Source organism: Oryx dammah, unplaced genomic scaffold (assembly GCF_014754425.2).
Source record: "Oryx dammah isolate SB20612 unplaced genomic scaffold, SCBI_Odam_1.1 HiC_scaffold_7, whole genome shotgun sequence".
In the NCBI taxonomy this organism is placed as follows: Eukaryota; Metazoa; Chordata; class Mammalia; order Artiodactyla; family Bovidae; genus Oryx; species Oryx dammah.
The window spans coordinates 42,314,294-42,386,382 of NW_024070191.1; the positions used below are offsets into that span (position 1 = coordinate 42,314,294).

The 72,089-nt window shown below is 41.9% G+C and overlaps 1 long non-coding RNA gene across 1 annotated transcript; it reads left to right on the top strand.

Annotated features, from left to right (window-relative positions):
• Positions 1 to 37,944: 37,944 nt before the first annotated feature.
• LOC120865691 lies at positions 37,945 to 51,461 on the top strand. The gene is made up of 3 exons (XR_005721482.1): positions 37,945 to 38,380; positions 38,524 to 38,525; positions 51,410 to 51,461. It is a non-coding gene; the product is annotated as an uncharacterized LOC120865691 (long non-coding RNA).
• Positions 51,462 to 72,089: the final 20,628 nt, after the last annotated feature.

Consider the following 72,089-nt stretch of genomic DNA (forward strand, 5'->3'; position numbering starts at 1 on the left):
GTGGGGAAGACCCCCTGGAGGAGGGCATGGCAACCCACTCCAGTATCCTTGCCTGGAGAATCCCATGGACAGAGGAGCCTGGTGGGCTACAGTCCACGGGGCTGCAAAAGAGTCAGACACGACTGAAGAGACTTAGCATGCACCCAGGCGCATCCAACTGGTGGAGCAGATCTTCCAAAGGATATAATGAAGGTTAGAGTTCAAGAGTGAGTAAGGAATGGGGAGGAGGGAGGAAACAGAGAAACAGTTAGCTCTTAGACAATGGTAACCCCCTCCAGTACCTTTGCCTGGAAAATCCCATGGACGGAGGAGCCTGGTAGGCTGTAGTCCATGGGGTCACGAAAAGTTGGACACTTACTGAGCGACTTCACTTTCACTTTTCACTTTCATGCATTGGAGAAGGAAATGGCAACCCACTCCAGTGTTCTTGCCTGAAGCATCCCAGGGATGGTAGAGCCTGGTGGGCTGCCATCTGTGGGGTCGCACAGAGTCAGACACGACTGAAGCGACTTAGCAGCAGTAGACCACTACACACAGCTATCCAGTCAAGGATGCATTCTGAGTTTCTGTTTTGTTTTGCTTTTTTGCCATTCTGTGCGGATTACAGGATTTTAGTTCCCTGACCAGGAATCAAACCTGTACCTTGTCAGTGAAAGGGCAGAATCCTGACAACTGGACCACCAAGTGCCAAAGAGGGGGCAGGATTTGAAGCACTGCTACAGTGTAGAGCTGGAACTAAGCTGCCAAAGAACGCTGCACTTCCTGTAAAGACAGTGTCACTCGATGCAAAAAATGAGTGGAATTAGCACCAAGATATCTAGAAAGTATAAGACTGTGTGAAAGACCCTCTAAACCAGCTATGTTCAAACTGTTAAAGAAGAGAAAAGGAAGATAAGCCACAATTAAAGAATATAACCTTTTAAAATCAATGGATTTTGAATTTTATTGCATTTCAGTTAATTGTTATTTTTATTTCTCAATAGTCATAGATGGCCGGTGGTTGTTACTATATTAGAGATGTCTTGGATGATTTTGTATTCCTAAATAGTTGCAGAATAATCACTTCTTTGCTTCTTTCACTTTTGTCATTTGAAGTTCTGGGAGAAAGACATCTTTTCCCATTAAAAAGTTGATTTGTTTGCATAATAATAGACATCATTTTGAAAATTGAAGTGCAGCATCTCTGATGTTGACTCTGGTATTATGAGTCATTAGAAAGAGAGAAAATGGAACCTGCACTTCTGTTTTGATATCTCTCAGAAGAAGATTTTCTAAGGCTTTTCCAAAGCTGTTGCCAACTCAGAAACTGCATTATACAAATCTGTACTGACTTCATTATCTGTTACCTGTTATTGCCCTGTTGAGCTAAAATAAACTGTTGTGTTATGTGACCTATAAAACAGTATTAAGCATTTTATTACTTGCTTGCTGTCAACTTGAACGTAAGACAGTTATTAAAGATTACGTGGAGAAGATTTAGAGGACTACAAATGTTATTTTACGGAGCTGACAGGTTGCTCTTAATGTTTCCAGTCATAAAAGACAAGAAACTGGATAAATCTGAAGCCAGTGATATAAACTCAACAGGCAATGTGATGAACAGATCACAGACAGGAGCAATCTTCTTTTCCATATTCCCTTTTATTTTTCTAATGCCTACGCCATTACTTTAACAGCTTCTAACTAATGTAAATTGGAAAGCAGGAACATTAAAAGCGTAATTTCACTGAGAAGAAAGGACGCCTCTTTATAGTTGCATTAGATGCCTAAGTGTGATCTAGACTTTCATCATCCACTGCTGAATTTATGGATGTTAGAAGGTGGAGAAACTAAACAGAGACACAGTGCTTCTGACTATCGGCGTCACTGATTCTGTGAAGCATCAGGAGAGCTGAAACTATTTAGCAACCTGGCTTAGGTTTCCAAAGATACGTTTGTTCAGTTTCCTCTTCCTCAATCTCAGGTCCTGTACAACCAACTAGAGAATGTGAGCTAAACGTAAATAGCCAAGTGCAAACCGCTTACCCTCTTAGGTGTCTCTGAATTTCTTCTTCTGATCTAGTTACTACTTGCAGCAAAGCTGTGCCACCTTTCAGCGCCAACTGGTGCACAGGTACAAGATCATCACCCAGCATTTTTTCACCTTCTCCCGCCTTGGAAGTAGTGAAGACTATATTATTTTAGTCTTTTCTTTCATCTTTGATTTCTTCAAAACTATAGCCATCTAATAAATGGTCCATTTTTTCTCCTGCCTGGAAATATCTTTTAACCCTAGCCCAGTTTCTTGAATGGGGTGAGGATCATACACCAGGAAAACAGATTTATTTCCCCCCCATCACTCCTTTCAACCTTTCTCTGTTGGCTCTCCCTTCCCTGCACTGAAGGCATCTCTGCAAAATGCATTAGCTCTCTTGTTACTTTCAATTATAAGGACAATCTTATTTTTTGGTAACCCTCACTTTCAGGGATAAACAATCCTTAGGTGATCTGATTTAGCGATGGAGCCTCAGATACTGTTCACAGTCCTCCAGTCCACTTAGCTCTGGCATTTTTGGCAAGACTGTGATCTGTCGTTTACTCTTTGTCCCTTTCCCTTCCGACTTTTCCAGAATCAGTGCACCAAGTACAGAGATTAAAAGCAGCCTCTGGCTCCCGGCGCCCTTCTGCCGCGATCGGTTTCTCTGTGCTTGTTCCCACTGCAGTGTGTTTCCTGGTCTCTGGTAACGCACCCGCTTTGCCCATCGGCACACGCCCAGGATTCCGGTCTCGTGTACGTGCCTCATTGGAGCAATCCGCGCACCAGCTTACCATTTGGTTATGCTCACACCTGCTCTTTTCCGCAACAAACTGATCTGTGTCCTTGGCCCAAGCGAGCAGCCCTCCTGGGCTGGGTCCCATCACGGTGGCTGACACGTGCATGCTGTCGTACACCCGCCTGGCACAGGGCAACCTCAGGAGTCCCCTCCACACCCACATGAGTGTGCCGCCCATGACCTCCTGTCGCCCCTACTCCTTGCCTCTGGGGGATGTTCCAGATGCTTTTCGCCTTCAGAACTCCCTGCAGGGCCAGGTGCATCTTTCAGTCCAGCAGGGACAAGCCCCCCAAGCGCCGGGTAGACGTCTGTCGCTGGGGGTCGGTTAGTTGCTCCCGCAGCCTTGCAGGCATCTGTCTAGCTGGGGTCTGGGGTCTATTTTGCCTTCTGAACTGTCCCTCTTTGCTTGTAGCACTTCTCCCAGCAGGTCTCTCCAAGTCTTATGAGGAGGGCAAGAGAAAAGCCGAACAGTTTCCTTACTTACTGACCCCAGAACGCTAAATAAGTTCCTCTTCTGTGTATATTCATCTTACCAGTTCCATTTCTATTTACATCTGACTTTATCTTCATATTATTCATGTTCGTATGATATTTAGGGACTTCCCTGCTGGCTCAGATGGTAAAGCGTCTACAATGTGGGAGACCAGGGTTCAGTCCCTGGGTCGGGAAGATTCCCTGGAGAAGGAAATGGCAATCCACTCCAGTACTATTTGTACCAACTGAATAAAGATCAGATAAGGCCTGAAAGACTAGTCTGCTCACCTCTTGGGGAACCTTGTGAGGTTTGTCTAGAGTAGGGAGGTACTTCTGTCTGTGGTTCTCATGTTTGAGTGAGATACAGGGCAAAGCCACTGATCAATTATCAGTTTATCAATTACATTTCTTCTTTGCCCTGCCTTTTAAGATGACCCATTGCAAACATCAGGAAAGCCTCTTTCTGTACTTTTGCTTTTTGTGTTTATAATAAACATAGAAACAAGCATGCAGTATTGAGGTTTTAAGACATGGAACAAACAGTTAAATGTTTTACAGGTATTATCTCATTGGGATCACAATAATTTTAAGAGGTGGGTCTTAAGTTCCCTAGTTTATGTATATGAAAATCAAAGCTGGGAAACATGAACTAATTCATGTAAGGATTTATAGGCAGCAAGTCGCTTAACTTGTATTTCAGCTCACATTTCTAAGTCTAGAGGCCATGATCTTAATTCCAACACTATCCCATCAAAACGCAATTGGTGCTTGCCTAGGAGAATTACCCTACTGATACACTGCATTAAGGATACATAGCACTATTAAAGAAATTCACATGATAATCAACAATGGCTCTACTTTTTAATAGCTCTTGAAATTGTCCTTGAGTTACCATGCAAATTGCCACAAAATCTCTGCCCCTCTGTCCTCATCTAATTAAATCTCCTATTGCACTTGGCTTAGAGAAAAAATCTTTTTCCACTGCCCTCTGACAGGCTTAACCCTGCCTTGTCTGAAGAGCCTGAAATGACCTCCTGTAAGACTCGGTGAGAGTGTCCTCACCAGCCCTCTGTCCATCCAGACCCACAACTGGACTCAGATCCCCACAGACCCCTGAGCTGAAGTGCAGAGTGGGGCACCTGGGGAGGTGCACCGCCTGTAATGTGTCACAGCTGGGGTCCCCAGAAGCCCATTCTGGGCTGGACATTTGGTTACAGGAGGCTTCTTGAGGCCTGCCCTGAGGATGGCTAATTCTTGGGCAGAGGAAACCCTGGGTGGGCCTGCAGTCACAGCAAAGGCCTCGGCCTCCTGTGGGGCACGTGGGAGCCAGGGTGCTCTTCAGAGGTGTCCTGATCTGGAGCAAGGGAGTTGGACATCTAAGCGAAACATGAACCAGCTGCTGAGGCTGGCTGCCCAAGAAAGGGGGTGTAAAGTCTGGGAGGGCCATTTTCTTCAGCTGAGCCTTATCCTGGGAGAAGGCCAAGCTCAGGGCTGTGAGTGGTGGCTGGCCCAGCAGCTGGACACAGTTCCTTCAGCCTCGAAAGGGCATCTGAACATAGACTCCCCTACAGATTCATGATCCTTCTACTGCAATTCTCAGTCTGACCACTTTGAGGGACTGTATACATTTTCATGGGCTTTAGTGGGCTTTCCAAGTATTATACTCGTTTTACCCAGAAGTAGAAAGAGCGTACATAGGGTGCATTTTTTCCCATCATTGTGTACGTATCATGTAAAATTTACATCATTGTGTACATAAGATGGACTGTTTAATCCTCATAGTAAATTAGTGTGGGAAATAATATCATTCTCATTATGCAGGAGAAGAAATGGAGGTTCAGAGAAGTTATGTATCAGTAACTGCTTTAAGAATACGATCTTTTAGTGAAAAAAAAAAAAAAGATATATGTCTGTGTTAGTTATACCTTGTTGTGTAACAAGTCACCTCCAAACTACGGATAAATAAAGTTATCTTCTCATGTCATTTTTCCGTGGGTCGTGGGAGTGGCTTAGTTGGGTGATCCTGGTTCAGGGTTCCTCACTGGTCTGGCACTGAGATGTTCAAGGAACAATGTGGAGGCTATTAATAGCATCGTGCAAACATGGGGAAGGAGTGATGATAGATGAAGCTGCAGTCACTGACAGGCTCGACCAGGGCTGGAGGCCCCGCTCTGACTGCTGGCTGGAGGCCTCGCTTACCTGCACGTGGACGTCCCTGAAGGGCACTGTGTGTTCTCACCACGTGGCAGCCGCGAGGAGCCGGAGGAGCTGCAATGTTTCCAGTGACCTGGTCTCACGAGTCGCACACAGTCCATTAGGGGCAGGGGAGATGGACTGCACTCTGGCGGGGGAGGCAGGTGAGCAATGAAAGAGCCTTTTATTTAGACATCTTTTAAAACCATCATGATGTTAAATATGTTAAAGTAAATGTATACTTTATTTCCAAAATTTTCACCACAAATTGGGCCCATTATAATTGAACCTATTTTCTTATTTTCTATTGAAGTATAGTTGATTTACAATGTTATGCTATTACATTATGGAGTACAACAAAGTGATCCAGTTATACATAGAGTCTTTTCATGTTCTTACCATCATGGTTTATTATAGGATATTGAATACAGTTCTTTGTGCTTTCTAGTAGGACCTTGTTGTTTATCTGTTTCCTATACAGTGGTTTGCATCACTGACTCGATGGACATGAGTTTCGGTGAACTCTGGGAGTTGGTGATGGACAGGAAGGCCTGACGTGCTATAGTTCATGGGGTTGCAAAGAGTCAGACACGGCTGAGAGACTGAACTGATCTGAACTGTATCACCTAATCCCACACTCCTAACTCATCCCTCCTCCACCCCCTTCCCTCTTTGGTAACTAGAAATTTATTCTTTATGTCCATTGGGTTACAAAGAGTCAGACACGACAGAAGCAACTTAGCACACACACTATATAAGCCAAGGGAGGCTTGAGAACAAGAGAATGATGTGGCCTAATGTAGCGGTCCCCAACCTTTTTGGCACCAGGGACCAGTTTCATGGGGGGCCATTTTTCCATGGACCAGGAGGTGGAGGCGGGATGGTTTCAGGATGATTCCTGTAAGGAGTGCACAACCCAGATCTCTTGCACGCAGACTTCACAGTAGGGTTTGTGCTCCTCTGAGAGTCCATTGCCGCTCCTGAGCTGACAGGTGGAGCTCAGGCAGTAGCCTGAGTGACAGGGAGCAGCTGTCAACGCGGATGGGATATCACTCGCTGGCCCACCGCCTGCTGCGTCTCCCCTTCCTAACTGGCTTGAAACCAGACTCTAGCTTCTCTTTGGAGAATGAACTCTAGTTGGGTTGGAGGTCTAGCAGGATCCCCAGCTGGAAGATGGCTACAGGCTGCAGAGATGACAGTGCCTCAGAATCAGTGGGATCACGACAGGGGATGGAGTGGTCAGAATCAGGTTTGACCGGAGAGAGACAAAGGGTGAAGGGTAGCCTGAGGCGCTGACCTCATGACATCATTCAGTTAATACTGCTTTCCTCTCTAGTTTATGTTCAAGGCTGAAATGTTTTCAGACATTGTAGTCTCCCAGAAGAAATTGCAGAAATCAGCTTAGTTTGAGAAACCATTCTTTACAATTACCAAGTTATTAAATTAACTTTTCCCATTACCCAAGCCTTAGCCACATTAATACTCCACTCATTGAATGGAAATCAGTAAAGCCATTAAATACTCATGATTTTTATTCATATACATTTATATAAAAGCTATTTAATAAATATATCACTACTTAATTCTAATTTGTTATGAAGTGAAGTTTGTTATCAGTGTTAAATTTCTTTTGATAGCTTTTTCTCTATTTTAGGAGCCAAAATAATGAAGCAATTAGAAGTGGGCCTTAAAATGTTCTTCTTTAATTAAGTCACTCTTTTTATAAAATTTCTCAAGTGGATAGCTTTTTTTTTCATTTATTTATTTTAATTGGATACCTTTTCTTACTAGATTCTCTCTTATTTTCTGATTGAGGAGTACTATCCAAACAATAATTTACTGTGTTATATTATGTCTCTACCTTTAGTTTAAAATTTCCAAACTTTATTTCTTCATGCTCTAAGGTCAATAGTTTCCTGCTGCTGCTGCTGCTGCTAAGTCGCTTCAGTCGTGTCCGACTCTTAGCGACCCCATGGACTGTGGCCCACCAGGCTCCTCCGTCCATGGGATTTTCCAGGCGAGAGCACTGGAGTGGGGTGCCATTGCCTTCTCCACGAATGGAAGCTTATCTGCCTCTAAAAAAGTAGTTTCCATGGATGTTAAAATGTTTCAAATGAAAGTGAAATTCTTTGTTCAAAGAAGTTTTCAAAATATAAATGAAGCTAAAACATAAATATTCTTAAAATTTTCTAGAGCATGCAGCATATCACCGTGCATTGCCTCTGTCCAAGAGGAACTACAACTTACAAAATTAAAACTTATTGATCAAGTAATGGTTTAATTTTCCCTTTAGTAAAAGGCTTGCCTACACTGTTCCCCTCAATAATATCACTCTATTTACCTAATTAAGGAAAATAGAGTATATGTTAATAATAGAGTGAAATTCTCTTTGAATTTAGTCAGTATCATTCACTTTTCCAATAAATATTTGTTGAACACCTATTATGGATGCTTGTGGCCAGGGAGAAAAGTTATGACCAACCTAGATAGTATATTCAAAAGCAGAGACATTACTTTGCTGACTAAGGTCCGTCTAGTCAAGGCTATGGTTTTTCCTGTGGTCATGTATGGATGTGAGAGTTGGACTGTGAAGAAGGCTGAGCGCCGAAGAATTGATGCATTTGAACTGTGGTGTTGGAGAAGACTCTTGAGAGTCCCTTGGACTGCAAGGAGATCCAACCAGTCCATTCTGAAGGAGATCAGCCCTGGGATTTCTTTGGAAGGAATGATGCTAAAGCTGAAACTCCAGTACTTTGCCACCTCATGCAAAGAGTTGACTCATTGGAAAAGACTCTGATGCTGGGAGGGATTGGGGGCAGGAGGAGAAGGGGACGACCGAGGATGAGATGGCTGGATGGCATCACGGACTCGATGGACGTGAGTCTGAGTGAACTCCGGGAGTTGGTAATGGACAGGGAGGCCTGGCGTGCTGCGATTCATGGGGTCGCAGAGAGTCGGACACCACTGAGCAACTGAACTGAATTGAACAGCATTTGCAACATCTATGATCTTGAGAATTTATATACGGTCTTCAAATGGAGTCCCCATCCCTGTGGGAAGAGAAGCTGATCCATGGTTTTTAGGGACTGCAGCCCCAGATTGTCAGCTCTGTGCAAAATCTTCTCTGAACTGATGTCCCTGAGAAAAGCACTAGCAAAGGGTTCTTGCCCAGCCCGCCCCCACAATCCTCTCACAAGGGACATTTCTCTAGGTTCGCACAAGAAAGGGACGCCATTACCCTTCTCTTATCTCACTTCAGTGCCTTGTCTCATGGAGGAAAATCTTCCCAGCACCAACCCCAGGTTAGTGTTGATGCTCAGAAAACAAGGCTTCCCTGGTGGCTCAGCTGGTAAAGAATCCGCCCGCAATGCGGGAGACCTGGGTTGGGAAGATCCCCTGGAGGAGGGAAAGGCTACCCACTCCAGTATTCTGGCCTGGAGAAGTCCATGGACTGTGTAATTCCTGGGGCCACAAAGAGTCGGACATGACTGAGCGACTCACACTTCACTTTCTTTTCAGAAAACAAACAGCCCTCATCCCCTGGTTCCTGCTCACGCCCCTTTCGCACCTACACACCCCATATGTGCCTCGTCTGCCTCTCTCTCTCCTTCCCTTCCTCCCGCCTTTCCCCTTTTCTTAGGCACACGCACACCCGAACACACACACGCACTCCTGTTCCATAAGTGAGCCGTCTTGTTGTTCGCGAACCCTCAGTGCTGGCCGGCAGAGCGGTCCTTGGAGACTCACTTCTGCGGGGGTCACTCCGGAGCCACGGCAGCGAGTGACGTCCCGGCAGCTTGGCTGCCCCCTCGGGGAGGTGTCACACGAGTGTTCTTTTCCTTCTCCTCGAATCAGAGCTAGTAGGAAGTTTGGGAGCCATTAGGCTGAAACTCCTGTGGGCTCAGCGACATTCCTGCAGATCCGTATCCTTGAAAAAGATGTTCCAAGGAAAAGGCTGGCCTTCAGGGGAGACACCGAACTTCCTGCCCTGGAGGTGGGCAGTGGTCCAGCGGTTGCCTGGCAACAGTCACCCAGCAACCCACAGGCCCGAGGCACAGGGGGAAGTAGGCATGAACGTTACGATTTCAGGCTGGCTTTCAGAAGTTCATATAACACGCCACAAATGTGAAATAGTGTAGGTCTACAGTAACATATTTTAAAATAAAGTATTTTAAAATGTAAAGAAAACACACGGAAAGGCCCCGTTTTCCCTGTGTCGTCACTGTTATTTCATTACGAGAACTCTCAGACGAGCTCCCAGTCCTGAGATACTCTCTGGCAGCGCTCACCTGCCTCCCACAGAAACCCTGTGCCTCAGGTGCCCTGGCAAGTCGGGGGTTCGGACCGCAGCCTCGCTCCCTGGCACATCCGTGGGCCCGTCCGACAGGAGGCCGCGGTCGTGTGGAAGGGAGAGAGCCAACCCGTTCTGCAAGGTCAGGAGTTCAGGAGAGTTGCTGCCTTAGTCTCAGTCCTGAGGGCTTAGGTCACAGGGGACTGTTGATAATCCAAGGCAGCTAGTTGGAAGGAGCTTGCATCCGTTCTCCACCCATTTCTTGTTCTTCAGTTAAGCATGGACTTTCTTTGAAATGAAAAATGTGCTGTCTAATACAGTTTTGACCAACGAGAAGGTGGATGATACGGCGCCATAATGCTAAATTCTCAAAACATGGATTACAGGAATTTAAGAAAGCAACTGTCGTTCAACCAAAGTACAGTTCTGTCCTGTTCTCTGTCAGCCCTTGTGGTGCTGTCTAAGGGTCCTGCGTAATCAGCAGTTGATTTTGGCTTGGTCTCTCTCCCTCCTTCCTTTCCTTCTGTCCCCTGGCTTCCCTCTCTTCCTACCTGCCTCCCCCGTTTCATTCATTTCCAGTTTTACTGTTTGATTGGAGTAGACAAGAATATGGCTAAAATGCCAGGCTCGCAGAGGGAAACCTTGAGGTTAATGTTTTTTTTGTCCCACCAGTCTTAATTTCAGCTGATCTAATGATCTGCCAATCTGGTGTTTCCAGGGTGTGGCCATTCGATGAAGTAAATTGGATTTAAAAAATGCTTTGGAGTCATTTGCATTTGCTTTTAAGTAATGAGATTGTAGTATCAGTTGATATAATAAAAACAAAATGCTGATTTTCCTATTCCAAGTCCTTTTCCAAAGCAGTTAATGATGATGTGGTGTAACATATCATTTTGAATGGTCTGCTGTGTCCCAGAAGAGTGCTTGTCACTTGATTACCTGATTTACTGCATAGGAACTGAGAGATAGGTATTAACCCTATTGTTGTTTCCATTTTAAGGAAGAATAAGCGGTAGGTGGGTAGGTGGGAAGAACAGGTCTTTAAATACTAAACCCCGGGGGCATCCCTGGCGGTTCAGTGGTTGAAACTCCACACGTCCACTGCAAGAGGCACAGTTTGGAGCTCTGATTGGATCACGATCCCTCGTGCCATGTCCTGTGGCCAAAACAAACAACAAACCAAACCCTTTTAAGTATGAAATACACACTGGATTTCAAAGTCTTGGCACCAACAAGAAGTAGGACATTTATGACTATTTTATAAAGATTCCATGTTGAAATGATACTGTTTTTGATATGTCGGGTAAAATAAAATTTGTAACTTAAGTTTCAAAAAGAAACATAGAAAGAATGAGCTCCAGTTGAGAGAATTTAATGAAACTGCTCAGTGTCATACAGCTAGTGAGTGGCTTGGCTGGAATTCAAACCAGGTCTATGCGTGTCTGGGACTTCCCAGGTGGCGCTAAGGGTAAAGAACTCTCCTGCCAATGCAGCAAACATGAGACTCAGGTTCGATCCCTGGGGCGGGAAGATCCCCTGGAGGAGGGCACGGCAGCCCACTGCAGTGTTCTTCCCTGGAGAATCCCATGGACAGAGGAGCCTGGTGGGCTACAGTCAATAGGGTTGCAAGGAGCCGGACACGACTGAAGCAACTTAGCATGCACACAGGCACACACACATTATATATGTCTAGAGCCTGAGAGTTTACCACAAATACCTAGCCCAGCATCACACAGCAAATAGACGTGGTTGGTTAAATTATTAGATTCAATGCATCATTTCTCTGTGTTTTACTTCCCATCTCTGCCTCAGCTTCGTGGTGAGTAAAGGAACCTTACTCGTCTGTCTTCCTGTCCTGAGTGGCTGTTGCCCACTCTGCCTGGGCTCCACCAGGAGACCCCTGGAGCTGACCTGAATGGAGCCTGCAGGCTGTAGATGAACCCAGCCAACCCACTGAGCTGAGCTGATACAAATCTTTTCACACATGTGAGCTCGAGAAAAAAATGACAGCTGTTTAACCCACTGAGCTTGTGTGTGTGTGTGTGTGTGTGTGTGTGTGTGTAGTGTAGTTGATTTAGAATGTTGTGTTACTTCCAGGTATAAGCAAAGTGAGTCAGTTATATCTATCAATCTAGCTATATATATAATCTATCTATCCTTTTCGCTTATAGGTTACTCCAAAATATGTCTTTTGTTGTTTATCTATTTTATATGTAGCAATGTCCCCAACTCCTAGTTTTTGCCCCACTGCCTCCCCTTTGATGTGTTTTCTGTGCCAGCGGGTCTGTTTCTGATTTGTATATACATTCTTTTCTTTCATTTGTTTAGGTCCACACGTGAGTGACATCCTGTGATATTTGCCTCGGCCTTGCTTCACTTTGTATGATAGCCTCTAGGTCCGCACATGTTGTGGCAGCTGGCACGCGTTCATCCTCTTCACCAGCTGCGTAATATTCCATTGTGTGTATACATTGCATCTTCTGTTTTAAAAATATTTATTCATTGAGTTATTTGGCTGAGCCAGGTTTTAGTTGCGACTTGCAAGATCTTTCGTTGCAGCACTCAGACGCCCTAGTTGCAACAGGCAGGCTCTCTACTTGGAGCATGCAGACTCTCTAGTTCCAGCACACACGCTCTCTAGTTCCAGCACACCCGCTCTCTAGTTCCAGCACGCGGACTCTCTAGTTCCAGCACGCGGACTCTCTAGTTCCAGCACACAGGCTCTCTAGTTGCAGCACACAGGCTCAGTAGTTGCAGCACACGGGTTTAGTTGCTCCATTGCACGTGGGATCTTAGTTCCCTGAACAGAGAGTGAACCCACATCCCCTGCATTGCAAGGCAAGTTCTTCACTACTGGAGTATCAGGGGAGTCCCCCGTATCTCCTTTATTCATTCAGCCCACTGAATTTTCTTTGTTTGTTTGTTTTTAAATAGCATTGTTATGGCAATATGTGACATGCTGCAGAACAGGAATTTGAAATGCACTGGCTACATTAGGTCTGTAGATGTATTTGGTTATTTTGTTTTGTTTTGGCCAGAATTATTTTAACTTCATTCTAATCTGAATGGCTTCAACAGGGCAGGTGCCTTGCCGTGTACCATGGTTCCCCAAACTCGGACCAGTTCTACCTGGGATTTATTTCACCTGTTACATTCTCACTTACACGACCCTAGATGGAGTTTCAGCTTGTGATCTTTGCCATAGTCTGTAATAGAGAGCTCCTAAACTCATACCTTGTGTATTTTATATCTTTATTGGAGTCAGAAAATTGGATACACTGTGAAAGGAGGAAGTAGTCACTATTCGGGGTTGTTTTTACATAGTTTATATAACAGTGTATTATATTTTGGGCTTCCCTGATAGCTCAGTTGGTAAAGAATCCACCTGCAATGTAGGAAATCCCGGTGCGATTCCTGGGTCTGGAAGATAAACGCTGGAGAAGGGATAGGTTACCCACTCCAGTATTCTTTGGCTTCCCTTGTGGCTCAGCTGGTAAAGAATCTGCCTGAAATGTGGGAGACCTGGTTTTGAACCCCTGGAGAAGATCCCTTGGAGAAGGGAAAGGCTCCCCACTCCTGTACTGTGGCCTGGAGAATTCCATGGACTGTATAGTCCATGCGGTTGCAACGAGTTGCAGAAATGCTCACAAGCTTGGGTTGTTTTTATGTAATTTATATAAAAATATGTTATATTATACTATATTACATTGTAATGGATTAATAGAATTTCTGGATTTTTATAGACATAGTTTATTAAATATATAATATTCAATAGAATAATAGAATTTTAGAATAGATTTGACCTGAGAATTTGCCATTAAAATCTGCTTAGTTACTTGGAAAAATTATGTGGCTTATATCTATCTAATGATTTAATCAAAAGTCAGAAGTCTTACTGATGGTATAGAGAAATCAGGTGAACTGTTAATTTGTAGCCCAGTTATAACGTATACTTCAAATCCTTTAATTTTGTTTTCATGAGAATTAATATAAATTTCAGTAATTGTTCTTTTTTCCCCCCAAAGTTTTGTAATCTAATATATACTTGTATTTCCCAATTACCTGTTGGGTCTCATGTAATATCATCTATTGTAAAATTTTCCTTAGTTCAACATTTCCTTTGTTTTTAGGAGATAAGCCTTAAAACTTTTCCGTAAAATAAATTACTTATCCCAGTAAAATTTAGTTTAGAAAAGTACCTGCTATTGACTCTTTTACAACATGCTCCAAGTAAAATTCTGACCTGAGGACAACTCAACTCTACTCATAACAAATGGAATATAACTTGTCTTGGGTGAATAATCAACAAATGATGGATTTCTTCAGTGTTCAGTTCAGTTCAGTCGCTCAGTCGTGTCCGACTCTTTGTGACCCCATGAATTGCAGCACGCCAGGCCTCCCTGTCCATCACCATCACCCGGAGTTCACTCAGACTCACGTCCATCGAGTCCGTGATGCCATCCAGCCATCTCATCCTGGGTCGTCCCCTTCTCCTCCTGCCCCCAATCCCTCCCAGCATCAGAGTCTTTTCCAATGAGTCGACTCTTTGCATGAGGTGGCCAAAGTACTGGAGTTTCAGCTTTAGCATCATTCCTTCGAAAGAATCCCAGGGCAGATCTCCTTCACAATGGAGTGGTTGGATCTCGGTGTTAAGTAACTAATTCAGTAAATCTCAAGGTATTTGCCATCGCTTATGTGAATGAAAATGAGAGGAAAACAATGAAAGAAGAAAGTGTCATTGGAAGAAGAGCAGGCAATTGCTTTCCTTTATGAGCATTTCAGATGGAAAGGCAAGGGGGCATGGCTGGGCCTTGTCCATTTTGATTAAATGCCAGCAAGCTACCTGGAAAGGAATTTGGTTCAATCCACAGTGTCCGTTTTACATGAACATACATAGTAACAGACTGTCAAGGCATTCTGTTTCTTAGAGAGTATCTCTATGGCTTATTCTAGAACAGACAGAGAAAGATAGGAAAAATAGTCCTGAAGACATATGGGTAATGAAACTGCAGCAAAAGTGAGCAGTTTTGGAAAAGTTTTATCTGGTCTGGTGCTTTGAGTTGCAACCCAAGTGGGTGTTTTCCTTGGGCTTTTTCCTCCTAGTGGCCGTTTGTTTGTCCCACTTAGCGGACCCCTGCGGCCCACTGCACTGTCATTTTGGCTGGAACAGTTGTGCTGAGCTACTATCATCAATTTTCCTCCCAGCTGAATCTGCCAAGGCTGACAATTATTATCCTAACAAGTGCTTGTTCAGTAATGTTCAGTCATTCAGATTGCCTTCCTCATTATTTTTCTTCCCTGGAGGCAGTTGATATGAACAGTCTCCAACTCTTCACCTGGGGCTCAGAGATAGAGAAATTTGTTTAGATCTCAGTGATAATTCTCTCTGATTAATGGCAAAGAGATTCGAGTCTCATTTCTCAAAAGCAGCTGGGGTCTCAAGTAGCCACATGCAGACAGCCTGGGTATGACTTCAGTGTCTCCAGGCTTCACTGACTGGAGTAAAAGTTCTCAAACCAAAATACAGAGCGGGGGCGGGGGGTGGGGGTGGGGATGGAGAAGCAGGATATTCTGAATAATTCTCAAAAGTGATTGCAACAGTTTATATGTAAAGATCATTTTTAAATATCACCTCACCTCAGCAATAGAAATGATAATGAAACGTGTGGAGAACTTCTGACACTGTGCGCTGGTGTCTGAATGAGAACTTTTTTGAAGTTCATCTCTGAATCTCGGAATAATTTTGCAGCAGCTAGAAATGGAGTGAAAGTTGAAAAGGAGGTAGAAGCTTGTAGCGTCCTCTTCCCGGGCTGACAATGGAAGTGTTCCAAATACCGGGAAAGATGAAATTGGTTCTTGTTCTGAACTGCCTCTCCATCCCCATTGCTTAATAATCTCTCTGCATTAATCACCTCCTTTTCTGAACTAGAAGATGTGTGTGTGTGTGTGTGTGTACACCGTATTAAATCACACAAAGCCAAGTCTCTTTCCTTGCATTTCCTTCCTTCCCTCTCAGCGCCCGTTCCCCCCACCCCCCAGTCCCATTTGGCATCACAGTTCTAACCCCCTTTATGGTAAATCATGACAAGGAGCTTTCCACATTCAGCATCTCTTTCCATCATCACAAGGACTAATTCAGTTCCTCTCTGACTCTCATTCCTCACAGTTGGCCAATGCCTCTATGTTTTATATTTTTAAAGACTATTTTTATTAGAGCAGCTGTTGCTTCATAGCAAAATTGAGAGGAAGTTATAGATTACCCAAATACTTCTTGTTCCTAGTATGCATTTGGAATATATCATCCAAAAAGCTGTCTGCTTTGTCCCTTCTAAACTGAATGACAGTGACTTCTGTTCTCTGAATGGCAGTCAGCCACAGTGGACTCTTTGGTTTGAAGCCTTGTTCTGCTCTGGGACACTGCAGACTATAGCATGTTAATAGAGTTCAGGAAATTGGAGAACCACAGCCAATCCTAGATGAGAGAATTAGAATTTTAACTTAGTTCCTTGATTTGATGATTGCAAGCTCAGATCTCTTGGATGATGTAGTGTTTACAAAAAAATTAGTATTTGACCCAAGTCTGTGATCTTTCATAGACTCAAACAAGTCAAGCCTGAGACAGAAGAGTTCATTTTCTTTCTGAAGCTATACAAATGTCTAGATGTGCCTTCTTAAATTGGGTCTTTATAGTAACTTCCAAGGATGTGTATATTTACTTCCGGACACTGTCTTTTTTTAGTGAAAAGATTTAGACTTTTGATTCTTTGGAAGAGTGAGATTCTGGAAGACAAACTGTGGCTCTTTTATGGGCTTTTCCAGCAGAGAAATATTAACACATCACTGGGGTTTGACCGCAGTATTAAGAATTGGACTCGAATGACTCAACACTCAAGGAAATAGCTTGTTACAAAAGGATTACATAAACCTTTATAGTCTCTTTTTCTGTAGAACAATAATTTAAGACCCTCACCTGACTATTTTAGTAACAAAAAAGAAAACTTTCTTAAAAACTCTATTATGACTAGATAGCAACCTTGCTGTATTGCAAAGAAAGACACCCATGATGACCACATGTTAATAATAATTTTTAACATAGCATGCGAAGACAGTGAGTACCCTATGGGTATTTAATTCATTTAAGACAGTGAGTACCCTGTGGGTATTTAATTCATTTAGTTCAGCAGCTCTAACTGGTGTTCGAGAAGCCTCTTGAGAGTCCCTTGGACTGCAAGGAGATCCAACCAGTCCATTCTAAAGGAGATCAGTCCTGGGTGTTCATTGAAGGACTGATGCTAAAGCTGAAACTCCAGTACTTTGGCCACCTCATGTGAAGAGCTGACTCATTGGAAAAGACTCTGATGCTGGGAGGGGTTGGGGGCAGGAGGAGAAGGGGATGACAGAGGATGAGATGGCTGGATGGCATCATGGACTCGATGGACATGAGTCTGAGTGAACTCCGGGAGTTGGTGATGGACAGGGAGGCCTGGTGTGCTGCGATTCATGGGGTCACAAATAGTCAGACACGACTGAACAACTGAACTGAACTGAAAAGGGATGGTCCGTCATCCTCATTTTCCAAACAGAATGGAGGTTTGTAGCTGTTGTGTTGTTGTTTAGTCACTGAGTCGTGTCCAGCTTGTTTTGTGGCCACATGGCCTGTAGCCTGCCAGGGTCCGTGGAGTTTCCCAGGCAAGAATATTGGAATAGGTTGCCATTGCCTTCTGCCGGGGATTTTGCTGACCCAGGGAGAGAACCCATGTCGCCTGCATTGGCAAGCAAATGATTTACCACTGAACTGCCAGGGAAGCCCAAAGTTTTTAGAGAAGTAAATTGTCCACAGTCTCATGACTCTCAAACAGTGAAATATGAGTTTAGGTCCAGCCAGTGGGGTTTCTTATAGAATGCCCAAACTGGGAGTATCTAAGGCCAATTCTTATTCAGTAACCCAATCTGATAAATTGGGTTAAATCACCTCTGAGAGGTGGTGATCTAACCTCTACTTAACACCAGCAAATGTGAGAGACGTGGAGTCATGTTTCTCCTATTTAAACATATTTCTCATTTCTATAAGGCACTGAAATACAGCTTCATTATGAGAGCCCCAAACCTCCATAGACCTCCACATGAATTGTGAGACATTGTTGAAATGAAAGATAAAATAATTTGACTATAATTTGGAGTCTTCATCCATAGGATCATGCCTGATTGTATGTATTATAACCGTTATGATAGAACCAGTAATGATAATACCTGTGACTGCAGTGTACAGTTAATAAGCATATTAACTGTAGAGTCTTGGGCATATTTTTTTTTGCTTAACATGTTGGTGTCTATGAGGCTTATAATTTATTATTATTTGACTTGAGGTCAAAATATTAACTATTTTTTGGTTACAACCAAAGGAATTAGGATTAAATTCCCATGTAAGGTTAGTTTCACCAAACTTTTGATTGCTTAAGCTCTCTGGAAAGTAAACAAAAATGTGTCTGGAACTTTGCTTTAGTGGCGTAACGTTCACTTTGGTCTGTAGATCATGAGGATAACACAACAATGACGGCAACACTAATGACATTTTCCAATATTAATTTTTCTCCAGGCTCTACTCCAGCTGTTCTCTGTGTATTATCTCATTCAATCCTTGAGAACAACTAAGTGAAACAGGTGCTGCTATTATCCCTGTTTTAATGATGAAGAAACTGAGGTCCAGAGCAGTTGGGTAGCATGTCCAAGGGCAGGAAGATAGTAAGGATTCTAAGGAAGGTTGTTTGATTCCAGGGATCATGAATTTAGCCAATAGTTTATGAAGCCTCCCCAGTGATTTAAGAAGGCTACCGCTGACACAGTCTGTCTCGTTGGGATGTTTATATTCAGTTGAGAAAACATCTTTGATGTGCATTAGTCATCCTGTTATCTTTATACATCTTAGTTTAGCACTAGGCTGTTGGTTGTTGTTTAGCAGCTAAGTCATGTCTGACTCTTTGCAACTCCATGGACTGTAGCCCACCAGGTTCCTCTGCCCATGGGATTTCCCAGGCAAGAATACTGGAGCGGGTTGCCATTTGCTTCTTCAGGAGATCTTCCCTGCCCAGGGATCAAACCCACAGCTCCTGCACTGGCAGGCAGATTCGTTACTGCTGAGCTGGTGGAGAAGCCCCTTGCTATTGGGTAGTGCTTAATAAATCCAGGTGAAATTCAATTCCCTATTCTATACGCCCTGATGTTGATAGCAGTACTATTTTTTCTTTCTTTCTTTCTCATTCAAGTATTTCCCACTATTCCTTTCCCCCAGGTTGGTGACTTTCTCACAATACTTTTGTCATCTGATATAAAGCTCTTGCTTTTCCTCCTGGATCACTTTATATACAGAGACTTGTTCCAACTATTACTCTCGGTGGACCCACACTTGGTGATCTGAGTTTGCAGGATGCTTTAGAATGTAGTCTTTTGATTGATGAACCATGCTCTGCTCTGGGGAAAATGATTCTTATCTGTATTCTCCCCTGTTGTTTATTCTTAAGAACAGTTGAGTGCTTTCTCCTCCATGTATCCATTCCCTTTTACCTCCGTGATCCTCATTTGATTTCGTTCCTACTGTTTATCTGAGTCCTTTTCTCTAATCCCTGAACACCACTGAATTTCATACACGTTGTTTTACATGCTCAAGATGGAGGCGAGGCTCGGCCAGAATGTCCTTGTCTTCACAGTGGGCCCCCTACATTGGCTGGTAGGATATCTTTTTAATCCTCGTTGTCAAAGCCTGGGGAAATAGCTCCGTTTTGCTGGGCTCTTCCGCTTCTGCCCTTCTGGGTCACCCACGCCTTCTCACTGCGACAGCTTGTGGTCCCTGTCTCTGGCCTCTCATCCTTGGGCCGCCAGGACACTGCTTGTCTCCAGGGCCTGGGACTCCTGGCCGCTGCTGCAGAGCTCCTGGGTGCCAGAATTCACCTCCTTTATGGCGAGGTGGCCTTCATTTTGTTGCCTCCATCCTGAGACTGATCCACATAGATCTGTGATCCACATAGATCCACGCAGATCATTGACTGAGCCACAGTCTCTCGTTTCTTTGAGACGCCCTTTGAAGATACTCCTGGCTTCTTCACTGAAGACCCTTCGATGATGTGGGAGTTTGGAGGAATGTCTCCCTTAGGCTGATCTGGCTCTTTCTCTTCTTTCTCCTCTCTTTCTGCCACGTTTTCCCTTGTAGTGCAGCCTGTCAAAGACAGTGACTTCAGCAAATACTCGTGGCTTGGAAAGTGGAGTGTGCTCAGTCGTGTCCGACTCTTTGCGACCCCATGGACTTTAGCCTACCAGGCTCCTCTGTCCATGGGATTCTCCAGGCAACAGTACTGGAGTGGTTTGCCATTAGCCGGCAGTGTTTCAAAGCAAGGAAGACACTTTTAAAGCTCGGCCTTAATGCTGTTTTCCAGAAACCACTGTTTTGGGCGTGTTTGGTCATGCTCTGGGTTAAATGATAAGTAATCAGTTTTTCTCTTTAATTGAAAGGGTGTTATGCTTGGCTTGTAGTGCAGCGTTTTGCTGAACAATCCAAATACCTTTTTAAAAATGAGGTAGAGAGATTTTGCTAGATGAGCACTGGGAACAGAACTCACAGTTCTGTGTCTCGTGGGAATTTAAATGGCATTCCTGGGCCCGATGGAGACAGGGGTGGGCAGTTTTGTCTGTTCTTCCTGTGTTTCTTCTTACTCTACTAGTTGTTTTGAACCTGATAGCTTTTTAATGGAGATCAGGCTAAATGACATAAGTGATTTAACACACTTCATCGAGAACACTTTCTGTTCACTATACAGTTCACTGATACCCAGATGCGGCTTCTTGCACAGGCAGCAGTGTTATAAATCTGTAAATCTGCACTGTTGACTTTATGTGCAAATCTTTTGGGTAACCTAAAAACAATGTAAAATGATTAAGTGGTACCATTTAAAAATCTTTCTTACGAAACATCTGTTTAAAAGTATCTGACATCTAAATCTTGAAATAGTCTCATTCCGAAGGATAAATTCAACACATCTCTGCACTTATTCTAGATATTTTCATTCTATTATCATATAATTTTCTTTCTGCAAAGAAAATCAAATAAAGCTTTAAAATGTGCAATATTTTATTGTCCTGATTATCACTTTTACCACATTTAATGCTACTTTAAAAAATATTTATTGATTTATTTTTGAATGAAAACATTTATGATAATTATAGGTTATTGAAAATAACATGCCAGTAAGATAGCTGGTGTGAATTAGCATTCTGTGATACTACTTATGAGATCATTTGATAGCTCCAACATTTTTTATTTTTGTTGCACAATGTGTTAAATTCATGATATATATTCAGTGTTTTTATAGTATACGGTATTCAAGTTGACTTCTTTCTTCCTTATTTTAAATGTCTTTCTGTCAATAAATTTTAACCATGTAAATTCCCTTTTTTGAGATTCAATTCATGATAATTATGATAGAAATTTAATGTATTATCCTGATAAAATGACCAACTGCCTGGTTTGCCCAGGACTGTTAGGTTCTCTGGGAGCAGGACTTCCAGTTTTAAAACTGGGACTACCTGCCCTAAGAAAATCATTTCAGTTTGCTTGAACGCAAGTGTTTCCCAGGATGTAGCATTTTAGGTTAAAATTATGAAAGTTCTAGGTGAACCAGGAGGACCAGCAGCCCTACATCCTGATTATTGCTCTAGTTTTAAGCTAGAGCATTTTTCATCATGGGTTCTTGCTATCAAAGTAAATATCAAAGGTAACCTGGTGTAACCTAATGTAAACTGCTCAAATAAGTTTTTAGGGAAATTGGTTTTTTTTTTATGTTCTTAATTTTTGTTTTTAATTTCTGCTTGATCACACATTATTCAAGGATGTTGTTCTTGGGTATCATCACTTTGCTTTCATGACGCTAGTCATGGAGAGATTTCAGTTTGCCTTTGGCTGTCAGGATGTGTTTCTCCTAGGGGAATGACACTCTGAACTTTGACAGATAACATCTCTTCTGCTTATAACTTCTGGGAAATGTGAAGTCTTAAAAAAAAAAAAAAAAAGTCCATCTGTATTCCTCCCAGGATCTCACTGCTTCCCTCTGTCTTCAACACATCACACTGGTTTTCTTCCCCCCTGGGACCTCACCCTATGCTATTGCAGTGTTTGGATAAGAACTAAAATTTCTGGATTTCACCTCGGTCCTCATCACTTGGTGTGGGGGCTGAAAGCAAGCGTTTCAGAACTGGGTTGTGTAGCTCAAATGTTGCTGCTTTCTTTGCTAAACCATGGGACACTGAAAAAGATATCTCACCACTCTGTGCCTCTGTGTTAGTGAGCACAAGTTCGTGTGTCTGACACACAGTGAAGCCAAGCCAACCTAGATGCTAGAGTTTGGGGCAGAGAAAATTTATTGCAGTTCCTGGCAAGGAGACTGGTGGCTCATGCCTGCAAACCCTGAACTCCTCAAAAGGTTTCAGTGAAGCACTTTTACAGGCACAATGAGGGAGGGCGGGGTGCGTTGTTGCAGACTTCTGGGTGTGGGTGTCCTTTGTTCTTGCAGTTATTCACATAGGTCAGGTCATGATGTTCCTATGAATCTCCAATAAGGTGACTATTATTATCTGTTCTACAACTTTTTATCTTAATATAAAAAGTGAGTGGTTAGTCACCCAGAACCAGACATTCTGGAGTGCGAAGTCAGGGGCCTTAAGAAGCACTGCTATTAATAGAGCTAGTGGACACAGTGGAATGCCAGCAGAGCTATTCAGGTCCCTAAAGATGATGCCGTCAAGGCTTCCATTCAGCATGTCAGCAAATCTGGAAGACCCAGCAGTGGCCAGAGGACTGGAAAGGGTCAATCCTCATCCCAATTCCCAAGAAGGGTGGTGCCAAAGAATGTGCTAGCCATTGGATAATTGCACTCATCTCCCATGCTAGGAAGGTCATGCTTATGTGCTAGGCTTCAACATTATGCAAACCAAGAACTTCCAGATGTCCAAGCTGGGTTTAGAAAAGGAGGAGGAATTAGAGAGCTAATTGCTGACATTCGCTGAATGATAGAGAAAGCTAGGGGATTAAAAAAAAAAATACATCTATCTCTGTTTCATCAACTACACTAAAGCCTTTGACTGTGTGGATCATGACAAACTGTGGAAAGCTCGCAATGAGATGGAAATACCAGACCATCTTACCTGTCTCCTGAGAAACCTGTATGTGGGTCAAGAAGCAACACTTAGAACTCTGTATGGGACAAATAATTGGTTCCAAATCCAGAAAGGGGTGTCAGGGCTGACTGCTGTCACCCCGTCGGTTTAACCTATACACTGAGCACGTCATGAGAAATGCCGGGCTGCGTGAGTGACAAGCTGGAACCAAGATAGGCGGGAGAAACATCAACCACCTCAGACGTGCAGATGATACCACTCTAATGGCAGAAAGTGAAGAGGAACTAAAGAGCCTCCTGATGAGGGGGAAGGAGGAGAGTGAAAGGGCCGGCTTAAGACTGAATATTAAAAACCTAAGACCCTGGCATCGGCCCCATCACTTCATGGCAGATAGAAGGGGGAGAGCTGGAAGCGGCAACAGAGCCTCTCTCCTCGGGCTCAGAACCACAGAGGACAGTGGAGGCCACGCACTCAGACGGCTGCGTCTCGCAGGAAAGCGACGGCAGACCTGGAGAGGGAGCTGAAAAGCAGACACTGCCCTGCTGACAGCAGTTCATACAGGCAAGGCTGTGGTCTTCCCGGCGGGCACGTGCAGTTGTGAGAGCTGGATGGTAAAGAAGGCAGAGCGCCAAAGAACTGATGCCTGCAAAACGTGGTGCTGGAGGAGACTCCTGGGAGTCCCTCGGAGAGCAAGGACACCAAACCAGACATCAACCCTGAATATTCACTAGAAGGACTGATGCTGAAGCTGACGATCCAGTATTTTGATCATCTGATTGGAACAGCCAACTCACTGGAAAAGTCCTTGATGCTGGGAAAGACTGAGGGAAGAAGGAGAAGAGGGTGTCAGAGGATGAGATGGTTGGATGGCATCACATACTCGATGGACATGGGTTTAAACAAACTCTGGGAGTTGGTGATGGATAGGGAAGCCTGGCATGCTGCAGTCCATGTGGTCGCAATGAGTCGGACACGACTGAGTGACTGAACTGAATAGGATCTCCACTTATTAGTGGATATTATGAAGATTCAAATGAGTGCTTCTAAAGCAGTTAAGTCAATTCATAGTATACAGTATTTGGTAAACACTGACACTATACTTTGGCCACCTCATGTGAAGAGTTGACTCATTGGAAAAGACCCTGATGCTGGGAGGGATTGGGGGCAGGAGGAAAAGGGGACGACACAGGATGAGATGGTTGGATGGCATCAATGGCTGGATGCACTTGAGTTTGGGTGGACTCTGGGAGTTGGTGATGGACAGGGAGGCCAGGCGTGCTGGGATTAATGGGGTCGCAAAGAGTCGGACAGGACCGAGTGACTGAACTGAACTGAACTGATATTATTTTGATTTTCTTTATTCTGACCATTTTAGTAAGTTATCACTTACCCGAGTGCCCTACCCTTACCCCTGATTTTACTGTACTGATTAATTTGGTAAATCTGTGTTAAAAATCTAGGCATCTAGAACTAGGAAAATCACCTCTTTGATCAGTTTTGAAGCGTGCTTGGACCTTCCATGCACTCAGCTGCAGGATGCTCTTCCAAGTCTTACATATGATCTCTGTTGGGCTGTTCCTTTCAGCACTGTGGATTCATATGACTTGCAGAGTATTGGTATCCAGGATGGAATAAAGTGATTTCTACTGAAATTTGGGCTTCCCAGGTGGTGCTAGTGGTAAAGAACTCATCTGCCAATGTGGGAGAGGTGGGTTCGATCCCTGGGTCGGGAAGATTCCCCTGGAGGAGGGCATGGCAACCCACTCCAGTATTCTTCCCTGGAGAATCCCACGGAGAGAGGAACCTGCTGGCCTACAGTCCAGAGGGTCGCAGAGTTGGATACCACTGCAGCAACTTAGCACTACTGAAATTCACCAAATGTATAAGATGCATTTCTTAACTTTCAAACCATTTTCAGAATGTCTTTTTGTTTGTTTCAGTCAACTTCTCTTCATTTGCCTTTGGCCTGAATCAGCTTTGTAATTTATCTAAACACACAAAGGGAAGAAACGTTGTCAAAATGACTCCATTTTATTCTCAGTGAAAATGTGTTTTGATGCAAAGCTTTAATTTGAAAGGAGAAATCAGATGTCATTTCTCAGTGTGGTCCTTTTTAGTGTCCTTTGCTGCTGGGTTTTCGAATGTTAATATAAAAGTGACAAGTGCATGATAGTAACATTGTGAGGAGGTTTCCTCCTGTCCTGATTTTTGAGTTTAGAGCATATGGTCTCTAAGTCCACTGAGCCATTCGGAGGCCCTAAGAGTAAATGAGTCCAGGTGGTTCCTGACCCGGCTCAGCTGCCACACTGGGTCCTCCTGTTCTCACTTTCTTTCTGTCCCCACGGTCTCCTTCTGCTACTCCTCTGCAAGCATTGTTCCAATTCAGCCACGTGAATTGCAAGTTTCATGATAGCGTGTCCTAGACAAAGCATGGGTAGGGAAGATAAAAACAAGAAGAGCCTCAGTGAGGGGAGACGCCCTTATAGAGTAGGCTGAAATGCATGCATTTTTGAGGCACGGTGGACTGTGCACTTTTTTTTATCTTTATTTCTCTCCTCCAGGTTCCCCGTTCTTATCTTCAGCTCTTTGCCTCATCCCTGATCCTCACAGTATGATCGTTTGTTGCCTTCCATGTGAAAGAAGCACACAAACCAGCCACAGTGGCCTTCTGACCCTTAAAAGTCATTCCCTTTCTTTTTCTGGTAACTATTTGTCCTATGTTATTTGAGAGAACAGATGCTATTTCTGAATAAAAGAGCATGAGTAAAATTTTAAATGTTTTTGTTGCTATTTATATTTTCCATTTAGTTTTCAATTCCTTTTTTATTCTTAAAAATAACCTGCTATGTTGAGTGTGCTTAAGACTTATTTTTTCTTTATAGAACCATAGATTTCTGATAAGGTCCAAGGTATGCTGTCTTAGTGTGCATGTTGTTTGTTTGCTGATCTTAAAAACTTTTGATGTGTCATTTCTTTTTTTTAATTGACTTTTTTTTTTGCAATAGGTACAAAGAGCTGAGTTAGTATCACAGAGTGATGTGTTATTTCTTGATAATATTAGTTTTCTCTGAAGTTCTGAGAAGCTGAAAGTAAAAAGTTCGTGCTGTAACTCCAAATTCAGAAAATTAGAAATGGGAGAGGGGCTATTTACAAAATCAGTATTGAAGTCAATAAATCACTACAGAAATGGGAGTGCAAAATTCAATAATTAATGTGTGAAATGCTTGTGAGTTTAAAACAGAGTTGATAATAATAGCTACCATTCTTTAGATTAACCATGTACTCATCTCTGTATTTATATACTTTATATGGGTTATTCTATTTAGATACTGTATTAATAATAACCCTCTGAGTATTATAGTTCTACATACCTTATTTACAGAGGAGAAAACTGAAGTGCAGAGAAATTAAGCTGCCTTAATTGCAGAACTAGTCAGTGACTAAAATCTTATTCACACTCAGTTAGTTCTGCCTTTCATTCTGGTGCTATTAGCCAAACACAGAGTCCTCATTCTGTACTGTCTCTGCCCTACCGTGTCATGGAGAAACTGAGGCAAAGTGAGATTTCATGCATGTTCGCTCATCTGTTCACAGAACAAATTGGAGCGGGATTCCCAGACATGCAGGTACATTAGAACCAGCTGAAAAAAAGTGAAACTTAAAGTGAAGTCACTCAGTCTTGTCCGACTCTTTGTGACCCCATGGACGGTAGCCCACCAGACTCCTCTGTCCATGGGATTTCCCAGGCAAGAGCACTGGAGTGGGTTGCCATTTCCTTTTCCAGTGGGTCTTCCCAACCCAGGGATTGAACCCAGGTCTCCTGCATTGCAAGCAGACTCTTTACCCTGTGAGCCACGGGGAAGCTAAGGAACCAGTTGAGGTTTCTTTTAAATATTCCAAGTTCAGTCTACACCCTAGGGCGTGCATGCATGCATGCTAAGTTGCTTCAGTCGTGTGTGATTCTCTGAGACTCTATGGATTGCAGCCCCCCAGGCTCCTCGGTCCTTGTGATTCTCCAGGCAAGAATACTGGAGTGGGTCGCCATGTCCTCCTCCAGGGGATCTTCCCAACCCAGGGATCTCCTAGGGTTAAAGGACAATTTCAGGGAGGACATAACATTGATAATTTCGGGGGATGAGATTTCAATTTGCATATGACTATGGGAAACATTTAGTTAGAGGAAATGCTTGAAAGGGATTAGCTGTACTCATTCATAAGCCATTTTCCTTATTAGGCAGTCCTCCTAGCACCCATTGGTTGGGGATTCCCCAAAGAACCTGCATCAGCTTATATCATATGGAGTACTTGATTACGGGCTGAACCTTGAACTGAGAACTTAATTCACTGGATCCTCCCACAGAGTACATGAGAAAACTGAAGTGGAGAGAATTAAAGCAACCTGTTTGAAGTCACAGATCTGGTTACTGGTGGAGCCAGGATTCAAAGTGCAAGTCGGCTTGACTCAGAACCCAAGACAGTGGGATCTGGGAGTACTATTCTATTTTAAAGTCATTTGGTTTTTGTTGTTGTTGTTGTTTGTCTCCATCCTTAGAAGACCTGGGAGCCTGTCAGCGTTGCGGGTTCCTGACATTTCAGTTTGCTGACCCTGCCTCTCCCCTAGCTTTGGGATTCGGAGCATCTGTATTTAGCATGAGTCTGGTTGCTCCCGTGTTGAGTCTTAATCATGCTAACTGCTGTGCTCAGAGCCTTATCTATATTTAGGTTCCAGCTGTTCTTGCTGGTGAAACTGTTGGGGCACGGAAACTATCTCCATTTTGAGTTCTCCATGTGGTTCAACTAAACAAAGAACGTCCACCATCATCCCTGAAACCCACGCGTCGGGCACCGACCCTCCGACCGGGTCTACTTTCAGGGAGGATCTTGCTGGGTGTCCTTTTGTGATATTCGTAGCTACCAGTCACAGCTCTGTAACGCCACACCGCTTTAAGAATTCCTTGTCTTATATTGCGTGACAAATCAAGGAATAGTTACACAGAATCTAGACTCTCCTAAGCACCCATGAAGAGAGATGCTTAGTCGTTGTTCAGTCACTCAGCTGTGTCTCTCTGCGAGCCCATGGACTGCAGCATGCCAAGCCTCCCTGTCCTTTACTACCTCCCAGAGCGTACTCAGACTTATGTCCATTGAGTCAGCGATGCCATCCAACCATCTCTTTGTCTGTCGTCCCCTTCTCTTCCCACCTTCAGTCTTTCCCAGCATCAGGGTCTTTTCCAGTGATTCAGTTCTTTGCATCAGGTGGCCAAAGTATTGGAGTTTCAGCTTCAGCATCAATCATTCCGATGAATATTCAGAACTGATTTCCTTCAGGATGGACTGGTTGGATCTCCTTGAAGTCCAAGGGACTCTTGAGAGTCTTCTCCAACACCACAGTTCAAAAGCATCAATGCTTCAGCACTCAGCCTTCTTTATGGTCTAACTCTAACATCCATACACGACTACTGGGAAAACCATAGCTTTGACTATACAGGCCTTTGTTTGTAAAGTAATGTCTCTGCTTTTTAAAACACTGTCTAGATTTGTCATAGCTTTTTTCCCAAGGAGCAGGAATATTTTAATTTCGTGGCTGCAGTCACCTTCTGCAGTGATTTTGGAGCCCAAGAAAATAAAGTCTGTCACTGTTTCCATTGTTTCCCCATCTATTGCTGTGAAGTAATGGGACCAGATGGTGATTGCAGCCGTGAAATTAAAAGATGCCTACTCCTTGGAAGGAAAGTTATGACCAACCTAGACAGCATATTCAAAAGCAGAGACATTACTTTGCCAACAAAGGTCCGTCTAGTCAAGGCTATGGCTTTTCCTGTGGTCATGTGTGGATGTGAGAGTTGGACTGTGAAGAAAGCTGAGCGCCAAAGAATTGATGCTTTTGAACTGTGGTGTGGACTGCAAGGAGATCCAACCAGTCCATTCTAAAGGAAATCAGTCCTGGGTGTTCATTGGAAGGACTGATGCTAAAGCTGAAACTCCAGTACCTTGGCCACCTCATGTGAAGAGTTGACTCATTGGAAAAGACCCTGATGCTGGGAGGGATTGGGGGCAGGAGGAGAAGGGGACGACAGAGGATGAGATGGCTGGATGGCGTCACCGACTCGAAGGACATGAATTTAAGTAAACTCCGTGAGTTGGTGATGGACACAGAGGGCTGGGGTGCTGCAATTCATGGGGTCATGCAGAGTTGGACATGACTGAGCGACTGAACTGAACTGAACTGAATGGGACCAGATGCTATGATCTTCATTTTTTTTGAATGTTGAGTTTTAAGCCAGCTTTTTTCACTCTCCTCTTTCACTTTCATCAAGAGGCTCTTTAGTTCTTCTTCACTTACTGCCGTAAGGGTGGTGTCATCTGCATATCTGAGGCTGATATTTCTCCTGGCAATCTTGATTTTAGCTTGTGCTTCATTCAGTCTGGAAATGGCAACCCACTCCAGTACTCTTGCCTGGAAAATTCCATGGACAGAGGAGCCTGGTAGGATATAGTCCATGGGGTCTCGAAGAGTTGGACATGACTGAGCGACTTCACTTTCAATCTGCATGTGAGTTAAATAAGCAGGGTGACAATATACAGCCTTGATGTACTCCTTTCCCGAATTGGAACCAGTCTGTTTTTCCCTGTCCAGTTCTAACTGTTACTTCTTGACCTGCATACAGGTTTCTCAAGAGGCAGTTCAGCTGGTCTGGTATTCCCATCTCTTGAAGACTTTTCCAGTTTGTTGTGATCCACACAGTCAAAGGCTTTAACGTAGTCAATGAAGCAGATGTTTTTCTGGAGCTCTAACAGATGTTGGCAATTTGATCTCTGGTTCCTCTGCCTTTTCTAAAACCAGCTTGGACATCTGTAAGTTCTCAGTTCATATACTGTAGAAGCCTGGCTTGGGGATTTTGTGCTTGACCTTGCCAGTATGTGAAATGAGTACAATTATGCAGTAGTTTGAGGATTCTTTGGAGAAGGTAATGGCAGCCCACTCCAGTACTCTTGCCTGGAAAATACTATGGACTGAGGAGCCTGGTAGACTACAGTCCATGGGGTCACAAAGAGTCAGACACGACTGAGTGACTTCAGTTCAGTTTGAGCATTCTTTGGCATTGCCGTTCTTTCGTGTTGGAATGGAAACTGACGTTTTCCAATCCTATGGCTGCTGCTGAATTTTCCAAATTTGCTGGCATATTGAGTGCAACACTTTCACAACATCATCTTTTAGGCTATGAAATAGCTCAGCTGGAATTCCATCACCTCCACTAGCTGTGTTAGTAATGATGCTTCCTAAGGCCCTCTTGACTTCACATTTCAGGATGTCTGGCTCTAGGTGAGTGATCACACCGTCATGGTTATCTGGGTCATGAAGATCTTTTTTGTATAGTTCTTCTGTGTGTTCTTGCCACCTCTTTTTGATATCTTCTGCTTCTGTTTGTTCTGCAACATTTCTGTCCTTGATCGAGCCCATCTTTGCATGAAATGTTCCCTTGTAGCTCTGATTTTCTTGAGGAGCTGTCTCGTCTTTCCTGTTCTGCTGTTTCCCCCCATATCTTGGCATTGTTCACTTGAGAATGCTTTCTTATCCCTCCTTAGATTCTTAGAGCAGAATATGATTTGAATATTATTTGTATTACCTTTTTGTAACTTTATACATTTCATTTTAAAATCAACAGAGTTGCTAATTTTAACTTAACTAGTAAAACTTTTATAAAATACTCATGCAGTCATTTAATTGCAAATATTATTATTTTTTATTCATTTTCTGTCCTAGCACTTGAGACACGGAAAATTCATAAAAACACATTGAATGAAAGAGTGAATTTGGTTTATGAAATCCAGAAGTAGCAGACAGAGAAGGCAGCCTGATGCTCTGCTTTGTATCTTGAAATTCTTAATGATTTGTAAAAACGCCCTCCCATTTTCATTCTCACTGGTTTCCACAGATTGTGTATAGGAGTGTAGGCTCATGGAGCCAGTCTTGAATGGAGGGAGCAAAATCTTAGGTGCCGAAATATTGGTTTTGCCAAAAAATTTCTTTGCGTTTTTCCATGCAATTTTATGGAAATTGAATGAAATTTTTGGCCAACCCAGTAGTTAAGTGGCACTGGTAGGGGGTAGGGGGAGTGGGCTTCGTGAACTCCTGTGTAAACATATTGGTCACAGGGACCTAAAAATCTTTTTTTTTTTTAATTCTATAGAATTTAAGACATAAATAAAAGGATTTCCTATAGAATTAGGTTGAATAATCATGTTGTATATAACCCTGCCTACATTTCTCATGTACATAATTGTTATTCGTAAAACACAACTTCATTTACTACCTCTATTGAATTTGTAAATGCTAGAAGTTTAGCCATTAATATATGAGGGGGGGTCAGACAGTCAAGTCATCAATGACATAGTTGATGCCCTTTCCTGAACTTATCTGAATGAATTAACATGACCTTTCCAGGCCCTGTCCATAGTGATAAAAACATGTGAAAATGTAACAGTAATTTTAAAAGAATACATATTTGAGCTTAATTAAATTCATATTCCAAAAACAAGTTACAAATGCCTTGCTCTGGAGAATTTCAGATCAGATGCAGGTCCTGTATCATAGGACCTTGGGTTATTACCCACCTGTGGATAGGAGATGAGAGACTGGAATAGAGCTTCCTACATGATGCCAGGATCCTACAGACATATCTCCTCAGTAAAAGAGGATTTAAATAACTCTCCCTGTGAAACTGGAAATTTCAAGGACTTTTTCTATCTATTAGACTTGTCAGTGCATGTGTGGATAGAGAGAGGGCTGTGGAAATTACACTTCAGACCTGGGCTGAGTAGGTAGAGAGTCCAAATTTATACAGCTTGTGTATTGTGAAAGCAATTTCAAAAAATGAGCATTTTAAACACCACCGAATTCCATGAAACAATGGATCACTCTATAAAAACAAAGATCAAATATCTTTGTAGGGAAATGACCACAACCCAGGGCACACAGGTTTCTAATGTCATCCAGGCTAAGGATAAGACATGATGGACACTTGTGAATAGACCATGAGGAGGTAGAGAAAGCAAACACAGGGAAGAGGAGGATTCACACTTGAAAACCGGATAAAAGGGGGTCTTCCCAGAGAGACTGAAAGACTGATTTCTAAACGTATTTGAGGGATAGAGAAGAAGTAGCCAAGGTCACAGCAGAGAAAGTGAAAATCAATCAGAGAATTAGAAACTAATCAGATATAATTACAAACAAAAATGTAGTGGAGACAGTTAAAACTCAATAGGTACATCAATAGGCGGATTTCATCATTTAAAAAAATTATTCACTTATTTTTGGCTGTGCTGGGTCTCCGTTGTTGCATAGGCATATATATATATATATATATATATATACACACACATATATACACATATATCTCCTTTAGTTCAGTTCAGTCACTCAGTCGTGTCTGACTCTTTGCGACCCCATGAATTGCAGCACCCTAGCCCTCCATGTCCATCACCAACTCACGGAGTTTACTTAAATTCATGTCCATCGAGTCGGTGATGCCATCCAGCCATCTCATCCTCTGTCGTCCCCTTCTCCTCCTGCCCCCAATCCCCCCCAGCATCACAGTCTTTTCCAGTGAGTCAGCTCTTCGCATGAGGTGGCCAAAGTACTGGAATTTCAGCTTTAGCGTCAGTCCTTCCAATGAACACCCAGGACTGGTCTCCTTTAGAATGGACTGGTTGGATCTCCTTGCAGTCCAAGGGACTCTCAAGAGTCTTCTCCAACACCATAGTTCAAAAGTACCAATTCTTTGGCGCTCAGCTTTCTTCACAGTCCAACTCTCACATCCACACATGACCACTGGAAAAACCATAGCCTTGACTAGACAGACCTTTGTTGGCAAAGTAATGTCTCTGCTTTTGAATATGCTATCTAGGTTGGTCATAACTTTTCTTCCAAGGAGTAAGTGTCTTTTAATTTCATGGCTGCAATCACCATCTTCAGTGATTTTGGAGCCCCCAAAAATAAAGTCTGACACTGCTTCAAGTTTTGCATAATTATGCATAGCTCTAAACAGAGTGATTTTTAGTGCAAAATATCTTAAAAAGAAAACCAAAATGAAGAGAACATTTAAAAAGAAGCCAGCAGAAAAAGACAATTTTACCTCCAAAAACTTAATTTGATTAGTTGAATTTATATCAAGCAGAAGTTAGTGAATTATCTTCAGAGTACTAATGGAAAATATATCATAAAATTCTATACCCAGCTTAATAGCATTTAACAGGAAATTTGAAATGAAGACAGGATAAAATCTGAATTTTCCCTTCATAGACCTGTACTGAAAAAAACACCAAAGTTGTAGTTCAGAAAGAAATTGAATTTGTAACAAACAAGTTAGATGAAAAGAGAAATTCAGTTCAAACATATAGGTGAGTGTATTAATAAATTAAATATAGATGGTTAAAGAATAAAATCATTTTAATTTTGGTAGAGTAAGGCATGCTAAAATATCAGAAAGCCATAAGATGAAAATGGGTGGAGAAATGTTATAACTTTAGACTTTGTTGCCAAGTGTGCAGCTTAATATTTAAATGTAACTGCTAAAATCATTAAAAATAGGGAGTTAATTAACTACAAATGAGTATAGAATGGAAAGATAAATTAAAATCTATAAATCTAATAGGTTATCAGAAAGGAATAAAAGGGAAAAAAGCAATGATTAACTTCAAAAAAATGGTAAAATAAACCTAAATCAATCAAACTAAATACGACCATACTACTTTTCCAGGTATAGTACAGAAATTATTGACAAAATTGGAAAAAAAATAGTAGAAATTTGAGTTCTTTACAAAGGATATAGTGAAAATATAATGACAGAAAAATTGAAACACAGCTGGAGAGAGATCTGCTAAAAGGAAGAACAAGCATGTTATACTAATAGAAGACAAAATGGACTTTCACAAAAGTGTCACCCTAAAAATGCAAGAGATCTCCAGAAAAACCTTTACTTCTGCTTTATTTACTACGCCAAAGCCTTTGACTGTGTGGATCACAACAAACTATAGCAAATTCTTAAAGAGATGGGAATATCAGACCACCTGAGAAATCTATATGCAGGTCAAGAAGCAACAGTTAGAACTGGACATAGAACAACAGACTGGTTCTAAATCGGGAAAGGAGTGTGTCAAGGCTGTATATTGTCACCCTGCTTATTTAACCTTATGTGCAGAGTACATCATGCAAACTGCTGGGCAGGATGAAACACAAACTGGAATCAAGATTGCCAGGAGAAATATCAATAACCTCAGATATGCAGATGACACCACCCTTATGACAGAAAGTGAAGAAAAACTAAGGAGCCTCTTGAGGAAAGTGAAAGAGGAAAGTGAAAAAGTTGGCTTAAAACTCAACATTCAGAAAACTAAGATTGTGGCATCTGGTCCCATCACTTCATGGCAAATAGATGGGGAAACAATGAAAACATTTTTGGGGGCTCCAAAATCACTGCAGATGGTGACTGTACCCATGAAGTTAAAAGATGCTTGCCCCTTGGAAGTAAAGCTTGGACCAACCTAGACAGCACATTAAAAAAGCAGAGACGTGACTTTACCAACAAAGGTCTGTCTGGTCAAAGCTATGGTTTTTCCAGTAGTCATGTATGGATGTGAGAGTTGGACTATAAAGAAAGTTAAGCACCGAAGAATTGATGCTTTTGAACTGTGTGGTGTTGGAGAAGACTCTTGAGAGTCCCTTGGACTTCAAGGAGATCCAACCAGTCCATCCTGAAGGAAATCGATCCTGAATATTCATTGGCAGAACTGATGCTGAAGCTGAAACTCCGATACTTTGGCCACCTGATGCAAAGAACTGACTCATTTGAAAAAGCCATGAAGCTGGGAAAGATTGAAGATGGAGGAGAAGGGGACGACAGGGCATGAGATGGTTGGATGGCATTGCTGACTCAATGGACATGAGTTTTAGTAGGCTCCGGGAGTTGGTGATGGACAGGGAGGCCTGTGCTGAGGTTCATGGGGTCACAAAGAGTTGGACACGACTGAGAGACTGAGCTGACTGACTGAATGAATTACCCTTAATGACGATTTCTTTTATCCTAAATTAAATTCATCTGTAATTTTATTTTTAAGACATTAATATCAGCAAAATATACAACAAAATGTTAACCTATATTAAATCTGAGTGGCAGTTTCACTGGATATTTTATATTCATCTTGGCACTAGTATGTCTGAAATATTTTCGAGTAACATTTAAAAAGTTCAGTGGCTTTAGCATGTTAAAAATTAGGAATCTATTGTCCCAAATGTCATTTGAACTAAGTTAGAGTTTTATTATGTGTATGTATACATGTGTGCATATATATATAAATTTATGCATTCATATTTATTAAATGCCTACTGTTCTCCAGCTATGAAGGCAGCTTAGGAGTTTACCACGTAAGGATGAATGTCAGAAGAATGGGTTTGGCTATCCCATTGTTGTTTAGTTGCTCAGTAGTTTCCGAGTCTTTTGTGATCCCATCCCACCAGGCTCGTCTGTCCATGGGGTTTCCCAGGCGAGAACACTGGAGCTGGTTTATCATTTCTTCCTCCAGAGGATCCTCCCAACCCAGGGATCAAACTTGGGATCCTGCATTGGCAGGTGGATTCCTCACCACTGGGCCAGCAGGGAAGCCCAAGTCATCCTGTAGAAATATCAAAATCCCCAGCTTTTTAACACAAAAGTTTATTTTCAACTGATACAAAGCCCATTGCAAAGTCATATGTTTTCAGCCTGATGTGGGCATAAGCAGCCTCTACAATTTCTGGAACACAAGTTTTTGTCTTTGTGGAAAGGAAAATGAGAAGACAAAGAAATCATAGGCCAGTTCTTATATGTTCTCACCCCTGACATTCTCAGTCACCCTTGTCTTCCATTGATGAAAGAAATTCCGATGGCCCTGCCTAAGATCAGTTGGCAGTGAAGTGTCAGGTAGGAGAGAAGAGCTAGAAAGATCTGCTTGGCTGGGTGTGTAAGAAACAGATTTTCCTGCCATCATGGAACCAGCAGTCAAGTATAATGTCTAGATCAGAGTCCTTAGTCTCATCACTGTTGACATTTTTGTATTGGCTCACCCTTTGTTGTGGGGCGTCTTCTGCATTGTAGAATGTTTAGAGACACCCCTCTGGTCACTAGACACCCCTCTAGACACCGCCTCTAGTCACTTACTAGTGGCGGCATCTCCCAGGTATGACCACCCCAGAGTTCTCCAGACATTTTCTTGCTCTCTGGATACCGGGGCAGGGGGCGAGGGTCGCTCCTAGTTGAGAAACACTGTTCTAAAAGAGATCAAAGGACTATTTTATAGAATAGGTGGTAAATCTATCAGATTTCATAAGAAGAAGTAGCAAGTGATGAAAATATAAGTAAATTTGTCTCCAAATGTATGTTGATTCATTTATAGTCCTTCTTAACAATATGAGAAAAATCTCCCTTATCTCTTTTATTTGATCCCCAAAGGATGACAATCCTAGACTCTTATAATTTGGCCATTGTTTACCATGTCAGTGGGAAAGATCTTTTTTTGACAGGTATGTGGGCAATCAAGGTGCCAGCCGGAAATGATGTTTCCTAGAACCCTGGCATAGGGGTACAAATATCGGAAGCACAAGACTTTGTATGTACCACAAGTTCTTTATCCATTCATCTGTCGGTGGACATCTACGTTGCTTCTTTGTCCTAGCTTTTGTAAATAGTGCTGCGATGAACACCTGTTGCGGTACGGCTGTCTTTTTCAGTTGTGGCTTCTTCAAGGTATATGTGCAGTATTGGGATTGCTGGGTTGTATGGTGGTCCTTGTTCCTAGTTCTGAAAGGAATCTTCATACTGTTCTCCACAGTGGCTGGGGTGGGGTTCAAGAGGGAGGAGCAATTTGTATACCGATGGCTGATTCATGCTGATGTATGGCAGACAACAACACAATATTGTAAAGCAATTATCCTCCAGTTAAAAATAAATGAAGCTAAAAAAAGCACAAGACTGAATTCAAGAGGTAATCATGGGAAGCCAGGAGATGGTGATCAGTTATTGGAGGTAATGCTGAAAGAATATACGAGGATGGTGAAAATGAGAAAAATACCGAGAACCAGAGCCAGATGGTCTCTGCAATGAAGCACTTGAACGCAGAAATAGACAAGAAGTATTGATGTTTGTATTCAGTCCTGGGCGAAGAGGTGCATGGAAAGGTCCCTGACTGGATGAACGGGCAGGACAGGTACTGAGTCACCGCAAAACACACACATTGATCAAAACCAAAGGGCTGGAGAGGACTCCAGGGAGGAGTGCGGCTGTCTAAGGCGGGTGGGGACAAGGCTTTCAGCACGGCTGCTACAGAGAGACGCAGATAATCAGGCGGAAGTTGTGACAAGCCTGGGTATTTTCTGTGAAGTTGCCTTAGATGTCAAGGGTATGAAAGAGTTTGTATCTTTCTTCCGTTATGGAACAGGAAAATTACAGTGCAGTGTGTATGCTTGTAATCTTTTCAGTTATCATCAATATTTATATGCTAATTCATGGTATAATAAATTGAAGAAACATTCCCATAAAAGGGACCCACTGGCATTTCGTGTAATGCTTGGAACTAAACCTATTTGCTTTAAATTAAATCCTGTAATTAGCAAGTAAGTAATTCTTTAGCATTTTTCTCTATAAATTATTTTCTTAGATAAATAGCAAATAGATCCATCCTATGCGGACAGCTGTTTAATGTTTACAAAAAAGAATAATATATGCTTATTATAAATAATTCAAGCAATAAAGACGTATATAAAATGAGAGTTCTCTCTTCTTCTGCCACTAATTCAGTTCCCAAGCCTTTGTAAGAACCACCTTAAGCTGTAAACACTTTTCAGATTATTTTGTAGCCTTTACTTATTTTTTTAAATTTGTGTAAAGTTTGTTTCCAAAGAGTTACTTTTGTAAACCATTTATTAATTTCTATTTTTATTGCATTCTGCATCTGTTTTGTGAATATTTACATAAAAATCCCATTATTAACAAATATATTAAGTTAATCACTATTCTCAGCAGCTTTGTCTGCTCCTTATTATTTCTGTACATCTCTTCATTTTTCCCTTCAATTCATTTTTCTATTTGCATACACATGTCATATTTCTTATGCAAACTGGTAAGCCACTATGGAGAACAGTGTGGAGATTCCTTAAAAAACTGGTAGTAGAACTTCCATACGACCGAGCAATCCCACTGCTGGGCATGCACCCTGAGGAAACCAGAATTGAAAGAGACACGTGTCCCCCAATGTTCCCTACAGCACTGTTTGCAGCAGCTAAGACAAGGAAGCAACCTGGCTGTCCATCAGCAGATGAATGGATAAGGAAGTAGTGGCTTGTATACACAATGGAGTATTACTCCGCTATAAAAAGGAGCAAGTGTGAGTCAGTTCTAATCAGGTGAATGAACCTGTACCCTATTATACAGACTGAAGTAAGTCAGAAAGAGAAAGACACATACTGTGTATTAACACACACATATATATAGAATTTAGAAAGATGGTACCAAGATCCTACATTCAGGGCAGCAAAGGAGACGCAGACCTAGAGAACAGACGTTTGGACTCAGTGGGACAGGGCGAGGGTGGGATGATTTGAGAAAATAACATTGAAACATGCATATTACCGTGTGTAAAACAGACGAGCTGTGTAAGTGCAGTGCATGAAACAGGGCCCCCAAAGCCAGTGCTCTGGGACAACCAGAGGGATACGATGGGGAGGGAGGAGGGAGGGAGTCAGGATGGGGAGGGCAAATGTAGGCCTGTGGCTGATGTTAATGTAAGCAAAACCATTACAATGTTGTAAAGTAATTATCCTCCAATTAAAAGCAATTGCTTTTTAAAAGTTCCAGGGATTGTAATTTTCTGAATATATGTATATATATATGTGTGTGTATACACATGTGTGTGTATATATACATAAATATATACATATATACACATATATACATAAATATATATACACACGTGTATATACACACATATATATACATATATTCAGAAAATTACAATCCCTGGAACTTTAAAAAATTAATTACTTTTAATTGGAGGATAATTACTTTACAATATTGTTATAGTTTTGAACATTCATCCACTCTCCAAAATAAGATAGAGAAACATTTATCTTTAAGTTTTATTTCTGTTTTTCTGTCTTGAATGTTTTGGAGAGTGGATGTGTGTTCTTTGTTGTTCAGTCGCCCACTCGTGTCCCACTCTTTGCGACCCCGTGGACTGCAGCGCGCCAGGCCTCCCTGTCCCTCACCATCTCCCGAAGTTTGCCCGAGTTCATGTTCAATGTGTTGGTGATGCCGTCCAGCCCTCTCATCCTCTGATGTCCTCTTCTCCTTCTGCTCTCAATCTTTCCCAGCATCAGGGACTTTTCCAATGGGTCATCTGTTCCCATCAGATGACCAAAATGCTGGAGCATTAGCTTCAGTATCGCTCCTTCCAGGGAATATTCAGGATTGACCTCCCTTAAGATTGACTGGTTTGGTCTCCTTGCTGTCCAAGGAACTTTCAGGAGTCTTCTCTAGCACCACAGTTTGAAAGCATCAATTCTTTGGCATTCTGCCTTCTTTACGGTCCAGTTCTCACCACTGTATGTAATCACAGATGATTTATCTTTTGTTTTGGTTTTGTTTTGTTAGCATTTCTTGTTACAAATGAGTTTGGTTTATATTATTGCTAGATTGCCTCTTTCTGCCTTCTCACTGGCAGCCTGTAGGAGTCCTTTTTTCATCCTTGGCAATCACACTGTTCAAGAGTGGGGGTGTGGGAATGTACTGATACCTCTCTATTCTGTGTTTGAATGTCTTTTCTTGCTTTAAGCTTCTGAAAGTGAACATCTTAGTCACTCAGTCGTGTCTAACTCTTTGTGACCCCCTGGACTGCAGCCCACCAGGCTCCTTTGTTCATGGAATTCTCTAGGCAAGAACACTGGGGTGTATTGCCATTTTCTTTCCAAGGGGTCTTTCTGACTCAGGGATGGAACCCGCATCTCCTGCCGGCGACCCTTTACCGACTGGGCCACCAGGGAAGCCCTTTAAACGTCTAGAACACGGCTTTAATCTGTTGCCAGTGGTAATTCTATACTTCCATTGAGCTTTCTTCTTTCTTTCTCCTTCCCATTGACCCTCCCCCCAGCCCGTTTTAGATTTCAGCAGCCATGCTTTTAATTTCTGGGAAAAGTAACCCGGGGTTTGGTTGGGATTTGTCTTTTAAAGAACAGGTCTATTTTGGGTGCCGTCATAGCATCTTGCAAACCTTTGAAGAGACAAATCATACACTTATTTTTCTCTAAGGTTTCTTCTCACTCCTGATTTAGCCCCGTTTGTCAGGGTTACTCCTTGTTTTCGTCTTCTCTGCCAATGGTTTTCTGCAAGTGTTTGTTGCTTTGGACAGTTTGCTTAGGTATGCAGATAAGCGGCAACTGACCAAAGCTACTGATGGAGGGGTCTTCACTCAGTGCTCTTGAAGACCCCTGTGGTTAACTGTTGGACGCTGCTGGAAACCTGAGTCCAGTTGTCTTATGTTGTATGTGACTGTGGCGCACCTGCGTTCTAAGAAGGGGGTCTCTTGTGCTAGCCTAGGGTCCAAATGCTCCTTGGGGTCTGACCCAGCTTCATCCTCCAGCCTCTTCATCCACTGTGTGTTTCCTAAGGAACTGCTCACTTTATTTAGCAAGATGTACTTAACAGGCTTCGCAGGTGGATAAGTGGTAAAGAATCCACTGCCAATGCGAGAGACACAAGAAATGTGGGTTTGATCCCTGTTTGAGAGAAGATCCCCTGGAGAAGGAAATGGCAGCCCACTCCAGTACTCTTGCCTGCAGAATCCCACGGACGGAGGAGCCTTGCAGGCTGCAGTCTATAGGGTCTCAAAGAGTTGGACATGACTGAACTGACTTGGCACACAGGCATGCAACTACCTTAATGCCATTTGCTCTGGTTTCTCAGTAATCGTCATACTTGGAAATTCCTGCAAGGAAGACTATCTAAACTCATTAACAAATGTAGCAGAACTTTTGTATATGCTGTGAGTAATAATTAAGGCAGCTATTAAAGCTTTGAGTTCAAAGACATTTAAGCAAGTGTGTTTTTGAGGTTTGTACTTTGTGTATTTTGAAGCCTATGTATTTTGTCGATAGTCAAGCAGATTTGTAGATTTTATGCACTGACCCTATTTTTAGCCTGTACTGATTATGCATTTCTTAGCTCTTTAGGGTTTTACCTTCGGTTTGAGCTTATCTACTTGAAATCTTCATATAAATTCCTCAAACTTGTGTTCTGCTAATATTCCTCCTCTACTTTTCAGGGCTAATATTGATTTATGTTTAATTTACCATTTTCCCCCTGTTATTCTAATGAGATTTGGGGAGATAGAAAAAATTAAATAACACTGTCAAGTCGACAGTCTCTGACTAGGAGCCTGCAATCATTTTTGGTTGAGAAAGTCTCAATTTTCTGTATGCATTTTTAATAAATATAATCTACTGCCGTACTTAAAGGTAGGCAGAAGCTGACCTGGTGAATGTTCTGAAGTCTGTGCTCTAACATGGTGGGTGGACACCCCTGGTGGAGTCAAGATGCTTCAGAAGACCAGAATAAGCCATTTACTTCCTTGCTGAATGAGCGTGAAAGCAATGCCCGCTCTGGAAACTGTCCCCCAAGCTGCCGTGTCACATAATATTCCTGTCTCATGATAGTTATGTTCAATCCTGCTTTGATATGAGGCTGTTCTCCTTATTAGATTGTAATCTAGGGGCCATAATTTATCTGCCTTTATAATTCCCAACCGTGGACATTTTCTGCAGCACGTGCACGTACTAGAGGAAAGAGTGAGAGCAAATGTGGAAGCAGAGAGGGAGTGAGAGAGGCAGAGGGGCAGAGAGAGAAAGAGGTCAATGAGCCAACTGTCATAGCTGTGAGCAGATCAGCTCTCAGTGGTAAAGCACGTTTGTAGAATATAGTGTAACACGGGAGTGGCCAAACCGCTGACCATCCTTAATGGAATCAGTTCTTTGGATAAAGTTTAGAGAGTGCTGTGCATGTCAGTCTCAGCCTATGAATGGTAAGAGTTTGGGGCAGTAACTCGTTAAGATGGCAAGGAGGAGGTGGACCGTGTACCCTTTTAAGAACATGGTGTTGAAAAACATAGCTTCTCCCCAGAAAAATGCAAGCGAAGTGGTGTCAATCATTTCAGAAAGGGGGTGGGGTCTCTGGATTCCAAGATAGGAATTCCTGTTGTAGAAGGCTTGACACTATCACACACGTGTACTGATTGCTTCATGTATCTTGAACTATCAATTCCTGAAAGAAATAGAAGCTAGAAAGAGACGGAGGAGGAAGAAAGCTGCTACCTGGTGGGGTCCTTTTTAAAATGTTTTATTTATCTGTGATGTAAAATACAAGGATTTTTTGTGTAGCATAATCAGAGTCTTGAAGACCTGACTTTCATCTCTGCAACTTAGCAAAGATGTGATCTTAGGTATAATTGCTGCGTCCTGCATGTCTCAATAGCTCACTCCTTCCAATGGAATCTTAATCATTTCCTACCTTCTACAAAACATTATTGTCTGCATTAAATTGATTCTTGCATCAATTGATGTTTACAACCATATTTATTTACTTTCCTAATTTACTATATTTAGATTTCATCCAGGACTTTATTTTATGCATCAAATTTTAAAAGTTTCTAAGAAATATCAAGTTATAGTATTTTGTGAATTAAATCTGATGATAGAAAGAGATGTAGTCTTCTTGTCTTGAACTCATCAGTGTGAAGACAGGTAGTCTGGTGGGTAATAGTCCAGTATTGGGTCCATTCTTGGGCAGTTTGCTTCTATTTTAATGATAGACATATTTGGGAAGAGCCAATTAAAGTCTGATGAAGTATAGGCATGTGTGTTATTTTGTAAGAATAAGTATACTGTTCTTCAATATTTCAGGTGCTTTAGAATAGCGATTGTCTTACTTTGTATTTATTTCCATGAAAAGCTTTCTTACTAGGGATTTTTTTTGCTTACATGTACTTAAATATTTTGGAAACAGTGAATGGTGGAATTTACTCATAAATTATTGAAGTTATGTGCAAAAATAAATCAAGCTCTAAGTAATTATTTATTATGCTTCTGGGACCAATTTAGGGAAGATTCATTAACAAAACTTGTAGGAAGCCATGTCTCATGTCTTCGATGAGTTATATCAGTAGTGAAACGTTTTCAGTTATGATCTGGTGGAATATTCTCTTCTAGGATTCTGCCATGTACATTTAGTTCTAAATAGATGCTATTTTCACTGAGTGGGGTGTGAATACAGGAGAAAGGAAGGAGTGGAAAAAAATCAGACAAGATGTATTGAAATAGCTCTGTTCCATTATTTTGCCTATTGCAAAGATAAACAATGTTTGTCCAAATAATTATTCTTACAGAAGCACAGACATTGTTCTTATGAGGAGAGTGTGATGCACGTGGGAAAAAAGTCCAGCTGGTTTTCTTCTGCTTGTGCGATGAGATGAATTCATAGAATCCAGTCTGGCCACAAGATCTTTTTGTGGTATTTGGTCAGTGGGAGCCTCGTGTCCATCTAGACCCCATCAGAGAGACTTAGACTGTGGATTTCTAGGCTTGAAATGTGTTTATCACAATTACCTCATAAGGCACTCCCAGCCTCTAGACAGGCAGGGGTGCAGATATGAGTCTAAGCAGTGAAAACTCAACAGATCGCCTTTCTTTCCCCCCAAGAACTTCAAGGGCTGGTTCAGAAGTGAACAGACGTTGGGAGTAAACAGTCACTCCTGGTGCGAATGACCTCAGAGAGACAGCAGCGCGTGGCCCTGAAGAGTTCCTAGTTCACCGCCCAGGAGTGGAACCTGGGTGGCCCAGGTGAAAACCAGGCGTCTTAGCTGTTAGAGCACTAGGGCCCAGGTTAGAAGAAAAGTTCCCCGGCTCTTGTTTCAGGCAGGCAGAAACTGCAGAGATAGGTCCAGAGTTTATTGTTAGAAACACAGCACAGTAAGTGGGAGAGCACAGAGAGAGACAGTTTAGGTTTTTAAGACAGAAATAAGGCAGAAATACACATCCAGAGGGAAAGGGTGCAGGCATTCTCTCTAATGGAGGGCAGCACAGGAATGAGGTGACTGAGAGCCCTCGTTTGGATAGTTCTGCTGGATCTTTCTGGTTGTTGTTTTCCAGTCGTGTCCAAGTCTTTGTGACCTTGGACTGTAGCATGCCAGGCTCCTCTGCCCTCCACTCTCTCCCCAGATTTTCTCAGCTTCACGCCCATTGAGCCACTGATGCTATCCAACCATCTCATCCTCTGCCAACGCCTTCTCCTTTTGCCTTCAGTCTTTCCCAGCACCAGGGTCTTTCCCAATAAGTCCCCTCCTCACATCAGGTGGCTTCAACTTCATCAGTTGAATATTCAGGGTTGATTTCCTTTAGGATTGACTGGTTTGATCTTCTTACTGTCTGAGGGACTGTTAAGAGTCTTCTCCAGCACCACAGTTTGAAAGCATCAATTCTTCAGTGCTCAGCCTTCTTTATGGTCCAACTCTCGCATCCTTACATGACTACTGGAAAAGGGTCATTTTTACCTTTGACTAATTATCTTGTTTGTTTCCTCACACCTGACCTGTTCTAGGATACTCCCCAATAGGCATGCACAACTTTTTGCTGAGATGGAGTCTGCTGCAGAGGCCTGGGGGTATGTCCACACATATTATGGGGTGGCGTCCCTTCCCTTTTTGACTCCCAAGGAGCCCTCTTGAGCCTGTGCAGAGAGGGAAGTGGTCAGTAGTCAGGCATCTCATCCCTTTACTTCCACAGTTCAGCTTCTGCCTCTAGCTTTGTCCTTGGTGTGCATGGGTGAGAACAAACCTTCAATCTCACTCCCCTTGACAAACACGAGCTTCTGGCATTTGTTTCTTCCTCACTGGTGTTTCTTTCCTCACCGAGGCAGAGAGAATTATGTTGGCAAATTATGTGTATGCAACTCTTGTGGGTTTTGCTCTGCCCCAAAGTTAATTTTGTAAATACTCTTTGTCTTGTGACATAGAGGGATTACGTGCATATGGCAAGAACAGCCAAAATGTCTCTGGATCTTTCTTCCCTACCTTTTCTTATTCTGCCTTCCATGGGTACCCTGCTTTATCATACATACTACTTTTTAAAATGAGTAAATTTTCTTCACGTTTTATTCACTGTCTTTTCATCTTGATGTCTCTTAGAGGTTTTTTGCTTCTTCTCTTTTGCTTATTTGTCTTCATGCAATAGGCTACTAAGGGCAAATGCAATCAGGAAGATGATACTAGTTGTAAGGCTTTGATGCCAAGTTGAACGGACTTTGCTCCTCCATTCTCCTCCTTTTCCTTGATTCTTTTTATCTCCATTCTACTGTTTCTATCCCTACCGTTACTTCTATTTATGCCCTGTTCCCTTATATTTTTATTTTTTATTGTTTTGTAATTTTTGATATTATACTATTTTCAAAGCTATAGATTCAATGGACTAAAAATCTACATGTGTGCTGTGGTTAGTTGCTCAGTCGTGTCTGACTCTTTGCGACCCCATGGACTGTAGCCCATCAGGTTCCACTGTCCATGGGATTCTCCAGGCTGGAATGCTGGAGTGGGTTGCCATGCCCTCCTCCCGGGGATCTTCCCCACCCAGGGATCGAACCTAGGTCTCCTGCACTGCAGGCAGATTCTTTACTGTCTGAGCCACAGGGAAGCGCGCCCCCCCCCCCAAATCTATATACCCATTACCAAACTTAAGAAATAAAATATAACAATGCAACCATTTGCAGCAACATGGGAGGATTATCATACTAAGCGAAGGAAGCAGACAGAGAAAGACAGATACATGTGGTTTCACTTTTCGGTGGAAACTAGAAAAATGATGAAAGTTTTAAATGATAAAAATTCTGTTCTGTTTTTACAGAACAGAAACAGACTTACAGACATAGAAAACAAGCTTATGGTTACCAAAGGTGAAAGGGCAGGGGGAGGGCTAAACCAGAAGTCTGGGAAGAGCAGACACACACTGCGACACATAAGCGATGGCCAAGAAGGGCCTGCCGCACCGCGCAGGGCACTGTGTTCACTATCTCGGAAAAGAGCCCAGAAAGAGTATCTGTGCATCTGACTCACTGTGCTGTCGCCGAAACTGACACAGCGCCGTCAATCAGCTGCACTCTGATTATAAAGGGAACAGCGACAACAGACTGGGTGGCCCCTCAGTGCCGCTTTAGAACTCCCTCCTCCTCTTTAGCCAGAAGCCGCCACTCTCTAGGTTTTGGCATTTAAAAATCCCGTATTTTACTATTTCATTTTACATTTAAACGTTTTGCGAATTGTATATTTGCCATAACCTTCTGCAACTTGGGCTTCCCTTGTGGCTCAGCTGGTAAAGAGTCTGCCTGCAGTGCGGGAGACCTGGGTTCAATCCCTGGGTCGGGAAGATCCCCTGGAGAAGGGAACAGCTACCCACTCCAGTATCCTGGCCTGGAGAATCCCACGGACTGTATAGTTCATGGGGTCACAAAGAGTCAGACTGAGAGAATTTCACTTTCTGCAAATTAATTTCTCCTTGAAATTATTTTTTTAAATAATCATTGTTATTGTATTTTCTATTGTGTGGATAAACTACAATTTATTTTTCATTTTCTGGTTGGTAGATATGGATATTTATAATTTTTCCTATTCCATGCATTATTGGAATAAGCACTTTCACATATATTTTAACACACTGTACACCTCATAATAAGAATTCTGGGGACTGTTCGGCTTAGGGTAACTGGGTTTTTAGTTTTTATTTTATTTTTTTAGCTGATTTACAATGTTATATTAGTTTCTGGTGTACAACAAAGTAACTCAGTTATACATAAACATGTATCTATTCTTTTTCCATTCTTTTCCCATTTAGATTATTACAGAGTATTGAGCAGAGTTCCCTGTGTTACACGAGTCCTTAAATAGATATTTCATAGTATACTCCAAACCAGTTTAACCAAGTTCCCTCTTCTCAATGTATGAGGATTTGATTCCTTCACATTTTTCCTAATGTTAATATTTGTACAACTTTGTAATATTTTGATTTCTGTATTTTCTGTTGTTTATTATTTTCTTCCTTCTAACCTTTTAAAATGCATTGTGGCTTTAATTCTGTTCTTCTATGTTAGGCATTCCTCTCAATTTTCAGAGTTCTAACATAAGAATTTATTTATTTTTTTTACAAAGAAAATATTTTTATTTGTATAACAAATATCCTAAGAAGTGATGACACAATAAAATTAACATTGTTAAAGTATGTCAAGACACAAATAGATATTAAATGCTATTAATGATTAATCTTTTTTTCTCATCCAAGCTCCCATCAATTATTTTACAGAGTATCTCGGGCACCTTTCTGACTGAACCATAAGCATGATATGTATCCAGGTGATTCAATTATGACCTCTGAAAGAATGGTTCCTTCCATTAGTCCTCATTAACTTTCTTTTTTTTGCTTTTTCTTCTTTTTCTCTGCACTAGGAACTGCTGTGCTGGTGCATGGCTCTTCTTCAGAAAGTGGTTCTTCCTTAACGGGTTTCTTTTTGTCCTTTTTCTTCTACATCGTCCACTACTTCTTCAACTTTAATTTTAACGTTGGCCTTTTGGGCCTTCTTTTCAACAACTTCATCCTCTTTGTCTACTTGTTCAATCTTGCGTTTTTTAGAATAGGTTGGTAGTGTGGAGTCACCAGAAGGATCGTAAGTCTTCACTTCACTTTTATAACATAAGAATTTAAATTTATAATTTTTATCATGCACACTGATGTAGCTCATCATTGCTTGTCTTGATTTGCAGTAGTGTTATAATTATTCAGCTTTAAGCAGTTCCTGATTTTCATTCTTGTTACTGAAAGTGTGTGCAAAAATTTCCACATACCTTTTAGTTGTCTTTGTTGCATTTTTCGTTGCAGGGAACCAAACATGTGCTTTCCGGCTTGATTGCATTGTGGTTAGAAAAACAAAATCTGTATGGAAGTGATTCTGCCTTATATTGAAAGCATAGTGTTCTGAAGACCTGAATTTTATGAGGAGTCTCAGTTCCAATGCCTTTCTTAGTAAAGCTAGTTTTTGAAAAATAAATAGTTATATGCCAACTGAATATGCAAAATGGAAAAATGCAAAATGGAACCCTACTTCTCACCAAATACCAGAATGAACTCCAAATCCATCAAAGATTCAACAGTAAAGAGAAAAACTATACAAAGAAGACCAGAAGAAAAGATGGTTCAGTTTCTTTATAATCTGGATGCAGGAAAGCCTACCTAAGACTCAAAATGCAGATATGATAAAAGATTGGTAAATTTAACCCTATAACAATTATAAAAAGAAACATTTTGTATAAACAAGAAGAAAACTCTATAACCTAAGAACAGCATAAGTGACAAACTGGGAGAAATTGTCGTGTCTGTTATAGATGTGTGTATACGTGTCTCATTGCAGCTTATGTGGGATATTTTTATCTGATAAAGTGTGAATATCCCCAACATGTAAATTCCTAAAGAAACAGAAGATCACTGAAAACCCAACAGAACAGTAGATAAAATATCTGGGTGGTTAGGATTAAACATATACATACGAGTCTTACAAAGACAAATGATGATTATTAAACTTTACTAGTAAATTTAAAATGTAGACTAAAACTACACTGAGCTATCATTTCTCACCTTTCAGACTGGCAAGAATTCAAAAACTGAGTGCATACCATTGATGAAACTATGGAGAATTTCTGCTCTCATACATTGCTGATAGGCATACACAACGCCTCTGGGGAAGAATTTGTAGTATTTATCAAAACTACATAAACATTTCCCACTGAACTTGCAGTGGGTGCCATTTATGGCTGTATACTCAGACGAGAAACCTCTACATAACCCAAATACCTTATGTGCAAGGTGATTCAAGCAGTGTCATTGAAATAGCATGATTTTGAAAACAACCCAAATAAATATCCACAAAAGCCTGATTTGAATCAACTGTGGCAGACCTACACAAAAGGCTTATTTCTCAGATGTTTAAAATTGAAGTTGGTCTCTATGAACACTTATGGAACGATTTCTAGAATATATTGGTTAGTGAAAAAAATCAAGATGTGGTATAATGTTGCTCATTTTGCATACAGAAGCATGGCCAAGATAAATAGAAAAGTGAGGACAATGGTTGTCAGTAGGAGTGGGTGGAAGCAGGGCAGAAGGCATGTGGATGAGAAGGAGACCTCGCTAGTGTACCTTTGACAACATGTTCTTTTTTTTAATATAAATTTATTTATTTTAATTGGAGGTCAGTTACTTTACAGTATTGTATTGGTTTTGCCATACATCAACATGAATCCGCCACAGGTGTACACGTGTTCCCCATCCTGAACCCCCCTCCCTCCTCCCTCCCCGCACTATCCCTGTGGGTCGTCCCAGTGCACCAGCCCCAAGCATCCAGTATCATGCATCGAACCTGGACTGGCGATTCATTTCATATATGATATTATACATGTTTCAATGACATTCTCCAAAATCATCCCACCCTCGCCCTCTCCCATAGAGTCCAAAAGACTATTCTATACACCTGTGTCTCTTTTGCTGTCTCACATACAGGGTTATTGTTACTATCTTTCTAAATTCCATATATATGCGTTAGTATACTGTATTGGTCCTCTCAAACCATTGTTAGTAAATGAGGATTTTTTTGTAATTATATGATTTCACTTTTTTTAAGATAAATTTATTTATTTTAATTGGAGGCTAATTACTTTAGTTAAAACTGGGTCAAAAATTGAGTCTAAATCTGTGTCTAATTTTCAAAAGCAACTTCACACATCACCTGAGCCCAGGTCTAGATGTCTTTCTTGTGGATTTTGTTTGAACCCAATCCACTGGGCCTTCCCTGGTGGTCAAGTGACTGGGCTCTGCATGTCCAGTGCTATGGGCCAGGGTTCATTCTCCGGCCCGGGAACTGAACCCTATGTGAGGCAGCTAAGGGTTCAGAGGCCTCAGTGAAGATCCTGCGTGCCTCGGCAGTGCAGTCAAAATAAAGAAATGGAGGTTTGCAAGCCCCTGTTTCTGCCACCGCTGTGCGAGCGCTGCAACAGTTTCTAACTGCTGCTCTGGTTTCCCCCTTGGTTTTCTTGTTATTTTTGGTATTTTAACTTATGTAGTGGGTGAGCAACAACAACTTACATTTACATAATTAAAAGGATGTTTATCGAATTTTATCCAATATTTTTGTTTTTGCAAAAGATAATTTTTTAAGCAAACCAAGTTTGCTGTGGTGCCACGAGTAAAAGGCCTTCTTTCTTGGCGCTCTTACTTCCCTCCTCTTCTTCCCTCTGTCCCACTTTGCTCCTCATTATGTTAAGGTCTTTTTAATCTTACTGATGCATTTCCCTGGTGGCTTAGTTGGTAAAGAATCTGCCTGCCTTGCAGGAGACCCAAGTTGGATCCCTGGGTCGGGAAGATCCCCTGAAGAATGAAATCGCAACCCACCCCAGTATTCTTGCCTGGAGAATTCCATGGATGGAGGAGCTTGGTAGGCTAGCGTCCATGGGGGTGGCGCAGAGTCAGACGTGGCTGAATGTTTTATTTCTCATTTTCCATCTGAAATTTAACATCTTTCCTCTTGTGCTTAGCCCTATTCATATTTGCTATAGTCAAAAAGTATAATTATCCAGTCAATTTTATATAATCATGAAATATCATGTAAAAATTATCTCCGAAAATATCTGTATATTCCTAGAAGTTGTAAATATGAAGTAGGGTGTCATAAGCTTTTCATTAAGTAAAAAGCATAGAGACACAACCTTGATTTCCTTGAGACTACAGAATACCCAAACCATTTGCAATGGACTTTTCTGAAATAGATCTTCAATAAGGATACTGTTCTGTCACAGAAGCACTGCTTAATTCCTTTCCCTCCTCCTCTCAGAAGTTAAGCTATAGATAAGTGTTACCAAATTGTGTTAAATTCTCCTCTGCTTAAAAACATGTATCTCATTATCACCTCACACCAGTGAGAATGGCCATCATCAAAAAAGTCTGCAAACAATAAATACTGGAGAGGGTGTGAAGAAAAGGGAACCCGCTCGCACTGTGGACGGGAATGTAAACTGATACAGCCACCAAGAAAAATGATATGGAGAGTCCTTTAAAAACTAGGAATAAAACCACCACATGGCCCAGCAATCCCACTCCTGGGCATACACCCTGAGGAAGCAAAAATTTAAAAAGACACATGTATCCCAATGTTCACTGCAGCACTATTTACAAAAACTAGAACATGGAAGCAACCTAGATGTCCATCAACAGACAGATGGATAAAGAAGCTGTGGTACATATACACAGTGGAATATTACTCAGCCGCAAGAACGAACACATCTGAGTCAGCTCTAATAAGGTGGAGGAGCATAGAGCCTATTATACAGAGTGAAGTAAGTCAGGAAGAGAAAGATAAATATCATATGCTACCACGCATATACAGAATCTAGGAAGATGGTACTGAAGAATTTATTTGCAGGGCAGCAATGGAGAAACATAGAGAACAGACCTATGGACACAGGGAGAGGGGAGGAGAGGGTGAGATGTATGGAGAGAGTAACATGGAAACTTACGTTACCACAGGTAAAGTAGATAGCCAATGGGAATTTTCTGTGCATCTCAGAGAACTCAAACAGGGGCTCTGGGACAATCTGGAAGGGTGGGGTGGGGAGGGAGATGGGAGGGAGGTTCAAGAGGGAGGGGACACGTGTACTTAGGACTAAATCATATTGAGGTTTGACAGAAAACAGCAAAATTCTGTAAAGCAATTATCCTTCAATTAAAAAATAAATGAATTTTTAAAAAATGTTTCTAAAGATTTAAGCATGACCCAAGTGCAGACCATCCTCGAATTAGAACCAGAAGGTGTGTCTCTTGGACTGTATTAATACATAAAAGTGCTATTCTTTTCCTTTACATTTACAGTCAGAGCTCAAAAAGGCACATTCAAGAGGGAAAGAAAGCTTTGAAAACTTTAAATATCTGTGAATAGTCAGTTATTAGAGGTAGAGATAGACCCCCAAATAATAGTCTTTTGTATATTTCCGTTTCTGCTTTTACATACTCTAAGGCTCATTCCCATTTCTACAAATGTTTCTTGGAACAAAGGCTTGGACGTTTTTGGTAAAATAGTAGCACTTTGATATTTCACATTTAGTGTTCTAAAAGTTGTCTAATGGGTCCTTCTTTATGTTAGATTTTCAGAGGGCTTTACAGAGAACTCGTCCTTAAGTGGGGATGTGGGGAGGGATGTTGAACTGCAAGTGCTGAAGCTCACATTTTATGCAAATAATGCACTATTTTCAAAGCTTAGTTTAATGAGTGGACACTCACTAACACACACTTACTTCCCAAGTGTACTTTCATCGCATTAAGACAAGTATATATGACATATAAACTATCAGAAACTATCCCTGCAGAAGAGGCAATAGGAAAAGAAAAGGGATAAGAGAGAATGTGACTCTGGCAGCAAAAAGGGAAAAATGGAAAAAGGAAAATAATATTCTGTTTTTAAGTTTTTGACAGCAATGCTTTAAAATGTAAAACATCATACAAAATAACACCAGCGTTTGCACTGCTACTAGACCCCAGAGATCAACAAGGAATGACTGTCTACTAAATATCTTAACCACTTCATTCCCAAACCCAGTGTTCAATTCCCATATTACAAGCATGTTTCGTGCGTTTTAATTATTTCTTCCAGTTTTATTGGGGTATAGTTGACACACACTGTCACGCTGTAAGGTGTGTGGCGTAATGACTTGATTTATATAGACTGCGCAGTGACACCACAGTAAGCTAAGTGAATACCTGTCACCTTGAAAAGCTGGCTGTTAGTCACTCAGTCATGTCCACCTCTTTGCAGCCCCTTGGACTGTAACCTACCAGGCTCCTCTGTCCATGGGGTTTTCCAGGCCAGAATACTGGAATGTAGACATTCCCTCCTCCAGGGGACCTTTCCAACCCAGGAACTGAATCTTGGTGTCCGGCATTGCAGGGCAGATTCTTCACCATTTGAGACAGTAAGGAAGCCAAAAGGAAAAAAAAAAAAAAAGGTTTTTTCCTTGTGATGATGTATTTGCATTTCTTAGTTTTTCTGTCAGCTTTTCTTTCTTTCAAGTGATTAGAGTTTTTTTGAAATCCCAGTAGGATAGTTTAATTTGCTTTACCTTTTAAGGAAATGGGCAAATTGTATCTTAAAGTAGAAACATGTTGATAGGAATTCTTAATTTGGGGTCTTTGGGGAGACTCCAATAGTTTTCTGTTGATGTTTTTGCTGTTGTTTGGTGTCTGCGTGGGTGTGGATGTCTGTGTAATAAGAATCTTTTTTTAATTGCATCTTTATTTTTAGTGCCTCTAAGGGAAACACAGCATGTCTTTCAATTATGAGTGCAGATGACAAAGCGTAGTATATGCAATTCCTATGACTTTGCCAATAGATATAATAGAAATCTATTGTTGCAGATATCTTGATGTATTTTTATATGTATCACCACCTTGAAATAATGCTCCTTATTAGACCTTCTAAGACATATGTTATTAATATTTAGTGTGTTGAAAAATAAGAACATATATGATCCTCTCACACTTAAAAATATTTTGATAATGGAATTTTTAGATTCATTTGCTTTGTAATTATTTGAATTTTGATATTTGAATTTAGGAGTTTTTAAAAGCAGCATTATTAGCAATGCCAAAGGGCCCTATTGCATGTGGTCATACACACACACACACACACACACTCTGAAGGGTCCTTTTATTAATTTATACCATTACAGTAAAGTGGAAATTCTCTTTTGCAGTGTGTGTTCCTTGAGAGAGAATGATACAGACTTCATTTCCTAGGTTCCCTGAGTTTAGGTTTTTAAAAGGCCTTTCCAGACTCCCTAAGTCCTGCTGTTGACAAACATTCTCATTTTGAGTTCTGTTTCAGCATTGCAGCCCATATACATTAGTCATGCTCCCTGAGAGGCAGAATTCCCTTTGCAGTCTTGTTGAAGTTTTTATCTGTAAAAAGCCAAGGGCATTGCACTGCATTAAAATACCACAGAGAAAAAAAATATTCTAAGAGTTTTACTGACAAACAATTTCTCTGAAATTAGCTTGGTGTCTTCACTACTGCTGCTTCCACCTGAGAAGACACCTAAAGTAAAACAAAGCTGTGTTTTCTTCTTCCTGCCGTGTCTGGCCTGAACACGTGCCTGCTAAGCTGCTTCAGTCCTGTCCGACTCTGCGACCCCATGGACTGTAGGCCTCCAGGCTCCTCTGTCCATGGGATTCTCCAGGCAAGAATCCTGGAATGGGTTGCCATGCTCTCCTCCAGCAGATCTTCTCAACCCCGGGAACCAAACTCTCATCTCTCTCTTTGTATCTTCTGCATTGACAAGTGGGTTCTTTACCACTAGCACCAGCTGGGAAGTCCTTAAGGTGGACAACTTTTAATACAGTCTAAGCCCAGGAAATTAGAACATTTATATTGCTAGTTGATTTCAATAATTTGTGAGTACAGTTCTTCAAATGAGGAGAAACAGCTTAACTATCATCAACCTTCTTGGACCTCCTATCTTCTATCAATATCCCCATCAATGTCTTTAACTTCATTGTATTATTGGAAGGCAGACGCACAATCTATGGAGTCAACCCGACTAATATTCAAATCTGATTCTGCCATTACTCTTAACCTTGAGCCTAACTAATATCTCTTACACAGTGTTCCTGTTTATAAAATGAAAATTATAGCAGCTATATGACATGACTTTAAAAAGTCAATGAAATTATATGCACATGTGTGTATACATAATATATATGTGTGTGTGTCTGTGTGTGTGTGTGTTCAGTGTTTTGTAAAGATCCTGGCATAGAGTAAGTGTACACAGTGAGTGCAAGATAAAGGCCTGCCATTGCTATTATCACTTATTAATATCCTTGACTTCAACCTAATTCTCTTTCAGGAACTAGACCTCTCCTTTCCAGCTACCCATGCAGAGAAGGATGAGACTCTTCACAGCACAGACACCAAGTGTAACGCCGCACTGCTTTTCTCTCTAAGGCAGCTCTCTTGCCTCCTCAGTTATGGTACAAGGATGAGCAGGTGGACAGGGTCTTCAGGCCTGCAAGCTGGGAGTGACTGCCATTTACTAACCGAGTGTGTGATCAGTTGGTGAATGTGGTTGACGGAACACACACAGGGTGTAGATCTAAATGTAGGCAGTGACCTAACAAAGCCAAGGTTCACCAGCCAGGGGTGAGCCGGAGCCACGTCCAGTCAAAGCAGGGTTTATCTAACGTGGGAAACCGCACTCCTTGCCAGCACCAGGGAAGTCCCAGTAGGAGTGTAGGTGGACGGGCTTTCACAGGTCTGGGTTCTGGGGCATGGTTCTCAGCAGGACCTGGGAACAGCACCCGACTCCAGACTGACTTCAGGGAGGAGACCAGATGGGGCAGGGCTGCCTCAGGCACTGGTGGAAAGCAGAAAATGCACCGGGAGACGTGTTGCTCGTCATCCTGCAGCAGTGCTCAACCTTGGGAGGCACAGGGAACCGTTTTGTATGCAGTCCTATTGATGTCCCATTGGGAGCAATTGTTTTTGTTTCCACAGAACTTCACATTCTGATTACCAGCAAAGCTGCTTTCTTTTCTCTCACTACACTTCTTTTAGAGCAAGGTAATGCCACTACCGGTCTTGACTGAGTTTTTAAAGTTTTCCGTAGCAGACATCAAGAGCATCATTGATTAATGATGAATAAATCTGCAATTTAGTCACACACTGCAAAATTGACTGAAATCCAGTCACCATGTTTTTATGGGAAGTGCTGATTAACTTCATTGATGAGACTTCTCACTATTTTGGGGATTCTGAAGGGCCAACAGACCATAAGAGCCCGTATTCTCTAGGAGCTCATAATCTAAAGAGACAAGAGAGGTAAATAATAATTCCACTCGGGTGGAATAGATGATGACATAATGTCACATGCCTAAAGAAAGGTTGTCTAGACAAGTCGGGAAAAACTTCTCAGATATTGTAATAATTAAATTGGGACTTGGAGTTTTGTTGAATTCTATTAAAGGAAAAGCAATGGTTAACTGCAGGGAGAAGACTGAGGGATAGAGGTAGTTAAGAATGTGAAAGTATCGCCCACATGTTTTGTTTTCAATAAGCAATGCTTTTCTCCCAAAGCACCCCAGTGGAAATTGAAAAACAAATCAGTAAGAGATGTTCGAAAAACCTGGCACATTGATAAGAAACTTTAAGAAGATGCATTAGTAACAGGATTGGCAAGGATGCAGTGAAATAAGCAAGCTCAAAAATTGCAGGGGAGAGAACAAATTACTGTAACATTCCTGGTTGGTGATTCAACAGTTTGCATCACGGGCTTTCGAAACATTCAAATACTTTGGCTTGGTGACTCCACTTCTTGGAGTTTATAGAAGAAACCAATCAACCCTACATACAAAGGCTTATACATGAAGATTTTTATCACAAGTCACTTATAGTAGCTAAGAGATTAGGAACAATCTAATTTGTCAAGACAGATAAAGGTAAATAAATTCATTACGGCACAGCCATGCACTCGGACACTCTGCAGTCATTAGAAAACACGTTTGTAAAGAACACTTAATGATACAGGCAAGGTGCTCATAATACCGGAAGACCTCAATAGACTATAATAGCATGACCTTTAGCCTCAGACAGACCCAAGTTCTTGGCATATCTTTGCTAACTATCCATATAGCTTGGGAAAAGTGGCTTACGTTATCTGAGCTGCAGCCTCTTCATCTACAAAATGGGTAACATAATAGTACTCACTCCATCCAGCTGCTGTGAAGGTTGATCAGAAAGGCATTTAAAGAGTTTAGTGCCTGACACCGTAACACGGGCTGAATAAATGACGTGATGGATGACGATGATCTTTCTCTTCCGTCTCACAGAAGCGATGGCGCGGCCTTCTGCTGCGGGTGGCTGTTATTTGCGTGTCTTCTGTTGTGTTCAGTATGAACTTGTTTGGCTAATAGCCTGGTGTTCCTTGTATTCTGTGTGCAGAGCAAACAAGAAGGGCTTCAGATGCCCGCAGTTATTAGAAAACTTCTAGAGGCTTTTTTAAAATATAAATTTACTTGTTTTAATTGTTTCTGATCTTTGACTTTTGCTGGATCTCTGGCTTCTGTAAAACTAGCTATTATGTTATCTATTAAGCAGTATTTATAGCCCTGCTGGGTTGGGGTGGAGTGAAAAACGGTAGCCAATAACCTATGTAATAATGAGTGCTGGGTGTTACACACTTGCACACAGAGTAACTGATTTAATTCTCGTAACAAACACATGAGACAGGACTGTTAGTACTGTCATTCCACAGGTGAGCATGCTGGACAGGTGAGATCATTTGCCCAAAATATCACACAGATAATTAGTGGATCAGTCAAGATGCAAGCCCATGTGGTCTGGGCCTGAAATCCATAATTCGTTAACACACGGAAGTGAACTATAAAACCCATTCAGGCGGACACTGTATCAGACGCATTACTAATAAACCTCCACTTCCTGCCACTGTTATTGGTATAAAGTCACAGCTCAGTAAGTCTTGCCGGAAGCTTGATCGTCTGGCTGAAGTGAAGAGGGTGGACACTGCACGGTCCAGATTCAGACTGTTGCCTGCAGCATTTCTGATAATCGGTCCACAGCTGACCTTTACCCTCTGGGCTTTCAGGTCGAGTATCTGTGTGGAAGCGGCACCACAGTGCAGTTTCTTGTTGGAATAGCTGTCACGCTGGAGCACCCGTGTCTCTCGGGGGGACGGTATCTGACAGCCACGAGGCCAGTCGTTCCTAAAGCTTGGGAACAATCCACCTAAAACAAAAAAGATGGCTTCCAAATTATTTTTCTTATTTTCGCTGTAGAAATGCTATGGTTTTATCTCCCCTTGCTCCGAATGTTTGCTAACAAAACAAATGCGGTTTTTGTCTCACTTCATACTGAGAAAATTCACGGCTTTGTGATGGCATGTGGCTGCAGATCTCAAAGCTGAGCGCATGATTTTGGCTCTTGTTTTCTGTTTGCTCGACTGAATAGTTTATTACAACTACAATTTTAAAATTCCTTAGAAGCATGAAGCAGTTGTTGCCAGAAGTACAACTGCTTTCCATCTAAAATGCCAGCGTTTCACTGTGTCTTGCAACATTTTAATTACTTTGCTTATGGAAAGAAGCAGAGGCATAAAATACTGAAGGCAAAGGAAAGTCTCCCTCACCATAATTACTTTTTGCAAAGGCTTACTTACATTTTCATAATTATCCAAATGTTTTTGTACAGGAAATTTTACATTTTAAATGGAAAATTATACCTCCATAAATGCCACTGCAAATTAGCAGCTTTAATGCGGCATTCAAATTCTTGGTACAGTTCACTGTTGATTCTGTCATCAGATCACCCACTGGCTGTTTAGAAAGACAGACTTGCAGCAGCAAACTGTTACATTTGAGTTATTGCCAGAGGATTTGTTGTCCTTTAATGTAGCATTCTGCTTTCAAAGCAAGTCCAAGCTGTACAAACTATTTGTCAATAGTTTTAAGGAGCTCAGAATTCCCCCATGGGGGTAGCAGTAGGTTTTTCAGCTCAAAATCTTTTTTCCGTTGAGAATATAGAGATTGACTGAGTTCCGTGAAAAGAAAAGAAGGAAAATGTTCAATAAGATTCTTGGACAGGGCTTCCCTGGGGGCTCAGCAGTCAAGAATCCACCTGCCAATGCAGGGGACACAGGTTGGATCCCTGGTCTGGGAAGATCCCACATGCTGGGGGGCAGCTCAGCCTGGGAGCCACAGGCCTGGGAGCCCAGAGCCCATGCACCCCCTGAACCCCGTGCTCCCACTGAACCCCGAGCACCCACTGAACCCCGTGCGCCCACTGAACCCCGAGCGCCCAATGAACCCCGAGCACCCACTGAACCCCATGCTCCCACTGAACCCCATGTGCCCAGAGCCCGTGCTCTGCAACGAGACTGCTCACCACGGCGAGCAGCTCAGCACAGCCTCGAAGAGCAGCCCCTGCTCCCACACCTAGAGAAAGCCTCCGCAGCAGAGAAGACCCCACAGGGCCCAGAACACTTCAGTAAGTAAATGAAATGAAGAAAGATCCCCAGACCTATGTCTGAATCAATTGGTAAATTGGTATATTACCCCTAGTATAGTATAGCCCCAGATAGTTACTAAGTCGTGTCTGACTCTGCGACCCCATGGACTATAACCCCCCAGGCTCCTCTGTCCATGGGATTCTCCAGGCAAGAACGCTGGAATGGGCTGCCATTTTATTCTCCAGGGATCTTCCTGACCCAGGGATTGAACCTGCATCTCCTCCATTGCAGGCAGAGCTACCAGGGAAACCCTAGGTTTACACAAAAATATCAATAATTGTACATTAATAAGTATAATAGAAATACATATTGGCTCCCAAAATTAATGTTAAGGAATAGAAATGATCAAAAATTAAAGATAAATTCGAATCTCACTACCAAGAAAAAAGTACGGTTAACATTATGAGCTCTTGTTCGAAATTAGGAAAGTTCACGCTCTAGTAATGTACCGAATGGAGCATGGTGTCCAACGTCAACTTTGTGAAGAATTCCTTTCAGCTTCCAATTAATCAGTGGTGTTGACAAAACCTTTGTTGGATATAATTACGAGAAGAAGTAAATACCACACTTGTTCCACTGGCAGTAGATTCCCTAAGATGACAGAGTAATTTAAATAGAAAATCAGGAATTTTAGCTTTAGGGATTCTTTTTAAAAACAAATTAAGCACCCTGTAACAGTTATGCAAAGGTGACACATCCTTGCAAATTCTTGAGGAAGATTGTGGATGAAAATTCTCTAAAATAATAGCAGAACGTTGCATTTGGAACCAGGATAAAATGTACCAAACTTTGTACCTTTCCGTAAAAGATTTGACTTTGATTAAAGCTGAAAATGGAGAAAATGAGTGAGACATTGTTGTGATGTGGTCCTGGGAACGTATACAGAAAGCTTTGCTCTAAATCGAGCACGCACCTGAAAGCTCCAGGGAGACCAGAAGAGGAAATGAATTCCTGCTCAATAACCTGACATATGCCGTCAGCAGAAATGCGCAAAAGGCAAAGGCTGTGCCAAAAGAGACCCTAAGCTATCACGAGGCTGATTTGGCTTATCTGAACTAGTTAAAGCATTTAATGAGATTAAAATGAGGAGCTCATTCAAAGGTAATTAGTTGCATACTTACACACTGGATGGTTTGTCTGTGTGTATGTGTATGGACGTGGATGTGTTTAATGCAAAGAAAGTATGATCTCCTAAGAACATTCACCCAGTGCTTCTAAGGAACTGAAGAAACTAGCTCTCTGTATGTAGGACTGTGTAAAAATAAAACTGAAGCATCTATATCATTTACTCAAATATTAGTTCCAAATCCAAAATATCTTTGGAAAGACAGAATGATCATCATTTGCTAATAATTATCTTTTGCATGTCTAAACCAAAAGGTCATCCACAAGTAATTGGTTTCCACCCGTTGCATCAGAACATTATGTCAGAAAACCATGACTGTATTGCCATGAGACTATCATCTGGGAAACGGCAAGCACGTTGAACAGATGCATCCTGGGAGACCGAAGCCTCATCTAAATCAGAAGCGAGATAAGTTGGCAGAGCTCCTGTATGGTCGGTTGAACCATGGCTGACTTGTGACCTCCAGAAAGAGCTATCTCACGTGGCTCACTCCGACAGTGGTTGTGTTTTATGACACCACTCTTCTCTTCAACATAACATTATGAGTTATCTACTGCTGTGCAATAGATTTTCCTGAAAGTTAAACATTCAAAACCAAATATGTTTGTTACGTCCCAGTTTCTATGAGGCAGGAATACAAAAGTGGCTTCACTGAGTACTTCTACTTCAAGATGTCCGGTGAGGTTACTGTCAAGATGCTGGCCGTGGTTACAGTTATCTGAAGGCTTGGCTGATGCTGGTAGGTCCATTCCCAGGATGGCCTGCTCACATGCTGGACGTGTTAGTGTTGGCTTTCATCAGGAGGTCTCAGCTCTTTGCCTTTCTACAAGGCGCCTCTAGGAGTGGTGACCGGCAACACAGCAGCTGGGTTACCCAGAGCAGTACAGCCAAGGGAAAGAAAGGAAGTCGCAGTGCTTCTTATGACCCAGCCTGGGAATTCAGGCACCATCATTTCTGCCATATTTTATTCATTAGGAGTGAATCGCTAAGTCCAGCCAAAAATCAAGTAGGGGAGAATTAGGTTCTGCCTTTCAAAGAGAGAAATAGCAAAGAATTTATGGACAGATTTTTAAACCACCACCACAGCATAGGTTATTCAAAGAATTTATGGACAGATATTTAAACCACCACCACAGCATAGGTTATTCTCCATGCAAACATTTATGATCGATACTCAATGCTCTTTCCAATTTCCTTTGTTCTAAGGCTTGACGTGCATTTTCCACCCCAGTGTTCTTCATCTCTGGTTACGTATCTCCTCTTCGTCTGGAGCCTTCCTGCAAAGACTTCACTCTTCTTTCTCTTCTAAGCTCTTCTGCGGAGGTGGAGCTGCTGCAGAGTAGTAGTTGTTTAAAGGGCCTAAGAGAGATAACTTTCATTGAATTTTCTGGGTTAGAAAGTACATATTTTACTGGAGTGGAACAAGAGTGTTATTTCTTCTCTATTTCAAACCTCAAAATCGCACTTTTTGAAAAGGGATGTGCCAACAGTCAGTTACAGGAAAACCTCCTTATTGTTGACCAGAGTTAACTAAGTTGTTCAGCTTAGTTACTAATTAATTGTCAAGTGTTGGGTAAGAGTTCAGTCTCTAGACCTCAAGCATAGCGTTAAGGATTCCTTAATGCTATGGTAGAGTTGCTCTAAGCTGTTATTTAATTGTAAAATATTGTATGGTCATGATTAATAGTGATCTGTGAAATTGAAAGTATATAGTGTGTGTGCGTGTGTGCCGAGTCACTTCAGTTGTGTCTGACTCTTTGTGACCCTAGGAACTGTAGCCTGCCAGGCTCTGCTGTCCAAGGGATTCTCTAAGCAAGAATACTGGAGTGGATTGCCATGCCCTCCTCCAGAGGGTCTTTCCAACCCGGGGATCGAACCCCTGTCTCTTACGTCTGCTGTGTTGGCAGGCGTGCTCTTTACCACTAGCACCACCGGAAGCTCATGTATTTAGTGGGCTCATGTAGATATGAAAGTGAAGTGAAAGTGAAGTCGCTCAGTCGTTTCTGGCTCTTTGCAACCGCATAGACTGTAGCCTCCCAGGCTCCTCTGTCCATGGGATTTTCCAGGCAATAGTACTGGAGTGGATTGCCGTTTCCTTCTCCATCATGTATATGTAAGAAGGGCTAATGTTTATATCCTTCTGTTTGGTGCAGTTGTACAGAGCAGTGATAAAATAACTTTTTATCCCATTTTTATAATTTTTAAATTTATTTTTAATTGGAGGATAATTGCTCTTTGGAAGGAAGTTATGACAAACCCAGACAGCATATTAGATGGAAAAGACATAGCTTTGCAACAAAGATCCGTACAGTCCAAGCTATGGTTTTTCCAGTAGTCAGGTACTACTACTACAGGACGTGATGTGAGAGTTGAACCATAAAGAAGGTTAAGTACTGAAGAACTGATGCTTTTGAATCATGGTACTGGAGAAGACTCTTGAAAGTCTGTTGGACTGCAAGGAGATCGAACCAGTCAATCCTAAAGGAAATCAACCCCGACTGTTCATTGGAAGGACTGATACTGAAGCTCCAATACTTTGGCCACCTGATGTGAAGAGCTGACTCACTGGAAAAGCCCCTGATGCTGGGAAAGATTGAAGGCAGGAGGACAAGGGGACGACAGAAGATGAGACGGTTGGATGGCATCACCGACTCAGTGGACATGAGTCTGACAAGCTCAGGAAGTGGAGTCCAGAGGAGCCTGGCGTGCTGCAGCCCGTGAGGTCATCAAGAGTTGGAAACGACTGACGATCTGGACAATTGCCTCACAGCACCTCTCGGGTTTCTGCTGCCCTGCACCATGTATCCTTCAGAAGTGTGCACGAGGCCCCTCCCGCTAGAACCTCCCCCCACCCACCGTAGCCCACCCTCCTAGGTTGTCACAGGCACCAGCTCGAGCTCCTGTGATGTATAGCAACTTCCCAGTAACTCTCATTCCATGTTTATAATTTTTGACCCTCGTTCGGAAAAATTCTTCTGGCAAATGAATTGTCGACTGTGTATCATTTGGTCAAGGCGACCCCTGGGAGAGAAGCCTGCATGCGCTAGAGGCTGTGGGAGCTCTTGTCTGTCGTTCTCTGCATCACTGTGTCTGCGGACGGTTCCTGGAGCTGGTCTACCTGGATTCTTGGAAGGTGGGCCCACAGCAAATAAGCTTTTAAACCTAAAACTTTGATTTTGATACTAACGTGAAGTGGAAGTGCTGTTTCTTCATAGAGTTAATGTTCTCCTAGGCTGTGCTTGTGGAGTAGAGGTCAATTGTGTAGGATGCTTTTGTGGGAGTACTGAGCACCTTATGAGAGCTGCCACGTGGTATCTCGCCTTACTCTCCAGGAAGACTTTTTAAAGCATTAGCTTGCCAATTTGTGATTTTCTTACTGATTACCTTCACAGGGAACCATCTAAGGCATAATTAGTGGAAATGCCTTGTACTCACAGAAGAGTAATCGGATAAAACAGTATACGGAAAGTTTTACCTAATATCCAGCCTGGACTAGAGACAAAGGCAAAACCTGATTGTAAACATCTGTGTCAGATCACAGACAAACCCTCTAATCCCATAAAAAATTTAGCACGAGTTTTAGTCACACCAGGACAGACACATCACACTGTGCGTTTGCCAAATGATGGCATAGTTCCTAGGTTATTTTCCTCTCTCTCTCCAGGAAAAACAAAGCAAAGGCAAAGCATGCACCATATATAAGCTAGTAGAAGATTAGCCCTGGTTTAAATCCTGCTAGGAACAGGAAACACATATCTTTCTCTTTTTTTTTTTTTTTTTGGTACTTACTCTGTGACAGGTATTTGACTTGATTAGGGAATGATGGCTCATAATGAAGAAAGGGAGCCTGCCCTCCAGGACATTCATGTCTAGAATCGAGAGAACCTGATCAGAAGAGTGCAAAGCAGTGAGAGAGGTTCTAAACGCGCTTCGGACCCCTTGCTTTTGGAAACGATAAAAAAAAAACACAAGCAAGTCAGAGAACACAGAGGAAAACAAATCATTCAAGTCTTCATCCGGGAAAGGAGACTGGAGATACTTCTAGTCGTTATTTGCTTATAAATTCTATAGTGGTGACATTGTTAATACCTGGCACTTTAGACTCTTGTCTAACTGCTAAAGAAGGGAGAGCTGGCGGATGGTTTGCCTGGTCATCAGCAGCATCTATTGGGCTCATTGCTTCAAAGATATACAACGCTAGTCAAAACACAGGCAGCAGACCTGAACAGACATTTCTCCAGCAGACCTTTCTCCAGCAGACATTTCTCCAAAGACGGAACACACATGATCAGTAAACATGAAAAGATGCTCCACATCGTTAGAGAAACATTAGAGAAACTGTTACAGAAACGCTAACCAGAACTACAGTGAGGTGTCACCTGAGACTGATCGGAATGGTCTATCATTGAAAATAAAAACAACAACTACAAGCAGTAAGTTCTGGAGAGGATGCAGAGAAAAGGGAAGCCTCCTGACTGCGCTGTTGGTGAGCGTGTAAAGAGACAGCCATTATGCAAAGCAGTAGCGAGAGTCCTTAAGAAACTGGGAATAAAGCTATCGCGCGACAGGGCAATCCCACTGGTGGGCGTGTGCCCTGAGAAACCACGATTCAGAGAGACATACGTGCTGCAGAGTTCACTGCACCACTATTTACAAGTGCCAAGAGTCTCATCTTTGGCATATGCCAAGAGTGTCCCGAGGAGAAGCCAACGTACAGAAAATTTAGTTTACCTTAATAAGACTTCCTTCTTTCTGAGAGCTGGCCTTTCAAAACTGGCTACTTCAGCAGTTCTCATCTTGTTTCAAATCCAGTGTCCAAAATTTTACCTATTTTTTATCTTTAGCAGGATTATTGGTCTCCTAGAAATTACCCCAACGTAGCTGGAAGTGGAGATTCTAGGCTTGAATTTTTAGTTTTCCTATAATTTAGAATAAATATTTGCATGATAATAAGGTAAAGCTGTTGCCAACATTTAAGTCAGTAAATTAGGGAGAAGCGATTTATCTTTACATTATGGACTTTTCAGAAATTTGAGTAGAATAAATCAGATGTGATTTCCTTGCCCAACACTGAAATAGATCAAAAAAGGCCAGCAGGGCTGGAATGAAAGCCTGAAGTGACAGACCATTATAGCAGTTTCAGAGCTTGATTCTCACAAGGACTCATTTTTCACAAGTCAAAGGTAAACATTTTCTTTGTAGAGCATATGATGGACAGTACTTTCCATAAGCATTTGACCTTATTTTTTCCCATTCTGTAAATACTTTTACCTGTTTATACGCGCTTTTAAGGTGTGCATCCATAGTTGTCTGCTCTAAAACACACAGGCAAACTTGTACACTCAGAGGTACGTGTATGCATGCTTACTCTAAAACATGGGAAGGAAACCTGCCCGTTGACACCAGTGGGTTTACGTGTGATGCTCTGAGTTAGAGTAATAGATATAACGAGGAGCTCTGATAACGCAGCGTGTGCCGTAGCCCTGGCCCAGTCGGTGAGATGCTGCGGGGACCGAGCTGGAAGCCACAGGCGCGTCTACACTAATGTCAAGTTCACGTTTCTGGCTTGTTACGGGAGATGAAGTTGCGGTCAGTTCCTTACCTTTGAAACGTCAATACGCTTTTGAGATGTGCTGCTCATCGAGTTTGTTTTCCAAATAAAACTCCAGCTTTAGAAGCTGTGCCAAGGGTTCAGGGATGCTCTTCAGTTCATTCAAGTCAGTAATATAATTCTACCTAAAGTCCTGTACTATAAATTATTGATTCCATCAAATCCACTGGGGTAGAACTGTATTACTCAATATGGAGCAGATAGGAAAGTGTGAGTCTCTATTCCTTACTGCTCAAATTCTAAATAAGACTGGCAAAATTTACTCTGGAAAGACAGATTCTAAAAGAAGGAAAAAAGGATGAATACTTGATAAACTTTCCACCTTCCCTCCATCAAAGTACCATTTGTTTTTGTGTAATTTGAAACTTACAGAAAATTGGCAAGAACAGTACAAGGGCCTCACAGATAGACTTGACCCAGATTCATGAATTACTGGCGTTTTGCCCATTTGCTTTATTGTTATTCCTCCTTCTTGCCTCCTCCCTTTCTTCCCTCCGTGTTTTCCAGCCTTTGGAGGGTTGCTGGAAACCTTTTGCTCCTTTACCCCTAAATACTTCAGTATGTCTTTCCTAAGAGAAATGATACTCTTTTACAACAGAACAATAGTAAAAATCAGGAATATTGTTATAATATTCAGTATTTTACTCCTAGATACTTCGGTGTGTCTTTCCTAAGAGAAATTATATTCTCTTATGACAGAACAGTTATAAAAATCGGGAATAGTTATAATATTCAGTATTACAAAAGCCACGGTTCATGTTCCAGCTTGTCGGTGAGCCCAGCAGTGCTCTCCCTGTCCAGGATCAAATCTAGGATCGTGCACTGTGTTTGTGTAAAGTGCACTTTTACACTTTTATTGTACAGCAGCTCTGCAACCTTCGTTTCTCTTTCTTTCCTTGACGTTTGTGAAGAGTATAAGCCAGTCGCTCTGAAGAACACCCTGAGTTTGTGTTTCTGACGTGAGCCCCGGTTGCTCTGTGTGCCCCGGTAGAATAAGTCTGGAAAAGGCGTCAGTTCTGTTCACCGTGCTTCCTCATCGTGAGCCGCACGTGTTCGAATCACGTGCTTACGGGTGGCATGAGCTTTGGGCACATTACTTCACCTGAATCCTTGCCACAACTTTTCAATCTTATGATCTTTTAACCCATTTCTCAGATAAGGAAACTTCTGATCAGAGACGAGTAATCACCCACATCGCACAGGCTGTTAGCTTTCAGCACTGTGGTGGGAAGTGACCTCTCTTGAGGTCAAAGACCTCTGCACGTTGTCCACACTGTTGCTCTTTCTTCCGAACATTTCTACGGGTGTTTGTTGTTGCTGCTGTTTTCGTTTGTTTCTTTTTGTCACACTGCATGGCTGGCTTACAGGCTCTGAGTTCCCCCAGCAGGGACTGAACCCTGGCAACGGCAGTGAGAGCCCCGAATCCAAACCCTGGACCACTCAGTATTCCCCCTGCCTGTGGTCCCTCTGAGGGCAGATTGTTTCATCCTTGGAGAGTATTCCTTCCCAGTTCTCGTGTTGACTTTGGAATTCATTATACTGAAATCTATTAAGAGGAAACCATAGCTGAATGGAATGAAATAAACCTAACAGCTAACATTCTTTTATCTGCTTGATACATGAACATGTGAATCTTCCTAAATTCAGTAGCTTCTAAGGCTGTTTCAGTCTCACATTGCTTGTCTCCAAATATAGTCTGTAATAAGAGAAGAAATTACCCTGGAACATGAAACAAGATATTTCGTTGCTTCAGAATCTTTGAAATTGGCTTTTCTTCTTCTCTTCTTTTTTTTGAAGGACCTACTGTAGAGCAAGTACTTGAGAAGAATTCTCAGAAGAAAGTGTTTATGAAGAGCCCCAGGGATTTTTTTTTCTTCCATGTGTGAAAATGTTTTCATTTTTTTTGCAGACTAAATTATACCAACTCCAGGTTTAGTGAATGAAAGATGCAAAAAGAGATGAATGAAAGATGTGAATGAAAGATACAAAAAGAGATAGAAAGTTGTGCTTCATATTTGAAAGAGTTTAAGCATGCTAAACTGGACCAATTTTATCCCAGCTGATGATACTGGATTCCTTCTTTACTCAAGATAACAACTTGAGGTGTGGGCCAACTGGACTGTGGAACAAAATCGATACATTGTATCCAGAATACTATATAACCTCAGTAGCAGTACTGGCTCAAAATTACTCAGCTTGTCACATTTCTGTTCTGAATCTGTCCTTTTATTTTGATTAGCATCATTGCCAGAATGATCATTTTATTTATATTTCATCACTTTCAGTGTTTATCTTTGGAATCCTCGATATATGCACTTTCTCAGATGAACAGAGACATTATTTGACCGCCAGGGTCAGAAAATTATTAAAAAGTGTTTAGAAGTGGAATTTTGGTTGGTATAGAGTTTCAGAATGTAGATTCAACTTAGAAAGTTTTATATAAGTGAACCTATGTTCAGATGTTTAGGCAACAAGGATATTGATTTGGATACAGATGGAAGCAGTGACTGGAAAAATCGATAGAGCCCATTGCCCTCCAGTCCTTACTGGGGCTTCCCAGGCAGCACAGCGGTGGAGAACCGTCTGCCAGCACAGGAGATGCAAGAGATGGAGGTTCGATCCCTGGGTTGGGAAGATTTTCTGGAGGAGGAAATGGCAACCCGCTCCAGCATTCTTGCCCAGAGAATCCCATGGACAGAAGAGCCTGGTGGGCTTTAGTCCATGGGGTCGCAAAGAGTTGGACATGATTAAGTGACTGAACACACACACAGCCTTAACTACTCTTCCATAAGCTACAAGGGCTAGATCACTGATTATCGTCTGAAAGGCTGTCTTAAGTACTGCTCATCCCCCTGGAGCCAACACGGAGCCAGCGCCATCCGAGGGATGAAGGGGACCTGCCCACCTCCTTCCAGATAATCCCTCTAACAGAGTTGTGGGTGTTACCACCCAGTCTGCTCAAGCTTTAATAACCAGAAAAGCAGATGAACATCTTCAAGGATTTCTAGATTAGTCCTACTCAGCCTCTTGGGAGAGGACTACTGTGGCTAATTTTTCAGTTTTATTTTACTAAAATATAACATTAGAGTTAATTTACAATGTTGCATTAGTTTCAGGTATACAGCAAAAGGATTCAGTTTTATATCTACCTATATCATATATACATATTATTTTTCACATTCTTTTCCATTGCAAGATATTGAATACAGTTTCCTGTGCTATATAGTAGGTCCTTGTTGTTTATTTTAAAAAGTTATTGGAGTATAGTTGATTTGCAATATTGTGGTCATTTTGGTTTTTTAAGCCAGGATGGGACGACTGAATAAAATATACCTACCTTCTGGGAAAAGAGACTACTTTTTAACAGAGTTGCCTAAAATACAATTCATAGTTATAAGGGATGACCTTGGGGGGAAAAAAGTTTTATTTTCAAATAATTAAAGAAATGAGTCATTATCCTATCCCCTCACACATTAGACTAACAGTAACTCTAAGGCATCTTGCAAAATCAAAATCAATTTAACTTTGTTTAATGAGATATTTCCCCAGTACATATTAATTTTTCTTCACCAGGAAACACACTTTTAAAACCACAAAACAATGAGAATATATGTGAAGCAAAAAAGGTAGAACATCAAAAAACAAAATGATCATGGATACAAAAAAAAACCCGACCCATTCCCATGGAGGGCCAGATGTATCACTGGCTAACGGGAACGGCCAGTAGCCAGCATCAATATTCTGCCAGATATCCTGTGTGGGAGCTGAATTGCTGTATTCTATCACAAAGAAATCAGTACTTCCCAGGTTTATGTATTTAAGAAACAGCTAAGGAACAGTACAGAAGCTTTTCTGTACTGTTTACTTAAAATCTGAACTTGATCTCTTTCTGGACACTGCCTTGCTTACCTCTGAAATCCCTGTTCATCTGCGTCCCTTTTTGTCTGCCACCAGGATTTAGGCAAATGCGTGCCATCTCTTTCCAGCAATAGCCTCTGAAACATTTTGTACCTGATTTTACTTGCCATTGTCTGTTCTCCCCACTTCAGTGAGGAGGATCTGGGGGTTGTTCTTTTTGTTTGTTTGTTTTCTACTGAGCCTTTGTTTTCGTGTTCTTTTCCATTATGGTTTATTACATGGTATTGAGTGGGGCACCCTGTGCTCTATGGTAGGGCCTTGTTGTTCTCCCGCTCTATATGAATAGTTTGCGTCCGCTGACCCCCAACCCCCAGCTCTTGCCTCCCCCCTTCTCCCTCACCCTTGGCAACCACCCGTCTGCTCTCTATGTGAATCTATTTCTCCTTTATAGACAAGTTCACTCATGTCATATTTTAGATTCCACATATAAGTGATATCATATGGTATTTGTCTTTGTCTGATTCACTTCTAATGTGATAATCTCTGGGTCCATCCGCACAGCTGCAGATGGCACTGTCTCATTCTTTTTAACGGCTAATACTCCATCACGCATCTTCTTGGAGAAGGATCTTTGAAAGACAGTCCGTTGACCGTGTCTCACCCTCATTCTTCCATGTCTTCGTTAGCCTGGCCCCCCGGGCCCAGGGTGGTCTCCTGGTGCCCCAGCTCATCTCTCTGGGGGTGACCCTCACTCTCACCCTCATTCTTTAGTCTCATTCGTCTCCTTCGAATTTCTCATAAGCGCAAAGGTCCTTTTCATTTCAGGGTCCTGCAAATACTCATCCTCTTTCAAAACTGTTCCCCCTCCAGTGAGCGATGCTCTCCCATTAAATAATGGGTTTGTATGTGTCCTTCAACACTAATGTCTCCAACAAAGCCTCCGCTGCCCCCAAATAGCTTCAGAAACCCCTGCTAAATAAGCAGTCACAGCCATGTTTCTATGCTGTAGTACCATCACAATTCTCATCTAAGACTTAATTGGCTGACTTATTATGGAATGTTTGTCTCTCTGAGATTCTCTAACAATTAAAGAAAGACAGGGATACTATTTTTCATCAGTAAATCCACACAGCTTAAAACTGAGCAGCTGAATGAAGGAGCAAAAGTTTGGGTGAATGGATGGATGGGTGTTTGGTGGTTGGGTAAGTGAATGAGTAAATTTTCTATTACTTTTGTTATTCAACAATAATTTCAAAGATGAGCTCTCTTTACTTCTCTTTATCCAAGTCAATTTACCGCAGAAATATAACCTTTCTAGAGGATGGAACTGTGACCTGAAGCTGCCCTTCTTCCACTATTTCCATCTGCGTCTCTCCTGCAGTCCAGTGTCAGCAGGACTTACTTTCTGCTGCTTTCACTCACTTTGACTTCCTATGCCACTTCTGAATTTGGAGTAATGTTTTTGGGGAGAAGTCATCTTTTCATTCAGAGAAGGCGATGGCACCTCACTCCAGTACTCTTGCCTGGAAAATCCCATGGATGGAGGAGCCTGGTGGGCTGCAGTCCATGGGGTTGCTGAGAGTCGGACACGACTGAGCAACTTCACTTTCACTTTTCACTTTCATGCGTTGGGGAAGGCAATGGCGGCCCACTCCAGTGTTTTTGCCTGGAGAATCCCAGGGATGGGGGAGCCTGGTGGGCTGCCATCTCTGGGGTCGCACAGTCAGACACGACTGAAGTGACTTAACAGCAGCAGCAACATGTTTTCATTTGTTACCCACTGTCTGGAAGCTGCAATCAACTCACTTCCAAAATACTGAGAAATGAATTATTCATTAATTTGAATATAACAGTGTAATGATACAGTGTGTGCAGCCCTACTTTAGAAATCTTATCGTTCTATTCAAATAAAAGGCATTATAGTTCAAATGCAAAATAAACTCTTTTAATTTATATTTTAATTTCTTCCAAGGAAGCTTTTCCAGCAATGCCATCATTTGTTTCTTTGCATTTGAACCATTTCCACAGTTACTTAGTATTTATAATTAAACTGACTTCTTTTTTGAAAGGATTTTTGACAAAATACCTGTTGTAAACCGAAAAGAGGAGAGAAAAAAAAGCTAACTTTAAACTTTGTGAATTTTTGTATTCTGGAAATGTGATGTGAAGCTGGCCAGACTGCCGACAGGAATAACCCCTTACGGAGCCTTTGTTCATGATTCACTCCATAGCTAGGCACTAAGGCTCTTCCCGCATGGGCAGACCCCGCCAGGGACCCGCAAGCCCGAACTGAAAACGGCGGAGGACACTGCCGCTCTGCAGGGCTCAGGCCCT